The sequence below is a fragment of the Theropithecus gelada genome, chromosome 4 (genome assembly GCF_003255815.1).
Source record: "Theropithecus gelada isolate Dixy chromosome 4, Tgel_1.0, whole genome shotgun sequence".
Taxonomy (NCBI): domain Eukaryota; kingdom Metazoa; phylum Chordata; class Mammalia; order Primates; family Cercopithecidae; genus Theropithecus; species Theropithecus gelada.
The window spans coordinates 1,662,243-1,734,331 of NC_037671.1; the positions used below are offsets into that span (position 1 = coordinate 1,662,243).

The 72,089-nt window shown below is 42.4% G+C and overlaps 2 protein-coding genes and 1 pseudogene across 3 annotated transcripts in view; 1 reads left to right on the forward strand and 2 right to left on the reverse strand.

The window, feature by feature from the left end:
* The window catches only part of LOC112622167 (patr class I histocompatibility antigen, A-108 alpha chain-like), a 3,188-nt gene extending 2,421 nt beyond the window's left edge, over positions 1 to 767 (forward strand). Inside the window, 3 exon segments of the mRNA XM_025381422.1 lie at positions 1 to 106; positions 515 to 551; positions 698 to 767. The exon segment at positions 1 to 106 is cut by the window's left edge and continues 11 nt beyond it. Coding sequence (XP_025237207.1) covers positions 1 to 106; positions 515 to 551; positions 698 to 767 — 213 coding nt within the window.
* A 17,888-nt stretch (positions 768 to 18,655) lies between these two features.
* LOC112622168 lies at positions 18,656 to 39,950 on the reverse strand (annotated as a pseudogene).
* Positions 39,951 to 68,683: 28,733 nt separating this feature from the next.
* On the reverse strand, positions 68,684 to 70,364 carry LOC112622194 (profilin-2-like). Of its 2 annotated transcripts, XM_025381461.1 has the most exons (2): positions 69,955 to 70,364; positions 68,684 to 69,119 (listed from the first exon to the last, which is right to left on the reverse strand). In XM_025381461.1, exons 1-2 carry the CDS (start codon positions 70,362 to 70,364, stop codon positions 68,963 to 68,965), a joined length of 567 nt encoding a protein of 188 aa, XP_025237246.1. In that variant the 3' UTR covers positions 68,684 to 68,962. The 2 variants fall into 2 exon arrangements, with proteins under 2 accessions (XP_025237246.1, XP_025237247.1); XM_025381462.1 differs by lacking the exon at positions 68,684 to 69,119 and having other exon boundaries at positions 69,942 to 70,364.
* Between the last annotated feature and the right edge of the window lie 1,725 nt (positions 70,365 to 72,089).

The window sequence follows — 72,089 nt, forward strand, 5'->3', positions numbered from 1 at the left end:
CAGCCCACATTCCCCATTGTGGGCATCGTTACTGTCCTGGTTGTTCTTGGTGCTGTGGTCCCGGGAGCTGTGGTTGCTGCTGTGATGTGGAAGAATAAGAGCCCAGGTAGGAAAGAGGTGAGCTCCGAGTTTTCTTCTTCCATTGGTGGATTTCAAGCCCACATGGAAGTTGGCTCCTTTCCTGCCTAGTTGTGAGGCACCATCTCCATGCACATTTACCCTGTTCAGATGCCCTGTCAACTCTTACTCTTTTGTAAAGCACCTGTGAAATTGAAGGACAAATGTGTCACCTTGATTGTGGTCATGGGAACCTGACTCTCTGCAGTCACAAGTCAGGGGAAGTTCCCTGCTAAGGACAGACCTCAGGAGGACAATTGGTCCAGCTTCAACACATCCTCTTCCCTCGGGTTTCCTGATCCTGACCTGGGTCTACAGTCACAGTTCTGGAAAATCCTCTGGGATCTCATGGCCTTGCCTCCTCCCTGGCCTCTCACAGTTTGTTTTCTTTCCACAGATGGAAAATGTGGCAGCTATGCTCAGGCTTCATGTAAGTGTGGTAGGGGTGGGAGTGACCCCTGAGATCCTTGGGATAGTGTAGACAGGAGCCCATAGTGGAGCTCACCACCCCAGAATTCCTCCTTTAGTCACATCACCTGTGAGCTCTGACCAGATTTTGTTTTTGTTCCACCCCAAACAGGAAGAGTACCCAGGGCTCTGATGTGTCTCTCAAGGCTTGTAAAAGTGACACCTTAGAAGGCCTGAAGTGAAAGAGGAGTTGGGGCAGATGGGACACAAGTAGGTTCTGGATATTTTTTGATTTGGAATTTTTCAATGTGTGGTGGGCTGTTCAGTGTCACCACTTACCATGACTGACTTGAATTTGTTCATGACAACTTTTTTTTTCTAAGACTTCCTTGTGAGGGACTGAGATGCAAGATTTGTTCATGGCTCCTTTTTGAGACTTCAAGGGCCTCTGCCTTCTCTTTCTGCCAAGGCGTCTGAATGTGTTTGTGTCCCTGGTAACAGGTGAGAAGTGGGGACACCAGCCCACCCTCATGTCCACCATGACCCCTGATATCATTTGGATCTATGTCCCCACCCAAATCCCATGTCCACTTGTAATCTCTAATGTTGGAGGTGGCACCTGATGGGATGTGATTGGCTTATGGGGATGGATCCTCCATGAATGGTTTAGAACCATCTCTTTGATGCTGTTCTTGTGATAGTTCTCACAAGATCTGGTGTTTCAAAGTGTGTGGCACCTCCCTGCTCTCTCTCCCTCCTGCTCCAGGCATGTCAGTCATGCCTGCTTCCCCTTAACCTTTGAGCATGATTGAAAGTTTTCAAAAGTTGAGCAGATGCCAGAATCATACTTCCTGTATAGCCTGCAGAACCATGAGCCAATGTAAACCTCTTTATAAATTACAAACTCTCAAGTATTTCTTTTTATTATTATTATTATACTTTAAGTGTGCACAGTGTGCAGGTTCGTTACATATGTATACATGTTCCATGTTGGTGTGCTGCACCCGTTAACTCATCATTTACATTAGGTATATCTCCTCATGCTATCCCTCCCTACTCCCCCCACCCCATGACAGGCCCCAGTGTGTGATGTTCCCCACCCTGTGTCCAAGTGTTCTCATTGTTCATTTCCTACCTATGAGTGAGAACGTTGGGTGTTTGGTTTTCTGTCCTTGCGATAGTTTGCTCAGAATGATGGCTTCCAGTTTCATCTACATCCCTACAAAGGACAGGAACTTGAAGGGGTGGCCTGCCCCTCCACACCTGTGGGTGTTTCTCGTTAGGTGGAACAAGAGACTTGAGAAAAGAAATGAGACACAGAGACAAAGTATAGAGAAAGAAAAGCGGGGCCCAGGGGACCAGAGCTCAGCTTACAGAGGACCCACACTGGCCCCGGTCTCTGAGTTCCCTTAGTATTTATTGATCATTATCTTTACCATCTTAAAGATAAGGGAGTGGCTGGACAATAGGATCATTGTAGGGAGGAAATCAGCAGTAAGACATAAGAACAAGAATCTCTGTGACATGAATAAGTTTAAAGGAAAATGCTGTGCCTTGAGATGCATATGCAAACATCTCCATAAACCTTTTAGCAGCATTGTTTCAGCCTATCACATGGGGAGAAACCTTGGACAATACCTAGCTTTCCTAGGCAGAGGTCCCTGCGACCTTTGGCGGTGTACGTGTCCTTGGGTAGTTGAAATTAAGAGAATGGTGATGACTTTTAACCAGCAAGCTGCCTTCAGGCACTTGTTTAAAAAAGACACATCCGCACAGCCCAAAATCCATTAAACCTTGAGTCACCACAGCACATGTCTCTTGCAAGGAATAAGGTTGGGGGTAGGGTCACAGATTAACAGCATCTCAAATACAGAACAAAATGGAATCTCTTATGTCTAATTCTTTCTATATAGACACAGTAACAGGCTGATCTCTCTTTCTTTTCCCCACAGAACTCATACTTTTATGGCTGCATAGTATTGCATGGTGTATATGTGCCACATTTTCTTAATCTAGTCTATCATTGATGGACATTTGGGTTGGTTCCAAGTCTTTGCTATTGTGAATAGTGCCGCAATAGACATACGTGTGCATGTGTCTTTATAGCAGCATGATTCATAATCCTTTGGGTATATATCCAGTAATGGGATTGCTGGGTCAAATGGTATTTCTAGTTCTAGATCCTTGAGGAATCACCACACTGTCTTCCACAATGGTTGAACTAGTTTACACTACCAACAGTGTAAAACCTTTCCTATTTCTCCACATCCTCTCCAGCACCTGTTGTTTCCTGACTTTTTTCTCTGATGGCCAGTGATGATGAGCATTTTTTCATGTATCTGTTGGCTGCATAAATGTCTTGTTTTGAGAAGTGTCTGTTAATATCCTTTGCCCACTTTTTGATGGGGTTGTTTGATTTTTTCTTGTTAATTTGTTTAACTTCTTTGTAGATTCTGGATATTAGCCCTTTGTCAGATGGATAGATTGTAAACATTTTCTCCCATTCTGTAGGTTGCCTGTTCACTCTGATGGTAGTTTTTTTTGCTGTGCAGAAGCTCTTTAATTTAATTAGATCCCATTTGTCAATTTTGGCTTTTGTTGCCATTGCTTTTTGTGTTTTAGTCATGAAGGCCTTGCCCATGCCCATGTCCTGAATGGTGTTGCCTAGATTTTCTTCTAGGGTTTCTGTGGTTTTAGGTCTAACATTTAAGTCTTTAATCCATCTTGAATTAATTTTTGTATAAGGTGTAAGGATGGGATTCAGTTTCAGCATTCTACATGTGGCCAGCCAGTTTTCCCAGTACCATTTATTCAATAGGGAATCCTTTCCCCGTTTCTTGTTTTTGTCAGGTTTGTCAAAGATCAGATGGCTGTAGATGTGTGGTATTATTACTGAGGGCTCTGTTCTATTCCATTGGTCTATACCTCTGTTTTAGTACCAGTACCATGCTGTTTTGGTTACTGTAGCCTTGTAGTATAGTTTGAAGTCAGATGGCATGATGTCTCCAGCTTTGTTCTTTTGGCTTAGGATTGTCTTGGCAATGTCAGCTCTTTTTTGGTTCCATATGAACTTTAAAGTAGTTTTTTCCAATTCTGTGACGAAAGTCATTGGTAGCTTGATGGGGATGGCATAGAATCTACAAATTACCTTGGGCAGTATGGCCATTTTCACGATACTGATTCTTCCTATCCATGAGCATGGAATGTTCTTCCATTTGTTTGTGTCCTCTTTTATTTCGTTGAGCAGCAGTTTGTAGTTCTCCTTGAAGAGGTCCTTCACATCCCTTGTAAGTTGGATTCCTAGGTATTATATTCCCTTTGAAGCAATTGTCAATGGGAGTTCACTCATGAGTTGGCTGTCTGTGTGTTATTGGTGTGTAGGAATGCTTGTGACTTTTGCACATTGATTATGTATCCTGAGACTTTGCTGAAGTTGCTTATCAGCTTAAGGAGATTTTGGGCTGAGATGATGGGGTTTTCTAAATATACAATCATGTCATCTGCAAACAGGGACAATTTGACTTCTTCTTTTCCTAATTGAATACCCTTTATTTCTTTCTCCTGCCTGATTGCCCTAGCCAGAACTTCCAACACTATGTTGAATAGGAGTGGTGAGAGAGGGCATCCCTGTCTTGTGCCAGTTTTCAAAGGGAATGCTTCCAGTTTTTGCCCATTCAGTGTGATATTGGCTGTGGGTCTGTCATAAATAGCTCTTATTATTTTGAGATACATCCCATCAATACCTAGTTTTTGAGAGTTTTTAGCATGAAGGCTGTTGAATTTTGTCAAAAGTCATTTCTGCATCTATTAAAATAATCATGTGGTTTCTGTCTTTCGTTGTGTTTATATGATGGATTACATTTACTGATTTGCATATGTTTAACCAGCCTGGCATCCCAGGGATGAAGCCAACGTGATCATGGTGGATAATCTTTTTGATGTGCTGCTGGATTCGGTTTGCCAGTATTTCATTGAGGATTTTTGCGTTGACGTTCATCAGGGATACTGGTCTAAAATTCTCTTTTTTTGTTGTGTCTCTGCCAGGCTTTGGTATCAGGGTGATGCTGGCCTCATAAAAGGAGTTAGGGAGGATTCCCTCTTTTTCTATTGATGGGAATAGTTAGAGGAATGGTACCAGCTCCTCTTTGTACCTCTGGTAAAATTCAGCTATGAATCCATCTGGTCTGGGACTTTTTTTGGTTGGTAGGCTATTAATTATTGCCTCAATTTCAGAGCTTGTTATTGATCTATTCAGGGATTCAACTTCTTACTGGTTTAGTCTTGGGAGGGTGTATGTGTCCAGGGATTTAACCATTTCTTCCAGATTTTCTAGTTTATTTGCATAGAGGTGTTTGTAGTATTCTCTGATGGTAGTTTGTATTTCTGTAGGATCAGCGGTGATATCCCCTTTATCATTTTTTTATTGTATCTATTTGAATCTTCTCTCTTTTCTTCTTTATTAGTCTTGCTAGCAGTCTATCAATTTTGTTGATCTTTTCAAAACACCAACTCCTGGAATCATTGATTTTTTGAAGGGTTTTTTGTGTCTCTATCTCCTTCAGTTCTGCTCTAATATTAATTATTTCTTGCCTTCTGCTAGCTTTTAAATGTGTTTGCTCTTACTTCTCTAGTTCTTTTAATTGTGATGTTAGGGTGTCGATTTTAGATCTTTCCTGCTTTCTCTTGTGGACACTTGGTGCTATAAATTTCCCTCTACACACTGCTTTATATGTGTTCCAGAGATTCTGGTATGTTGTGTCTTTGTTCTCATTGGTTTCAAAGAACATCTTTATTTCTGCCCTCATTTTATTATGTAGCCAGTAGTCATTCAGGAGCAGGTTGTTCAGTTTCCATGTAGTTGGGCTATTTTGAATGAGTTTTTTAATCCTGAGTTTTGATTGCACTATGGCCTGAGAGACAGTTTGCTATAATTTATATTCTTTTACATTTGCTGAGGAGTGCTTTACTTCCAACTATGTGGTCAATTTTGGAATAAGTGCAATGTGGTGCTGAGAAGAATGTATATTCTGTTGATTTGGGGTGGAGAGTTCTGTAAATGTCTATTAGGTCTGCTTGGTGCAGAGCTGAGTTCAATTCCTGGATATCTTTGTTAACTTTCTGTCTCTTTGATGTGTCTAATGTTGACAGTGGGGTGTTGAAGTCTCCCATTATTATTGTGTGGGAGTCTAATTCTCTTTGTGGGTCTCTAAGAGTTTGCTATATGAATTTGGGTGCTCCTGTATTGGGTGCGTATATATTTAGGATAGTTAGTTCCTCTTGTTGAATTGATCCCTTTACCATTATGTAATGGCCTTCTTTGTCTTTTTTGATCTTTGATGGTCTGTTTCATCAGAGACTAGGATGGCAACCCCTGCTTTTTTGTTTGTTTGTTTTCCATTTTCTTGGTAGATCTTCCTCCATCACTTTATTTTGAGCCTGTGTGTATCTCTGCATGTGAGATTGGTCTCCTGAATACAGCACACTGATGGGTCTTGACTATTGAATTTGCCAGCCTGTGTCTTTTAATTGGAGCATTTAGCCCATTTACATTTAAGGTTAATATTTCTATGTGTGAATTTGATCCTGTTATTATGATGTTAGCTGGTTATTTTGCTCATTAGTTGATGCAGTTTCTTCCTAGCATCAATGGTCTTTACAATTTGGCATGATTTTGCAGTAGCTGGTACCGGTTGTTCCTTTCCACATTTAGTGCTTCCTTCAGGAGCTCTTGTAAGGCAGGTCTGGTGGTGACAACATCTCTCGGCATTTGCTTGTTGGTAAAGGATTTTATTTATCCTCCACTTATGAAGCTTAGTTTGGCTGGATATGGAATTCTGGGTTGAAAATTCTTTTTTTAAGAATGTTGAATATTGGTCCCCACTCTCTTCTGGCTTGTAGAGTTCCTGCCAAGAGATCTGCTGTTAGTCTGATGGGCTTCCCTTTCTGGATAACCTGACCTTTCTCTCTGGCTGCCCTTAACATTTGTTCCTTCATTTCAACTTTGGTGAATCTGACAATTATGTGTCTTGGAGTTGCTCTTCTCATAGAGTATCTCTGTGGTGTTCTCTGTATTTCCTGAATTTGAATGTTGGCCTGCCTCGCTAGGTTGGGGAAGTTCTCCTGGATAATATCCTGAAGAGTGTTTTCCAACTTGGTTCCATTCTCCCTGTCACTTTCAGGTACACCAATCAGACGCAGATTTGGTCTTTTCACATAATCCCATATTTCTTGAAGGCTTTCTTTGTTTCTTTTTACTCTTTTTTCTCTAAAGTTCTCTTCTCACTTCATTTCCTTCATTTGATCTTCAATCACTGATACCCTTTCTTCCACCTGATCAAATCGGCTACTGAAGCTTGTGCATGCTTTATGTAGTTCTCATGCCATGGTTTTCAGCTCCATCAGGTCATTTAAGGTCTTCTGTACGCTGTTTATTCTAGTTAGCCATTCTTCTAATCTTTTTTCAAGGTTTTTAGCCTCTTTGAGATGGGTTAGAACATCCTCCTTTAGCTCGAAGAAGATTCTTGTTACCGATCATCTGAAGCCTTCTTCTCTCAACTTGTAGAAGTCATTCTCTGTCCAGTTTTGTTCCATTGCTGGAAAGGAGTTGCGTTCCTTTGGAGGAGAAGAGGTGTTCTGAATTTTACAATTTTCAGCTTTTCTACTGTGGTTTCTCCCTATCTTTGTGGTTTTATCTACCTTTGGTCTTTCATGGTGACCTACAGATGGGGTTTTGGTGTGGATGGCCTTTCTGTTTGTTAGTTTTCCTTCTAACAGTCAGGACCCTCAGCTGCAGGTCTGTTGGAGTTTGCTGGAGGTTCACTCCAGATCCTGTTTGCCTGTGTATCACCAGCAGAGGCTGCAGAACAGCAAATATTGCAGAACGGCAAATGTTGCTGCCTGATCCTTCCTCTGGAAGCTTCATCTCAGAGGGGCACCCGGCTGTATAAGGTATCAGTTGGCCCCTACTGGGAGATGTCTCCCAGTTAGGCTACTTGGGGGTCAGGAACCCACTTGAAGAAGCAGTCTGTTCGTTCTCAGATCTCAAAGTCCATGCTAGGAGAACCACTACTCTCTTCAAAGCTGTCAGACAGGGACATTTAAGTCGGCAGAAGTTTCTGCTGCCTTTTGTTCAGCTATGCCCTGCCCCTAGAAATGGAATCCATAGAGGCAGTCAGGACTCCTTGAGCTGTGGTGGGCTCCATCCAGTTCAAGCTTCCCAGCCACTTTGTTTACCTACTTAAGCTTCAGCAATGGCAGATGCTCCTCCCCCAGGCTTGCTGCTGCCTTGTAGTTTGATCTCAGACTGCTGTGCTAGCAGTGAGTGAGGCTCCGTGGGCATGGGACCCTCTGAGCCAGGTGTGGGATATAATCTCCCGGTGTGCTGTTTGCTAAGACCATTGGAAAAGCACAGAATTAGGGTGGGAGTGTTCCGATTTTCCAGGTACCACCTGTCATGTCTTCCACTGGCTAGGAAAGGGAATTCCCCGACCCCTTGCACTTCTTGGGTGAGGCAATGCCCCGCCCTGCTCCATGGGCTGCACCCACTGTCCAACAGACACCAGTGAGATGAACCCAGTACCTCAGTTGGAAACGCAGAAATCACCCGTCTTCTGCTCACTCACACTGGGAGCTCTTGACTGGCGCTCTTCCTATTTGACCATCTTGGAACCTCCCCCCTCAGGTATTTCTTTATAACAGTGATAGTCAACTAATTCAGAAAATTGGCACCAGGAGTTGGGTATTGCTATAAAGGTAGCTGAAAATGTGGAAATGGCTTTCGAACTGGCTAACAGGCAGAGGTTGGAAGATGTTGAAAAGTTCAGAAGACAAGAAAATGAGGAAAAATTTGGAACTTCCTAGAGATTTGTTAAGTTATTGTGACCAAAATGCTGATAGTGATATGGACAATAGAGTCCAGGCTGATGAGGTCTCAGATGGAGATGAGGAACTTATTGGGAGCTAGAGGAAAGGTCACTTTTGTTATGCATTGGCAAAGGACTTGGAGGCATTGTGCTGCCTCCCTAGGGATCTGTGGAACGTTGAACCTGAGAGTGATGATTAAGGGTATCTGATGGAAGAAATTTCTAAGTAGCATAACATTCAAGATTTGGCCTGACTGCTTGTAATAGCTTATGCACATATATGTGAGCAAACAAATGACCCCAAACTGGAACTGATATTTAAAGGGGAAATTTAATACCCAGGACAATTCCTAGTGCAGCTGCAGGAGCAGGACACCTGCCAGGACTACTACATTGTAGAGCCACTGGTAATGTGCAGCCTCAGCCTGGAAAAGCCATAGGCATTCAATTTTCACCCATGAGAGCAGCTATATGGGTTATGTTCAGCAAAGCCATAAATGTGGGGCTACAAATGGCATTATGAGCCCAGAACTTGCACCAGCCAATGTGCTCAGGATTCAAAATATAGAGTTAAAGGAGATTATTTTAGAGCTTTAAGTTTTAATCTCTGCTATGATGAGATTCAGCCTGTGAGGACACTGCATTCATTTCTTTTGGCCCATTTATACCTTTTGGAATGGAAATGTATAAGAAATGTCTCTTCCACTGTTGTATTAATATTTTAGAGGTAAATAACATATTTTTAAAAATTTCACTGGCTCAAAGCTTATAGCTTTGAGAACTCACCTTGAGTCTCAGATGAGACTCTGGAATTTTGAGTTGATACTGGAACAACCTAAAATAATTTGGGACAATTGGGAGATTACTGTGTTTTGCAATGTGAGAAGAACATAAGCTTTGGCTGCCTAGGCACAGGATGCAATGATATCAATATTTATCCCTTGATACTTCATGTTAAAATCTGATGCCCATTGTGGGATGTGGGGCCTTATGGGTGCCGTTTGGGTCATGGGGACCAATCTTTTATGACTAGAGAGATATTGCCCTCTCTCTGGAGTGAATGAATTGTTGCTCTATTATTTTCCAAGAGAGCTAGTTGTTAAAAAGAGCCTGGCAAATTCCTACTCTCTCTGTTCCTCTGTTACCATGTGATCTCTGCACATACCAGCTCCCCTTTGCCTTCTGCCATGAGTGGAAGCAGCCTGAGGCCCTCACTAAATGCTCAAACATTTCCAGACATCAGAATCCTGAGACACATGAAACTTGTTTATATAAATTAGTCTCAGACATTTCTTTACAGCAACACAATATGCAATAAGACAACGTTCTCACCATAGGTATGTGTCTCTGGCAGCCAGCCCCCATTCTCAAGATAACTAGGATCTGCTCAGCCAAGAATCCTGTCATCAGTATTCTAAAGACACTCTTATCACTCAAGAGTCTAAGGGTTTTAGGAGAAACCAGGGACAAAGACTACATGTTTTTCTTTGACCACATATCTTTTATAGGATAAGGGTTATAACAGTAAAGACATATTGACATATTATCAGTCTCATTCAGTCATTTACAATTAGGCCAGTTTATCATCCTCTTGTATGAATATGTCTCCCAGAATGAAGTCATTCAGCTTTGCAGACACCACTCAATCTTACCAGGTTCCAAAAACAAGAATGGTCTCAGGGACATATGGCTTCACCCTTTTAGGCATCCAGTATAATTGAACTAAGAGACAATATCTTCTCTTGCTCACACTACTTTTGAGGAGTTAAGCTACTATTGAATTTTTCTCATTACATAACCCTTTGATTTATTCACTTACCCTCAGCCACTATTACTCTTTCTGTCCCTTTATATCAGTCTTTTCCAGTTTTGGAAGTGACATTAGGTTTTGCTGCTGTGCTGGTCTAGACTGCAGGCAGCAATAGTATTCTAGCATGTCTTCCCTCAGTCTACTCTTGATCATAGAGGGTAGGTTACACAGATAAGCAACTAGTGGGGGCTATCTGACCACCAGGCTACATAGCTCTACTTACTGTTAATCCTGACTTTGCCAGATGAAATGAAGGCATACCACAATCCTTGAGTTGCTTGGGGATTCTTACATACAGATGTAAAAATACAGTTATGGTTTTTGGCTTAGGGATAATTCCTGTTTCTGGCACTTTTATTTACATCCTTATTCCTAGTACCATGGCATCGCATATGAAAAAAGAAATTTGAGGTGAAGTGTGTAGTCATTACTGCAGCATCCTATCCCCTTAGGAAGAATTGCATGTATAGTCATAACAGCATTGTCCTGATCCATCAGGACAAGGAGAGGAAGCTACCTAGTGGAGTTACTGTTGCAGCCCCACCCACATTGACAGTGAGCACATTCATGGAGATATAAAAGCCAGTCCTTCGTGTTTATATTGCCCAACAATTATATTGGCAGTTTTTAGACAATCAATGTTTCAATTGACCATTTCAATTTTCTATCCAAGTTTTCTCCAGAGGAGGACATCTCCCTGTGCATTGTTAGCTGTTTGAGGCTGTAAAGTGTGTTTTCTTGTGTAAAGAAATGTGACATGGCAGTCCAAATTGGTGCAATCTCTTCTTTTCTTGTTTTTCTATGGCCCTCGAAGCATTGACATCTACCCCGATTGAGCATAGCCCAGTCCAGAGTCAGTGACTTTCCTGTCAAGATCCACTGGCAGTTCCTTTGGGGTTGCTGGCATCAGTCTGGCTTGCCAGCTATGTATGATCAAAGCCTTCCCACTAGAGAATCTGTCACAGAGCCACCTGCTGCCTCTGTCTGTTTTCTTGACCAACAGTCAAAACAGACATTATGAGAAATGAGATAAATTACCAAAATTGTGAACAAAAGAGAGATTATCACTAATGACCCTTAGGAAGTTAAAAAGCATTATAAGTGAATAGTCTGAAAAATCTGGAGCCAACAAGTTAGGCCATTTAGATAGAATGGACAGATTCATACAAAGACAGAAATTGCCAAAACTGGCTGAGTGTCTCTTATTTTAAACTTGCCAGGCAATGACCATGTTAAGAAGAAAAATATTGGCTCAGGAAAGGCAAGGTGAGGCCACAAAGCACAGAACAAAGCCCCAAAAACACAGCCCCTGGAGACTATGACTCTGGGGGCTGGAAAAAGTAATACCTGGACATAGGATGAAAACAGGGAACCAGCTGCCCTGGCAGGGTGCTGGTCCCCACTCCCCAAATAGCCCAGGGACATCTGCTAATCTACTCATGCATATCATCCGCAAGGAAACACAGGGAGGCGGGGCCACATGGTGGGAACCTGGAAAAAGCACAACCTTGAGAGACCCAAAGGACACAACACCCCCAAGAGAGAGCTCCCGGATGAGGCGCATGGGCAGCTGCACGGTGTAAGAGGATGGCCGTGTGCACTCAGGACCCTCCCTGGTACAAGGGAGGACACAAAGGGAACTGCGCATGCAGGGGCCCTCCGTCAGCCTCGTGGGTCTTTTTCTTGGTGTCCTTCTGATGGCTGGAGAAACAGGGGAGAGTGATGCAGAGAGCAAGGGACTAGAGGCTCTGCCTCTCCTCAGATTCCTTTCTAGTTTCTGACCTCTCACCAGGTCACATCTGCCTTTACTATTGGCTCCCTCTGAGTCCATGACCATTCAGGCTCTCAGCAATCAGCACGCAATTCCCAACTCACCCACCTAGATGCAAGCTGGTAAGACTGAGAGACAGACTGGGATGGGGACAGAGCAGGTGCCATGGCCCTCCCTGCTGCCCAGTCCTTACCTGCAGCAGGAGGAGGCCACAGCTGGACGTTCGAGGGCCTTGGCTCAGCCTTGGCTTGGGCAGAACTTAAGGGTGTCAAAAATAAGCTACATATGATGGTTCATTTTCAATTCTGTGTGCCTTAGTATAGGTTTAACATGGACATAAAGAGACACATGGACACACAGAGATAAAAAAGCAAAAATGTACTAAGCCAGCCCCCAGCTCCTTCCTGCTTTCCTTTTCATGCACCAGCCAGGTGCCGATCAGTTGGGGCCCCCTCGATGACCCCCTCCCCACCGCACCAAAGAATTTAGTTTAGGCTAGCTTGCAATGTAGATAATTGTACCCTTTCTTATCACCTAACTGCAGCCATTAGGGCCATAAATTAAATGTTTAAGGAGTCCTGAGACAATCGCAATGCATTATGGGCTGCAACAAAATGCAGCAAAAGGACTCTAAAGAACATACTGGAAGCTTTAATCAAACTACAATAGGTAACATCCAGAAAGACTGTAACCCCATAGTACTCAGCTAATGAGGAACTGTGGGAGGGACGTGGGCAGTAGGGAATAAATTGTTGAAACCGTCCCTGGTGTGCCTGCATTCCAGACACCCGATACTGCAAAACTATTGCTAAAAGTCTCACTTTCACTGTTCTCTGGGTCTCTGAGAGAGACAATTCTTTGGGTTTGGATGGGTGAGTTTGTTTCCTACAATCTAGTGGCCTGTATGGGGATCACTGTGCTTGCATGAAGTGAGACTTTGGTGGAAAGAGGAAAAGTGTACCACTGGATTCATGTGGCCCATTCTGTCCAGATATCCAGGTTCCCCACAGAAGCTACAAACAAACTTGAAACTGTTATTCAGAAGACAACGAAAGTGTCACAGGGAAAAAGAAAAGCAGGCACCGCGGCAACCAGGCAAACTTGTGCACAAGCCCAGGTAGGAAGATTGGACTATGAGCACTGCCTTGGTGGTTGGGCATTTTCGGAGGTCAAGTGTGTGTGACTGAGACATATCCTAGATACGAAGCGAGTGCAAAGACCCAATCCATGGTTCTGTTCTCCCAGGAAGGAAACGGCCAGAGATGAACAAAGCAGTTACAAAGCAGTTGACTTGCAGGTTGTGAAGAGACCTCCAGTAAGGGGGGTTGAGTACACAGGGGAACTCAGACTCAGGGAGCAACCGAAAATGGGAAGCAAGAATTCTAGGACTAGGGACAAAGGAAGGAGGAAGCCGAGGAGGCCCCCTCCAGCTTCCCCCCAGATAGTCCACTGGGAAGGATGTTACAGGCTTGGGAGAATAACTCCTGAACCAGGAATAAGGAAAAACAAAAAATAATAAAGTATTGCTGTTTTCTCCAGCCTAGAGAGCCCATTCATCAGTCTTTTGCCTAAGTTTAGCTCAAATAAGGAGTGTGTATGCCAAGCTTTAATTCTTTATGTGAATGATAAATCCCCATCCTCACAAGAGGTGATGGATTATGCTGTTTGTTGAATTAGTGAATTAACCCCATGTTTCCCCTTAAAGAGAAATAAAAAGAGCATAGTAAAGAGCCCTCACCCAATGAAAAGCCCTGGGATCCCCTAACACGCTTGCCCTCACACCATACATCTCACAAAGTAGAGGACAGGGAGATCAGGGGCAACAGGAAGGTTGGAGGAAAAGGAATCTGGGGGTCATGAAGAAGCTAAACCCTTAAATCCTTGTCCAAATTTAAGGGAAGAATTAGAACAATGTAAAAAGGACATTAATAATTTCCCTATTCCTTCTAAACAGTAGGGGTCTAACATGTATCCTCTCAGAAAAGTCCCTATGGGACAGGGAAAAATTGGATTTGTGAGTACGCCTTAAACAAGTACTGAGGTTAGGAATTTTAAAAAGGAAATGACGTCACTCTTAGAAGCTAGCTCTCAGTAAGACTGCGGAGGGCCTAGTAGGCTACATAAGGAAAATCAGAACTAGGATCATAAACTCAAATGACTACAGGGTCAGCAAATAATAAAAAGGAGGGCTGCAGGGCTGGGTGGGAACTGTGGCGGTTGCTCAACTGTTCTTAACAGTGCCGGCACTGTGTTGTCAGGAATAGCAGGACGGGTCCCATCTCCGTGGCCTCAACTTTGCCAACCTAACAGTGGCTCAAGAAGCAGAGACTCAGCCTGGCCGTGGAGAGGGCCCCACCGAAATTTCAAGTCACCCAGCCCCACCCCAGCGACTGCTCACCCAATGAAAATGGACGCCTGGAGCTGAGGCCCAATCAGAGGTGGGGAGGGTGGGGCCACACGCCGAATACAAAGTCCACGACCAATTACAGATTTCTTTGTTCTTTCTCCACTCCCACTGCTAAAAGAATAAAAAAAAAAAAGAAAAAGAAAAAGAAAAACGTCTTCTCAATTAGATAAGGGCGATTGTAGTACAACCTCGTGATTATGCTAAAAGCCACTGAACTGTACACTTGAAAAAGGTAAATTACTAGGCACATGAATTATACCTCAAAAAAAATAACGCCATCCAGAAAGCCTCTTTCGATTGAGAGAACTGCCTCCTCCCCAATACACATTTCTTAGTGTTCAGAGCATCTAGCCAGGAGTCCTCAAACCTATCTTCCTAGAATCACCTGAAGAGTTTTTAATATCCACGGTCCCAGGCCACAGCCAAAACCAATGGACTCACAAAGCCTAGGTTACATCTAAGCCTGAGTATCTTCTAAAGCTCCCTGGCTGGTTCCAATGTGTAGTCGAGTTTTAGAACCACTATTCCAGCCCACGGTTTGAACATCCCTGATGGTACCAACTCAGCCTGCCTTCAACCTCATCTATTATCTTTGTTTTTTTCTCTTTTTTTTCTTTTAGAATGGGCTGGGGGATCTCACTCTGTCACCCAGTTGGAGTGCAGTGGCGTGATGACAGCTCACATCAGCCTCGAATGCCTGGGCTGGAGCAATCCTGTCACCTCAGCCTCCTGAGTAGTTGGGACTACAGGCGAGTGCCACCACGCTCAGTTGTCATTTACCATCTGGTGCCATCCTCCATTAGACAATGAACCATCTGTGATCAGGAACTGTGTCCATTCCATCTTCGTCAGCCTTACAAACATATTTTTTACATGGAACTCTACCTATGATTACTAACCATTCTCCAAGACTCCTAGCCTACACTTTTCAGTAGATGAAAATGTCATACATCACAGAGTTTTAACAATTTCTGTTTTCCCATCCATATTCACTGATTATTTATTTCGATCATCATAATTTATTGAGCACAGCAGGGACTGGGGTCCTGTCCCCACCTTACAGGGATTATTCACAGTGCTAAAGGTCACAAGGGTAGCGAGGGAAAGAGAGGGAGATGGACTCAGCTCTCCTAACACTGGTCCCAAGCCCTTCCCTCTACAGTGTCTACCCTCTCTCGAGGACTTTTTCTCCCCGCGCCAGGTCCAGCAAAGGGTCTCATTTAGCTCACCCCCAAAAAGACTTTTAATACTTCAATGACGATGATGATGATAGTAATACGTAAAGCTTGTTCCAACGCATTTAGACGTGATCGCGACAAGACAAGAAGCCAATCCCTCCCTTTATGGGATAGGAGAGGCCGTGATGATCTTGGACTTCCGGTGAGTCGTTCCCCAGGGTCTAGGCCTGGCTGCCCCTCCCCAACCAAACCTCCCAGCTCTTTTCTGCCCAAAGCCTTCGCCCTCTACCCAACCTCCAGCCCCTTCTTCTCAGGCCCATCAACTACGTTTTCTCCCTCAGCTCTCGCCTTAGATCCCTGGACTTACCAGCACACAGGCGATTTTCTCCTCGCAGACTTTAGGCGCCACTGCTGGCTCCGGAAAAGAAAGGGAAACTCCCCAGCACAGTTGCGGGTCGCGTGTGTAACTCAGGACAGGGCTGCGGCGGGAGCCCGCGCGCGTTTTGAATTCTGCGGCCGGGAGTTCACTGCGAGGACTGGGATCACCCGTCACCCCGCCCTGGTCTACGGAAATCGAAACGTGTTTACTGATATAGAAACGGAATAACGGTGCTGCGGGCTGGGGAGGGCGGAGCTGCCTTTAGGCTTCTGGTCTCCAGCTGCGGGTCACTCACACCTGCCGCTGTGAAATGCAGACCCGCGGGGCAGGAATTCCGAGTCCGGGCTGGAGCGCGATCTAGAATCTGACTCGCTTGAAACAGCACCGCGGAGGATTCGGAGCCGGGTGAGTAGGGAAATGCGCCTCAGTCCCTCCCACGGGCCGCCCACGGATTCCAGGATCCGAAAACGCTTCTGCTGCTCCGCCACCCCTGGAAGGCAGCGCCCTCCTCTGGCCGGTTCTGATGGAAACGGGCTCCACCGCCCACAGGAAAATCCACAACTAAGGGACCAGGAAAAAGCCTCTCAGGGTCCCGCCCCTTCAGTGAGGTTCCTAATTTACACCCCGAGTGTGGCCCAGTCACAGACTGGAGCGAAGGTCACTGAAATGATACAAGACCAGCGGGGCCCAGAGCGCTGCCGCTCACAGAATCCGGTGACAGCGCCACCTTGCGTCCCTTCCCTGACCTGCCCCAGGCGGACGCAGTGACGCGTGTTGCCTGGAGGCTGGAATACACCAGGGATCAAATGCAGAGAATGGAGAAAGGAGGGAAGGATGAGGGGACGTGTTGAAGAAAGGAGGGGAGAGGGAGAAAAGGGGAGAGAAAAGGTGACGGCGAGAATAATACTTAAGATATCTGGTTTTATTTCTAACTTTTATTTTTGCCCTTTATCTAGTTTTGTTATTTATGAGCATTTTTACCATAGCTATTTTTTCTCTGTGTGGGAATCTATAAATATACAGCTCATTATGCTTATTTCAGAGCCTGCGAGATCAAGTTATAGGCAACATGAGCTTCTACCTCCAGATGTGCCAGGGTGCATCTCTTGGGTACAAGAACAAGGGTTTGGTTTTGTTTTACAAAATCAAAGTACAAATCTCAAATAGGATAATATTTTTAAACTGTCATTGGGACATACTTTGCATGCAATAAATGTATCTATTTGAAATGTACATCTCATTGAGTTGTACTCTTTGACTGTTTTACACAACAACGTATCTGCTACTACAATGAAGATAAATACTTTTCCATAGTGCCCTAAAGAACAGCCATGTAATAAAATTCCATGCAGTTGTTAAAAAGAGGAGGATGAATTTTTAAGTATTGTTATGAGAAGATCTGTGCCCAGCCTACTTTTACCCATTTTTAAAAGGACAAGCATATATGGAATCATAATGCCAGTAATACCACTTACATAATATATATTTTAAGTAGAGAAAACCTTAAAATTACTCACCAAAATTTTGACAGGGACTGGGATAACTTTGTGACTTTCAGTTTCTCTGAAATGTTGGCATTTTTTATTACAGTATAAACTTGGATTTTAGCCAGGCACGATGGCTCAGGCCTGTAATCCCAGCTGTGGAAGCTGAAGGATAGCTTGAGCCCAGAAGTTGGAGGCTGCAGTGAACTAGGATCTCACCATTACACTCCAGCCTGGGTGACAGAAAGAGACCTTGTCTCAAAAACAAATAAATAAAATTAAAAAAAAAATTAACAAACTTGGATTTGTATGGTGGTTAAGAAAGAATATTTGTTTTAAAATGTTATGAAGGTAACCCAATACACGATTTTAAAAACCGAAGTGTTAATTAAAACCCAACTCCAGAAACTCTCTTTTAAAAGGACTTCATATTTTCATGGCATTGATTCCTTCTCAAAGTGCCTTTGATAGAGCTGTTCTTAGTGCAGTAGGAAGATGTGTAATAATTTTACAAAAGGGGCGGGCTATAATAAAAAGGAAAACGCAAAATCCAGTGGGGACACACTGTCCCATTTATTTTCAAAGCACGTTTGAAAACTGCGCTGCTATAGTGTCTTTGGGTTGAGATAAAGTCGAGGAAAATCTTGTTCCTGGAGTGCTGATTTCCTTTTTCCAAGGGCCAAAGCCTTTCGAAGCAAGTCTAAAAACTCAGGCTGACTTCCGGATCTAGAGAAGTCTCTAGAAAGTTTGAGCAGGCCTCCAAGCTGTAAGAATTGAGCCCATCTTGGTGATGCTCTCTCGGGCTCCACCCAGTGGCAATAACCGGAAGGACAGGACGCGGTGAAATGGCATCAGTGAGTCAGAGGCCAAAGGAGGATTCCAGGCCCCAGCGCGCAGGATGTGCTTTGTCATAGTGGGGTTGGGTTAGCGAAGCGGAGGCAAGGACACTCAGGGAATAAATGGCAGAGGAAGCAGGCGCGCGAGGGAGGATCTAAAGCCTTCAGACTTCTTGCTTTTCTTCCTGTTGGGTCGGAGGGGACCAACGTGGTCCCGGGAGGGGAGGTCCGTGGGATGTAGAGAATGGAGTGGCTGCAAAGGGGCGTTGCACGCCCCACCCAAGGGTCCTGGCTCTCTCCTCCCAGCTACTACTGATGAGTTCAAACTAAGGAGGAGACCAAGATTTGCCCTTTGCAAAGTAGACTCCTTATCTCACACTCCGGCTGGTTTTCTAAATCCATCCTAGTAAAACACAAAAACCAACAACCGAATTCTGTGTGTGACATTTCTGACCGCTAGAAGGTCCTCCTCCTCCCCATTCCTCGCGTGCTCCCTCCCTGCCTCGACCCCTCCGCTTTGTCTCCACTTTCCCATCCTTGTCCGTCTCTGGACCCTGCTCTCAAGTATCTCCCGCTTCTTCAGAGGACGTCCCCTCATGGAGTACAGACTCCTCCACCTCCAGGAAAAAGAGACAAAGGCCACTGAGAGGGACCTGAGACACTCCTGTTACTCCGCCCCTGACGTCAGCCTGTCCCAGGGTTCGCTCAGGCTGTGTGTGTGTGAATGAGTGTGTGCCTGTGTGTGTGCGCATGTGTGTGTGTGAATCTGTGTGTGAGAGTGTGTCTAAATATGTGTGCGAGTGTGTGTGCAAGTGTGTGTTCCTGTGTGTATGAGTTAGTGTGTGTGTGAGTCTGTGTTTATGTGAGATACACAGAGAGAGAGAGAGAGAGAGAGAGTGTGTGTGTTCCTGTGTGTATGAGTTAGTGTGTGTGTGAGTCTGTTTATGTGAGATACAGAGAGAGAGAGAGAGAGAGAGAGAGAGTGTGTGTGTGTGTGTGTGTGTGTGTATGAATGAGAGTCAAAGTGCTAAACCTGGCATCCAGGAAACCCTCACCTTGGCATTGCATGCAGGAATCAGCGTTATGTGCACCTGTGCTTTTATTTCAGGAGCTGGGACAATTATATTAACCAGATGTGCAGAGTGCCAAGGTCCCCACCCCAAAAACCATTAGAGAGGAGGGTGAGATTGGAGGGGCCCCTGACTCCAAGTCTCCTGATTCCTTCTACACATGGGGATCTTGAAAAAAAAGTGCAGGACACTCCATTCCCTCCTGGGACCGACAGGGAAGCCAGAGCCACCGTGCATGTCAAATTCCATCAAAGAAAAACTATTATAGCAAAATTTTCATGTCACATTTTTAAATCTACACAATGGCTCAAATAGAACCACCATCAAAAAAATGAATTCCTAGCTCAGGTGAGATCACTGAAGTTGGCTGCCAGGCGTAAGGAAACTGCGGGTATAAAGAAGGACACCTCTAGTTAGGGCTGCAGCCCAATCGCCCCTGCATCTTAGGGCCCCTGGAAAGGACCCTCTCCATTCGATAGTGCAGGGTGAGGCCATTTTCGGTGAGAAATGTAGACTCTCCTTAGACCCCTGGGGTTTGTACATTTACTTTCTGACTTTTTAGATGTTGACTTCATTTTTGAACAAATTACAGTTACGTAATTTGCTTTGACTTTAAGTGTAAAACAGGAAATGTTCCTGAAACAGGAAACAAGCGGCAGGTGACCTGCACTGTCACCCCCCTCTGTGGCTCCCTGAGACAATAAAATTGTGAGCCAACAAATCCATGGCCAGGTAAACAGTCAACTCCATTTCAGCAGATGTTTCAGATGTTCCTTCTTGCCTAGTAACGTTCTAGCTTTACCCCAGTCTTAATATTTTAAGTCTACATTTTCCTAGCTGTTGGTTTTTAAATAATTCATGTACATTTATTATTTAGAGTTGTTGCAGTAAGCCATCTGGAATCAACTGTGGAATGAAGTTCAGTAAATAAATGTGTGGTTCTCTATTAAACAACCGCTAAGACCATCTGAAAAATGTATTAACCCCAAATCCAGTCACTTCTCACTCTTCTACTGCCTCCCCTCCAGAGCCACCCTCTCTAGGATAGTAAATCAGAAGGGCCTTCCAGCTGGGCTGCCTGCTGCCTCTCATGCCACTGCCCATCACCCACACAACAGGCAGAGTGAACCTTTCAAATGGGAATTCGAGCACATCCTCAACACCACTTCCCAGAGATGCTCCAGCCTCTTCCCTTCCTCTCACCATTTCCTATCAGCCCCTCATCACAGGGCCCTTCTGGCCATTCTGGCCTCATCTCACAACTGTCAGCCCAGCTCACTTGTCTCCACTCACACAAACCTCTTGTCACTGCTCCATCCTGTCTCTGCCACTGGCCCCTGCTGTGACTCCCACATGCACCTGCTCCCGGGTGATGTACATGACTCACTCCTCACACCATTCAGGTCTCTGCTCAAATGTCCCCTGGTCAAGTTCTCAGGAACCTCTTATCCAACAAAATATATCTCCTGCCATCCTCACCAATGTCAGTCTTCTAACCCAGGTATATTTTCTCCATAACGATTGCCACTGATATTAGAATAATTTTTAAAGTTGTTGTCTGTATCACTGAGACATATTCTTTGAGGCCAGGATTTTGTGCAGTCACCACTTGCACAAAATCCCCAGCACCTAGAACATCCCAGTACAGAGGAGGGGCTTGACAAATGAGGGGTGAATGATGGTCATTTCAATTGGGATGCTGCTTTTGAGAAGCAATTTCATAACATGTATAAGGAGCATTAAAATATTCATGCCCTTTGACCATATAATTTATATTTGAGAAATCTATGATTCCAAAACAAAATCCAAAATATAGAAGAATCTTTAGGTATAAGGATATTAATCAGATATTATTTACAATAAGGAAGAAAAACATGCAAAAGAAGAGTAGCTAGGATTTTTTTGTAAATAGTATACAGCTGGCCAAAGTAGTGTTTAAGAAGAGATTGTGATATATAAACTTATATGTGATATATAAACATATAAACTTGCTTATTGATAACAATAAAGTTTGAAAATCTAGATTCAAAATAACTCATACAGTGTGACTACACTAAGTTGTCCTGCACAGACACCACATGCACAGAAACCACGGGTGGAAACTCAGGGGGCAGCTGCAAAGCACAGCTCCAGGGCACCTGACCACTGACGTCTCTGAGGCTCTGCCAGGCAAAGATTCATCCTGGTCCTCCCACTGGGGACACAGGTAGTTTCCATCTTTCTGCTTCACCACATTTTTTACATTTTCTGTAATTGAGCAGATTCTACTTTCTAAAAGGATAAAATACTGATTATGAAGTTTGACAACATTTGAAATACAATTTTAATGAAAAAGTCCAAATGTCGTGTCCCAACTCAGGTCACTTTCTTTTCTTTTTAAAGATAGGGACTTGCTCTGTCACCTAGGTTGGAGTGCAGTGAGTCGATCATAGTTCACTGCCACTTCAAACTCCTGGGCTCAAGTGGTTCTGCTGCCTCAGCCTCCTGAGTAGTAAGGACTACTGGAAAGCACCACTATGCTCATCTATTTTTAAAACTTATTTTGTATAGAAGACGTCTCACTATGTTTCCCAGGCTGATCTTGAACTCCTGGGTTCAAGTGATCCTCCTGTCTTGTCTTCTCCAGTGTTCTAGGATGACACGCATGAGCCACTGTGCCCAGTCCTAACTTAACTTCAAGCAACTTCTCCTGTCAACTTTACAGGGCAAAATCTCCAGCTGATGGAGACTTCAGAAAGAAGAAAAACTCTTCCTTCCTGTAAATCCTTGAACTCCCTGGCTGCAGCGATCCTTCCACCTCAGACCCCTGAATAGCTGGCACTACAGGCACACGCCACAAGATCCAGTTAATGTTTTGTGTTTTTTGTAGAGATGGGGTTGTGCCATGTTGCCCACACTGGTCTCTAACACATGACCTCAAGCAATCTGAAACCCCAGCCTCCCAAAGTGTTAGGATTAGCATGAAACCCCACACCAGGCCTGCTGTTGAGTATTTGGAACCTAGGCAGGAAGTTGGTGTGGGGTTTGCACCTGGCTAATCTGAAAGGTGGTCCTGAAAGGTAATGTGTGATTAGGTAGGCCTTGGTGGGGGAGCATAGATGTTTCTGATGAGAAGAGAACAAGACAGCTGTGAAGCTTCTAAAACTGGATTTCAGTGGGCCTTGTGCTCATACAGCACTGGGATTTGGAAAATCTTCTCCCAGTCACTTTTGGCTTGTGGAATTTTTTTATTTTTTATTTTTTGGACACGGAGTCTCACTCTGTCACCAGGCTGGAGTGCAATGGCATGATCTCGGTTCACTGCAACCTCCGCCTCCTGGGTTCAAGCGATTCTCCTGCCCCAGCCTCACGAGTACCTGGGACTACAGGCGCATGCCACCATGCCCAGCTAATTTTTTGTAATTTTAGTAGAGACGGGGTTTCACTATGTTGGCCAGGGTGGTTTCAAACTCCTGATCTCAGGATCTGCCCACCTCACCCTCCCAAAGTGCTGGGATTACGGTGGCCCACCTGGCCTTGTGGGTTTTTATTCCTCCTTCTTGTCTGCCAGGTCATTGCAGGCAATCCCTTCATTTAGTAAACATTTATCAGACACCTACTGTGTACCAGGCATTTTGTTAAAGGAGCTGGGGCTAAGGTAAGACAAAGCAAACTCCCCTTGCCTTCGAGGTTGAGCCAGTCTTGCATAAGCAGAGATCAGTAAGGAAATTCTTACACAAATGGTTGGCAGAACATGCAACTTGCTTTGTGGATGCCCATGTAGACCATTTGCTCTGACCAAGGTGTCACAGAAGCTTCATAAGAGACAACATTTGAGCTGTATTTTGAGGTATAAATAGGAGCCTGACAGGCATCCAGGACAGAAGAGCATTGCTCAGAGCCCAGGACATGAATTTTTCTCCCTTAGGCCAGGCCAGGACTAAGATTAAGCTGACTGAGGAGCCAGGTGCTTCCTGGAAAGGAAGTGTGTCCCATATATGACTCTCCAGAAGTCACAGCTACTGAATATTGAGTCTTGAGACAGAATAAGAGAGACCGGATTTGAAAAAGCAAAATTCTGCTGGGGACCTGTTAAAATGCAATTTCTGATTCAGTAGATCCAAGGCAGGGACTGAAAATTGCATTTCTGACAAATTCTCAAGTGATGCCAATGCTACCTGAGACCATACTTTGAGAATCAACACCCTAAGGCCATCCATACTGATTTCTAACATCAGAAGTGGGCTGAGAGGCAGAGGTATAGGATACACTAGACCATGCCTGGCCCATCCTGGAGAGCACCCCAGCCAAGGCTGCAGCGTTTGATTTCCTTGGGATCCCAGGAATGGCAGACACCCAGGGAGGAATCAAATGTCAAGTTACAGAGCAATCCAGAGACTCAGCTTCACACAGCTTCTGGGGCTCCCACTACTTCACAACTGGCCCCCACACACCCTCAGTCCTTCCCACCCCTTATGAAACTGACCTACAGGCCTTTGACTACTGTCCTGGGCTGTTTGGGCCCGGGATGTGACCTTACGAGCTCTGACTGTACCTTCTGATCTAAATACAGGGTGACTTCATATGACAAATACTTAGAATGGGCTCATAATGAGGACTTTCCAAATCTGGCAAATCGATTCAATCATGGGTTTTCCAGGAGAATTACCCAAGTGTTCTCTCTTCTAAATATCACATACTTGAACCCACATGGACAGTAGAGGGAGTTCTGAGCCCGCTGAAGCCACAATTGGCGCACTGGACCCCAAAGAATTCCTTGTAGATTGAACTTCACCATTTACATCAGGATTTGGTCAAAATTTCCTTCACCAAGCCAATTGCATTTGTTAATTAACCATGCCCTCATTTTGCCTTTTAATGAATGAAAGACATACACATAAAGAAAGTGCAATAAAAAAGAAAACAACATACTGAATTATACTGGTAATAAACATCCTTGTTTAAAGAGTGATATAACTTTGAAACAGTGTTTTTTATATTAAGGAAGGTAAAAGAATTAATTCTGTCAGGCTTTGGTTTTTTTAAGTTTTTTTATTTTGAAGTATTTGGTTTTGTTTGTTTTCTCTCCTTTGGAATTATATTTTATTTTATGTTTTGACTTGGCTCAAAATTCAAAATTTAAAAGACTCTCTCTTATTCTACCCCATCTTGACAGGTAGCCATTTATATCAGTTTCTGGCTTATTCTTTCAAAGACATTTTGTGCATATGCAAGCAAATATAAATGTGTATATATATATAATCTTTCTCCCATTTCACTCAAATTTTAGCAAACTACATCTGCTTTCCTGCAACTTGCCTTTTCCCTTTACATTGTGTCACAAAGACCATACCATGAAGAAATACCAAAAGCTTTCCTACATCTTTGTGTCTTTGTTTGAAATTTTCATGATACTCCATTGTATACATATGCAATATTTAAAAAAAAATAGAGATTGCTCCTTTTGAGTGCAGTGCTTTTTAACCAGCCCCCTCCTGATAAGCATTTGGATTATTTCTTTCACAGAACAATTCTACATCATGTAGCATCATGTGAAAAACTGTAGTGAGCCCACTCCTAGATGCATATCCTAGGGGAGCTCACATATCCCTGAGAGCAAGAGGCAATGTCCCAGGATGTTCATTGCAGTGAGGTCTACAATAGAGACAACCTAAAGGTCAATGAAGAGGGAAAGAGATAAATTGTAGCATATTCCTCCCATGGAATACTATCTAGCAATGAAAACAAATCAACTATTTAAACAAATTAACTATTGAAAACAAATTAACTATTTAAAAGAAGTCTAAAAGCAAAGCCAGGCAAGATGGCCTTCACTTGTAATCCTAGCACTTTGGGAGGCCATGGTGGGTGGATCACTTGAGTTCAGGAGTTTGAGACCAGCCTGGGAAACATGGCAAAAACCCCTGTCTCCAAAAAACACAAAAATTGACCCGGTGTAGTGGAGCACAGCTATACTCCCAGCTACTTAGGTAGCTGAGGTGGGTGGATCACTTGAACCTGGGAGGTTGAGGTACAGTGAGCTGTGTTTGTGCCACTGCAGTCAAGCTTGGGTGACAGAGTGAGACCTGGTCTAAAATAACAAGTCTAAAAGACTTCAAACAAGGAGACGTCCTAAAACTTAGTAAAAATGTAACAGAATACACCAAATTCAAGACACACATCCACCTGCAATTCTTGATTTGCTCAGTACAGTATTAACTGAAACACATGCATATCAGAACTGTGAAAAATCAAGGCTATCTATATACATTTCTATTATTCTTCTGTGTATACTACATATAGCCAATAATATTAAAATGTCACTAATTGACAAACCTAGGTGGTGCCTTCACAAATATTTTTTATAATTTTCTATTCCTTCTTCCAGCTAGGACTACTTCAAATTAATATTTGTGAAGTGAATCCACAGGAACTGAGTAAAATAAGAAAAGAGTTATTGAGTGTGAGGAAAGCTGTGGAGAGGTACAGACAGATGGAGAGATGACAATACTGAGCATGTTAGTGACCTTCACAGTAACAGACTTCCTGGAGGAGTGTGAGCTGGAGCCAGAATGAAGAGGATAGAATATAAAAGAGGGATGAAGGAATGGGGATTTTAGGGGGCAAATATAGGATTGAGTGGGCCAGACTGGGAAGTGTGGATGGATTCTAAACATTCCGCTTTAGGTCTAGCACTTAGGGAAAGAGAAATAATGTTTATCTAGCTCCTTCCACAATCTTTAGAGAAATCTTCTGAAACATTACAAAAAAGACACATGAATGGCCAATAGTCATCAGGGGGAAATGCCAAGTAAAACCACAGTGAGAAACCACTAAGCACTTATTAGAATGGCTGAAATTTAAATGATTAATAAATATAAATGTTGGCATGGATGTGAAACAGTCTCATCTGTTACCTATAAGAATATAAAACAGCCACTCTGAAAATCAGTTTTATATCACCTAATAAAGCTAAACGAGCTAGTACTCTATGGCTAGCTTTTCCACTCCTAGGTATTTACTCAAGAGACATAAAGATTATGTTCAAGAATCCCTGTACAATAATGTCCATAGTTCCTTTATTTGTAACAATAAAAACCGGGAATACCCCCACAAAGTACAGAAAAATTGTGACTCAATGATACAATGGAATACTACCAGTATTAAAAATGGATGAACTACTGATATGTGCAACAACTTGGGTAGACCACATAGATATTACACCAACTGCAAAAAGCCAGACACGAGGGAGGCCATATGGGATGAGTGGATATGTATAAAGTTTTGAAACAGGAAGAGCTACTCTATCATGATAGTCATCAGATCAATGGCTGCTGGGGAAAGGGGGCTAAGCTGAGCGCAGAAAAAAAGAGAATTTTGTGTATGTTGATAGTGGCATGGGTGATATGACTGTATTTGTCAAAATTCATTGATGAATTTGATACAGATCTGATCATTTCAGTATATGTAAATTTTACAAGTTTAAAATGCTTACAATAAAAATTTAAATGTTAGTAATAAAAAATGGCAATGAAAATTTTAGCAACAAAATCCAACAACACATCAAAATAACACATCATAATCATGTGAGTTTCATACCAGCGATGCAAGGATTGTTTGACATATGCGAATCAAAATATGTGATATGCCACATCAACAGAATGAAGGACATAAACCATATTATCATCTCAATAGATGCAGAAAAAGTATTTGGTGAAACTAAACATTGCTTCTTAATAAGAACTCTCAAAGGAGTTCCTTTCACAAAGGAACTGAGAATATACACTGGGGAAAGAACAGTATCTTAAATAAACGGTGTTGGGAAAATGCTACCAAATGCAGAAGAATGTCACTAGACCCCTGTCTCTCACCATATACAAAAATCAACTCAAAAGGGATTGTAGACTGAAATGTAAGACCCAGAACTATAAAACTACTAGAAGAAAACATACTAGAAACACTATAGGACATGAGTCTTAGCAAAGATTTTACGGCTAAGACCTCAAAAGCACAGACAAAAAAAGTAAAAATAGACAAATGCGACTATATTAAGCTAAAAAGCTTTTGCACAGCAAAGGAAACATCCAACAGAATGAAGCAATAACCTGTTGAATAGCAAAAATATTCAGTAAGTATTCATCCAACTAGTATATCCATCCAATTAGTATATTCTAGACTAATACCTAGAATATACAAAGAACTCAAAACTTAGCAGTAAAAAATACAAATACTCCAATTAAAAAGTGGATAAAGGATCTGAATAGACATATCCCAAGAGGAGGCATACAAGTGGACAACAGGTGTGTAGGTGTGTGTAAAACACCCAACATCACTAAATACCAGGAAAATGTAAATTGAACTACAATGAGATATATCTTACCGTGTTAGAATGGCTATTGTTAAAAAATAAAAATAGTTGCTGTTGAGCATGTGGACAAAGGAGAACTGTTATACACTGTTGGTGGTAATGTAAATTAGTGCAGCCATTATGGGAAACAGTAGAGTGATTCCCCAAAAAACTGAAACTATTAATGGAACTACTATCTGATGCAACAATTCTACTTCTGGGTATTTATCCAAAGGAAATGAAATCAACATATCAAAAGAGTACCTGCATGCCCATGTTTGTTGAAGTACTATTCACAATAGCAAAGATGTGAAATTAATGGGTGAATTTATCAATGGATGAATAAGTAAAGTAACTGCAGTATATACATAATGGAATGCAATTCAGCCATTAAAAAAAAAAAAAAAGAATGAAATCCTGTCAGTTGCAGCAACATGGATGGAACCAGAGGTCATGTTAGGTGAAATAAGCCAGGCAAGAAAAGACAAATATAACATGTTGTCACTCATATGTGCGAGCTAAAAAAGTTAATCTCACGGAGGTAGAGAGTAGAATGACAGTTACCAGAGGTTGGGAAGAATGTAGGGGTGGGAATATGTAGAAAGGTGGATTAATGGGTACAAATGTACAGTTATATACAAAAAATAAGTTCTAATGTTCTAAAGCACAGCAGGCCAACTAAAGCTAAAAATTATGTGTATTTCAAATAGCTAGAAGAGTGGATTTTACATGTTCCCGACACAAAGAAAAGATAAATGCTTGAGGCGATGGATTCCCTAAACACCCTGACTTGATTACTCCACATTCCGTGCATGTGTCAAATGATCACATGTGCCCCATAAGCATGTACAAATGTTATGTATTACTTTAAAAATAAACTCAACACAATATGGGACATTTTAAACAGTACAAAAGTATGACCATGATAAAAAATTGCAAATATTTCCTTTTTATTAAGATCAACTTTGTAAGTTCAAGCAGAATGAAGCCCATACAGCATCAGAAGAGGTGGTTCTCCTGAGAGAATCTTCTTCCCAGTTAAAAAGGCAGAAACAGAATTCCTGGAGAAAGTAAGACTTTGGAGAACTGCACACCACTTCTTCTCAGTGTCTGGGATTACCCAGACGTAGGGAGAGTTCACCTTCTGGGAAAACTAAACGTTGGTTCCTGTTCTTTTTTGTAAGACCACAATTTCAGAAAACTAAGAGAAAGCATCAGCCCAAAGGGATATACTCTTTTTTATATTTTAGAATATCCACCACCAAGTATGATCCACTCTGTTATGAGATGAATTGTGTCCCTCCCCAGCCAAAATTCATACGTTGAAGTCCTATGTTGAGAAGAAAGAAGTGGCTGTCTACACGCCAAGGAGAGAGGCCTCAGAAGAAATCAACCCTGCAGCACGTTGACCTTGCACCTGCAGGCTCCGGAACTGTGGGAAAATACATATTTATTATTTCACTCACCTAGCCTGTGGTACTTTGTTATGGCAGCCCTAGCAAATTAAAACAGAAATACTACCTTTTCTACCCTGTCCTATATATGAACATGTGATTTTTTTTAAGAATATGAATTACCTGGGACTCCAAAGCATAGAGTGAGACAATGAAAAATGGATGATACAGGGTCATTTCCAAGCCTTTGTGGCCACCACACAAACATGGATGTGTCCCCATTTCTCTTCAGTTTCACACAGAGCAAAAGTTGTGGATATAGAATCACAAACTGTGTTTAATTCATTTGAGATATTGAGCGAGCTAGTTTTGCCCTAATTTTATAGAAAGATGATGAACAATCATAATTGCTAAACCAAAGAGGCTTTTTGGCAGGGGATGGCAGGTACTATGTATTCTCCTACTTTTAAAGTACATTTTCCTAAAGAGTCTTGTCTAGGAGTAAATGTCATCACTTTTTTCCTCCGTATTGATCACTTGGTTCTCCCTGCATTTCAGTAATGTTGCTAGAATGGAGGTGTTTGTCCATGATTCACAGATGAATCAAAGAGGCCCTAGGAGTAGAGAGCTTCTCCTGCGGTCACACAGCACGTGACTGGTGGAGGAATGACAGGCACACGACTCTCCAGGTCCCTAGTCCAGTTTTCTGGGTGCCATGAGAATTACAGCCTTTGGTTTTTCTTACATGTGGTTCATTTCTGAGCCTGAGAAGGAGAATGAACCTCAGGTGACTAACAGTTTTTGCTGTTCTGCACTTGTCTGAGAATGACACCAAAAGATTTTTAAAGACTAATTCTTTGGCTACCAACCCCATTTTGCCCAGGCATCGACATGGAGCAGGTGAACACTGCCTTTACCTATGACATGCCTGAGGATTCTGAGACCTGTGTGAATGAGGTAAGCTCCACACACAGGGACATTCACTCTCCTACCTGCTTATTTTCTGTGTCTTTTCACACTTCACATCGTCATCCCTCCCTCTGGTGTCTTCCTACTTTGGGGTCTTCTAGTTCTACCACCTGTCTCCTCGCAGGTGACTAGAGTAGGCTGGTTTGGAACAGGGCTTGGCCATCACCATTGTGTTAGATGAGAATGATGCCAGGATCCTCAGTGATGGGCCGCTTCGCTTTGAGGTCAGTGTTAGGAGCTGCCTGATGAGACAGACATCTCCTTCACAGTGAGTGCTGATTTCATGAAACCCTTAGGTCCTCCCTATTCCTTACTGTGTCTTCAATCCCATCACATAGGGCATGAGCACCTAATGCATAATGGACACTTGACTGGTTCATGTTCCCTGGCCTTTGATGCTGACTTGGGATGTTTTCCTGGCCTCCATGTGGGGTATCTGTTTTCTCTCATCATATTACATCTCTCCCCCCACCTGCAAGTCCATCCTCTGAACCCAGGCAGTACACCAGCGTCTGCATGTGTGCCATGTGTTCCTGCCTTGCTTTGTCCTTTTCATGCCTTATTCTGACTGTGCCATGTTTCCTCCTCAGTTGAACAGAAGTGGTAGGAGACTCGCTCATTCTGGAATGTGACCATCTGCCCTTCAGAAGAGGACAGCAGGGTCTCTGGCCTGGGATTCTGGAGTAAGATCATGTCACCCATGACAGAGACATATGCCACATGTTAGAAGCAACTTTTAGTGTTCCTTGTCCTGATTCCATAGAATGTTTGGCCACGGGATACCAAGCAACTATGGGGTTCCAAGTGCCTGTGTGACCCACAAAGTCATAGATTGCACAGGCCCAACAGCATTCATCATGACGTGAAAATGGTCCACCTGGGTTGTGCTTGAATCCCATGTTGACACCCCAGAAAACACCCAAGTCTAAAGTGGCACTGAACAAGCAAACAGACAAATGGAAGTTAGCCTGCCTTCACCATGGGTCAGTGCAGGCCTGGTAGGATGGGCACATGAATGGAACAACCACAGTGGCAGGCATGAGGCTATGTATGGGGCCAGCAGCACTAACTCCCCACTACTGCAGATCCAGCTGCTACCACCTCTGAATGTCCAACTCATCAGCATTTGAGTCCCATGATATGCCCCAGTGGGGCACTATTTCTTTACGTGACTACCTACTAAGTGACAAGTTGACTACTTTTAACTACTTCCATCTTGGAAGGGCCAGAGGTTCATCTTCACAGGGTTAGGCACCTATTCTATGGGTGGGTTTTCCTGTCCTGCTCTCAGACACTCAGCCAGCACCACTCTATGGGTGATGTTGACATTCCTGATCCACAAGCTAGGCAGTGCTCCTAGCCCATTATCTACCTGAAGGACCCACTTGGCAGGGAAAGTTTCAGTGTTTCCATGGCTGTGGGTTCCACTAAACCTATCACCATCTGCACCACAGGGGCTGCCAGCCACAAGGAATACTGGACAGGTCTTCTACTGGCACAACTCAGTGCCAGCCTGGAGGAAGAACTCTGAGGGGTGGGTGCCATCTTTCAGGACACGGTGCATTGTTTGAATCAGAGACATCTCTACAGTGCTGTGTTCTCAGTGGAAGAACATGTGGGTCCAGAAATCAAAATGAGGAAGCAAGTTTGGCTCCATGTCCAATCTCTTAGGTTCACTCAATGGAGTATTTTGCATATTTTATCTCCCAGCACTGGGCTGTGCAAGATACAAGGTTCTGGTTTCCAAAGGAGGGTACCCTTAAAAAAAGGAGACAAAAGACAGCCCACTGAACTACGCATGACGGTTGTCACCAGAGAAGTTTGGAGAGTGTGTGCCCAGAAACCACTTGGTGAGAAGAGGATTCTCCTCCTCTCCAGGCCCAGGTAATATATCCTCATCCCCAGGAGGAAGCATGGCTACTTTCATACAATGAGGGCAGAAGTGTGTGTGGAAACCAGAGGTCCACCTGTGAGCCTTCTGGTTTCCCTTGCCCCACTGTGTGAGCAGAATCATCCAGCAATTCAGCCTGAGAGGATTTGATTTCCAAGGCCCCAGACCCGTCAGGGCAGAAGGTTTGAGTCACACTCTTGGGTAATCCTCCAAGGCCGTGCTTCTGTGCTCTGACACCCTCAGTAGCATTGGTGCTGAGGCTCTGCTTTCCACGGGCTGTTCCCAAACAGTGATGGGTCATACCAGTGACACTAAGGCAGGACATTCTTGGGAGACACGGGACTCCTCTGATGGCCAGCTGTAGCTCCAGGACTCCTGCATGGCCTTGCTCAACTCTCCTTAGATTGCCTGTGGTCTAGGACACATCCATTAAACCTTCTCTCCTTCTGTCCATCACTGGGGGTCACTGACACTTGGATCTTGGTCTGTTGACTTTCCCAGGGTAACCTACCTCCCTTGCCACATCATCTGTCAGGTGTGTCCCCTAATAAAACGTTGTAACTTTAATCTCATGATGGCACTTGCTTTTTGGAGTATTTGTACTACAAAATCGTTTTCATCTGCACACCAGTGACCTCATTTATTCCAATTTGTAAAATCCTTTTGTTTATTGAACTTCTTCTACCTGCATTGGCTCCATTTGGCTGATATTTGTATTATGTTTTTGAGTTTGATGATATTTCTTGCTTTAAGTCACTAAATTTGGGGGTAGTTTGTTATGCAGCAATGGGTAACTAATGAAGTCCTCTTACATTTCCATTATTCTATAGAGGTTAACTACACCTGTTTTATTTCCTCCCACTTTGATAATATTAACCATACATAGGGTTTCTCATTTCTCAACACCTATTCTTTTCTTTATTTTAGTTTATTTTCTCCTTCGTTCCTTCCCTTTCTCCTTCCTTCTGTCTCTCCCTTCCTCTCTTTCTTTTCTATTTCCATTCAAGCTCTTACTCTCCCTCCTTCTCATTTCTTTTTCCTTCCCTTTTCTTCTTCTTCCTTTTCCTTCTTTTCTTCTTTCTCTCCTTCCTTTCTTCCTCCTTTTTTCACTCCCTTCCTCCATTTTTTCCTTTTTATTATGAAATCTTCCTAGCATATAAAATAACCCTATGTGATTGTGCTATCAGTAAGCATTTTCTGAATATATATGTCAAAAGTACACTGCCACAGTATATGAGAAACAAGTAACCAACAGGAAGTTATTAACAGAGTCTGAATAAAGCTCCCTGCTATTATTCTGCAGCCAAGACAGTGGCTTTTAACTCAATTCCTTCAACTCTGTTTTCAGAACATGTCATCAATATCAAATATTACACATTTATTTTAAAAGTTTAGGCCAGGCACAGTGGCTCATGCTTGTAATCCTAGCACTTTGGGAGGCCAAGGTGGGCAGATCACCAGGTCAGGAGATCGAGACCATCCTAGCTAACACAGTGAAACCCCGTCTCTATGAAAAATACAAAAAAATTAGCTGGGCATGGTGGCAGGTGCCTGTAGTACCAGCTACTCGGGAGGCTCAGGCAGGAGAAGGGTGTGAACCCAGGAAGCAGAGCTTGCAGCGAGCCGAGATCTCACCACTGCACTCTAGCCTCGGCAACAGAGCTAGACTCCGTCAAAAAAAAAAAACCAAAAAACAAAAAACAAAAAACCTATACTACAAGGCTACAGTAACCAAAACAGCATGGTACTGGTACACAGACCAATGGAACAGAATAGAGAACTCAGAAATAAGATTGCATATCTGCAAGCATGTGATCTGCAACAAAATCTGACAAAAACAAGCAATGGGGAAAGGATTCCCTATTTAATAAATGCTGCTGGGAGAACTGGCTAGCCATATGCAGAAAATTGAAACTGGACCCCTTCTTTACACCTTACACAAAAATTAACTCAAGATAGATTAAAGACTTACATGTAAAACCCAAAACTAGAAAAACCCTGGAAGAAAATCTAGGCAATACCATTCAGCACATAGGCATCAGCAAAGATTTTTGTGATGAAATCACCAAAGCAACTGCCACAAAAGCAAAAATTGACAAATGGGATCTAATTAAACAAAAGAGCTTCTGCACAGCAAAAGAAACCATCATCAGAGTGAACAGACATCCTACAGAATGGGAGAAAATTTTTGCAATCTATCTATTTGACAAAGGTCTAATACTCAGAATCTAAAAAGAATGTAAACAAATTATATGGAAAAAACTTCATTAAAAAGTGGACAAAGGACATGAACAGACACTTCTCTAAAGACATACATGTGGCCAAAAAACATATTTTAAAAAGCTCAACACAACTGATCATTAGAGAAATGCAAGTCAAAACCACAATGAGATACCATCTCATGCCAGTCAGAATGGCAATTATTAAAAAGTCAAGAAAGAACAGAAGTTCTGAGCTTGTGGAGAAATAGGAATGCTTTTACACTATTGATGGACATGTAAATTGGTTCAACCATTATGGAAGACAGTGTGGCGATTCCTCAAAGATTTAGAACCAGAAATATCATTTGACTCAATAATCCCATTAGAGGGTATATACCCAAAGGAATATAAATCATTCTGTTGTAAAGATACATGCATATGTATGTTCCTTGCAGCACTATTCACAATAGCAAAGACATAGAATCAACCCAAAAGCCCATCAATGATGGACTGGATAAAGAAAATACAGTACATATACACCATGGAATATTATGCAGTTATAAAAAGGAATGACATCAAGTCCTTTGCAGGGATATGGATGAAGCTGGAAGCCATTATCCTCAGCAAACTAACACAGGAACAGAAAACCAAACACTGCATGTTCTCACTTATAATTAGGAGCTGAACAATGAGAACACGTGGACAAAGGGAGAGGAACAACTCAGTTGTTGGGGCCTGTTGGGAGAGGGCGGTGGTCGGCAGAGCATTAGGAAAAATAGCTAATGCATGCTATAGGGGTTAATACCTAGGTGATGGGTTGATAGGTGCAGAAAACCACCATGGCACACGTTTACCTATGTAACAAACCTGCACATCCTGCCCAGGTACCCTGGAACTTAAAATAACATTAAATTAAACTTAAAAACAAGCTTAAAGCATTAAAGAAAAACAATTAGATAAAAAAGACTTTGATTTACAAAATCCTGAAACAATAGTTTGAATTTTGCTTTTAACATATATGCAAATCCTTTGATACTGCTCCCTTCCAGACGTGCAGCTTAATTCCCTCTCTCAAGTGTGGCTTGGACTTAATGACACACTTCTGATATGGCCCAGTTCTGTGTTCCCACCCAAATCTCATCTTCAATTGTCATGCTAATTGTAATCCCCACATACTTGGGGAGGGACCTCATGGGAGGTAACTGAATCATGGGGATGGTTCCCCCAAGCTGTTCTAATGATAGTAAGTGAATTCTCATGAGATCTGTTGGTGGAAACGTAAATTGATTCAACCACTGTGGAAGTCAATGATTGAACCTATTTTTCCTAATGATACCCCCACCACCGCCCTCCACCAACAGGCCCATGTGTGATGTTCCTCTCCCCATGTCCATGTGTTCTCGTTGCTCAGCTCCCAATTATAAGTGAGAACATGCGGTGTTTGGTTTTCTGTTATTCTATTAGTTTGTTTAGTTTGTTGAGGATAATGGCTTCCAGCTTCATCCATATTCCTGCAAAGGACTTGATCTGGTGCCTTTTTAGGGCTGCATAGTATTCCATGTTGTGTATATACAATATAAGGGATTTTTCCCCACTTCACTCTGCTTTTCTCTCTCCTGCTACCATGTCTTCTGCCATGATTGTAAGTTTCCTGGGGTACCCTCCTCATCCATGCAGAACTGTGAGTCAATTAAACCTCTTTTCTTTTTAAATTACCCAGTCTCGGGTATTTCTTTACAGCAGTGAGAGAACAGAATAGTATAACTTCTAACTAATAGAGTAATGCTGACATAGCAGTTTGCGAGTTTGGGTGTAGAACATAAAACTCACTGTGGCTTCCACCTTCTCTCTCTCTGTCTCTGGGATCATGAACTCTGGGGGAAGCCAGCTGCTGTGCCATAAGCGGCCCTGCAGGAAGGTCCATGTGGCTGAGAACTGAGGCCTTCTAGGAACAGACAACAAGGAACTAGGCCTTTTCCAAGAGCCATGTGACTGAGCCATGTTTCATGTGAATGCTCAGCCCCAGTGAAGCCCTTAGATGATGCAGGCCTAGGCTGACAACTGGACTGCAACCTTGTGAGAGGCCCTGAGCCAGAAGCACTCAGGGAAACCTCTCCTGGATTCCTGATCATTGGAAACTGTGAGAGATGAGGAATATCTGTTGTTTTGAGCTGCTAAGTTTTACATAATTTGTAATGTAATAGTAAATAATACCTTTTCACAAGACAGGGTGTACTATTACATGTTAGTTTGCATTTACTCTAAATTTATCATCATCATTATTATTATTTCCAAGACAGGATCTCGCTCTGTCACCCAGGCCGGAGTGCAGTGGCATGATCACCATGCACTGCAGTGTCGACCTCCTGGGCTCAAGGGACCCTCTGATCTCAGCCTCCTGAGTAGCTGGGACTACAGGCATGAACCAGCATGCCTGGCTAATTTTCTAACTTTTTTGTAGAGATGAGGGCTTCACCATGTTGCCCAGGCTGATCTTGAACTTCTGGAGTCAACAAATTTGCCTTCTTCTGCCTTCCATGCTGCTAGGATGACAAGCGTGAGCCACCACACCTGGCCTAAATTAATTATAAGACATTAAACAGGTAACTTAGTTTTAAAAGGTAAGGAGAATTTCCACGGCTGAAGAGGATGTATTTTATTACCGCTCACAATGATCACTTTACTTGAACTTCAATTTCCAACTGTGTCCCAATTAAACAGAAAAGGAAGATCCAACCCTTGCTAGGCTGACTCTATGATGGCCCCAACTACCACCTCCTGGTCATTCACCTTCCCCCAGTTATTCAACTAATGTAGATGCTGCTGTGAAGGGATTTAGCAGATATAATTAAGGGCCTCAATTAGTTGACTTTAGGCTGGGTTTCTCCTGCCTGGACTGTCCTAATCAGGTGAGCCCTTGAAAGGACTGGGTTCTTGCTGAGCATAGATTCACAGTGTGAGAGGGACTCTGCATGAGGGATTTCCTCCGCTGCAGGCTTTGAAAATGTAGGAAAGAACGATGGTGGGCACCAGGAATTGAGTGCAGCCCTCCCTGTTCTCTACATTGACAGTCAGCAAGGAATAGGGACCTCAGTCTTACAACTGCTAGAAACTGCATTCTGCCACCTCTGTATAAGCTTGAAGGAGGATTCAAAATGAAGACTCAGGTTTGGGAAGCCCGGAATAGAGATTCCATCTACATCATGCCCAGATTTCTGACTAAGGTACTATAAACAGATAAATGGGTATTGTTTGGCCAGGCGTGGTAGTGCATGCCTGTAATCCTAACATTTGAGGAGCTGACACAGGAGGATCACTTGCAGCCAGGAGTTTGAGACCAGCCCGGGTAATATAGTAAGATACTCATCTCTACAATTTTTTTTTTAATTAGCTGGGTGTGGTGGCACTTGTCTGCAGTTCTAGCTACTCTGAAGACTGAGGCAGGAGGATTCTTTGAGCCCAGGAGTTTGAGGCTGCCGTGAGTCATGATCATGTGACTGCACTTCACCCTGGATGACAGTGGGAGACTCTGTCTCTAAAAACAAATAAATGAATACAATAAATGGGTGTTGTTTAAAGCTAATGTTTGTGACAATTTGTTACACACTCTTATAAAATTCATACACAGGCTCCACAGACTCATGGAATGAACTGATGAATTGATATACACACTAGTTACATAAAATCTTCCTTAACTTTTTTAGTGTTTTACATTTTATAATTTTCTGTGATGCAATTTAATACACTCATATTTCATTCATTCAGTCAACAAAAATTAATTTAGTCCCTACAATGAACCAGGTGTCCCCTCATACGCTCACGTGCTTGGCATTCTAGAAGCTTCACAAGACCGAGGTGGAGCCACTGGAGTGTTTTAGGTGGAGAAATGACACACTTTGACTCACATTAGCAGGACCACTGTGGAGAGAACAGTCACGCAGCAGGTAATGGGAGAGTGCCAGTGTCACAATTCAGGAGTGACAGTGTGATGGGGACTAAGCGGAGAGGAGGGCCTGAGGGATAAAAGGGATGGAGGGAAGGGCTGAGGATGCAGGAGGTGAAGAAAAGGAGCAGGGGGACAGAATTCAAAAGCAGCAGAACTCTTAGGTTTGAACACATTGATTTACAGTATTTCAATACATTCATCTACAGAGCCTTGAAGGGTGTTACTTGCAGTTGGCCTTTAATACCTTAAGTGGATCTGCTTAAAAACTAATTTTTTTATGTTAATCAGGTTTTAAAAATACTAATTGTTCCTATAAAATATACACACCACTTAGATGTGGATACTTCCTAAAACTCGGCAGTGCATGAGCACTGGTGATGGGCATTGTGACTGCGTTTAGCGCTTGCAACTTTGTGGTGAATAAAGTCTGTACTGATTCCTGGTTGCAACATATAGGAACATAGTGGCTACTTTGTATTGAGGAGATATTCTGGACTCACATAGAAAGGCAGGGCTATGGAATGAAGGTAAACTTAAAATACAACAAGCAGGAGTCACAGATACATTGTCTGCGAAAGTGAAACTTAGGAGCTTTGTGAATCCTGTTGTAACGCTTTTAGACACATTTATATATCAAGGGGCCAAAGTCACATTTTTTACCGATTAGATTCCTGATCATTCAGGGATTACCAAGATTCTGCTACTCACTGTAGTTAATAAACAAAAAGCAAACTGGTCTCTATTCTGTCTCATGCACTCAGGCGCAATTTTCCAGATTTAAAGAAAAAGAAAAAAGAAAGAAAAGAAGAAAAAAAAAAGCCCTGTCTCTACACCTCCATTCCCAGGGCGAGCTCCCTCTCTGGCACCAAGCTCTCTGGGGTGAGTTTTTTTCTAGAAGACTCCAGGGGGACAGGTAAAGAGTGGGAGACCAAGGAGTCCATTTCAGTGACAGGAATTCTGGGATGAAAAGTGAAGCGAGAGGAACGGGTCCCAAGCCGAGGGTTTCTTCCCGGTTTCTCAGACAGCTTCTGGGCCAAGACTCAGAGAGACATTGAGACAGAGCGCTTGGCACAAGAGGAGCGGGGTCAGGGCGAAGTCCCAGGGCCCCAGGCGTGGTTCTCAGAGTCTCAGGTCCCGAAGGCGGTGTATGGGCTGGGGAGGCCCAGCGTTGGGGATTCCTAATCTCCGCAGAGTTTCTCTTCTCCCTCTCCCAACCTGCGACGGGTCCTTCTTCCTGGACACTCACCACGCGGACCCAGTTCTCACTCCCACTGAGTGTCGGGTTGCTAGAGAAGCCAATCAGCGTCGCGCGGCCCCGGTTCTAAAGTCCACACGCATCCACCCACTGGGACTCGGAGTCTCCCTAGACGCCGACGATGGGTCATGGCGCCCCGAACCCTCCTCCTGCTGCTCTCGGGGACCCTGGCCCTGACCGAGACCAAGGCGGGTGAGTGCGGGGTCAGGAGGGAAACAGCCTCTGCGGGAGGAGAGAGGAGCAAAGGGCCCTCCCGGTGGGGGCGCAGGACCTGGGGACCCGCGCTGGGAGGAGGGTCGGGCGGGTCTCAGCCTCTCCGCGCTCCCAGGCTCCCTCTCCTTGAGGTATTTCAGCACCGCCCGTGTCCCGGCCCGGCCGCGGGGAGCCCCGCTTCATCGCCGTGGGCTACGTGGACGACACGCGGTTCGGGCGGTTAGACAGTGACGCCGCGAGTCCGAGGATGGAGCCGCGAGCGTGGTGGATGGAGCAGGAGGGGCCGGAGTATTGGGAGCTGCAGACACTGGGCGCCAAGGCCCAGGCACAGACTGGCTGAGTGAACCTGAGGACCCTGCTCCGATACTACAACCGGAGCGAGGCCGATGAGTGACCCCGGCCCTGGACGCATATCACTTACTCCCTGCTTCATGCCTCAGGGACAGCTCTGGTCCCCCTGAGTCTCTGGGTCCAAGATTGACCCCGAGGCTGCGGGACCTGCAAAGATCCTCGACCCTGGAGAGCCCCAGGAGCCTTTACCCGGTTTCGTCTTCAGTTGAGGCCAAAATCTCTGCAGGTTGCTAGGGGCCGGACCTGGCTGGTGGGCGGAGCTGGGTGGGCGGGGCTGACCGCGGGAACTGAGCCAGGGTCTCACACCCTCCAGGTAATGTTTAACTGCGACGTGGGGCCCGACGGGGCCCTCAGAGTCACCCTCTGGTACACAAGCAGCCCTGGTGAAAAAAGCACCGGTGGCACTGATGGTGGTGTGAGATGATGTTGTTCTTTAGCTGCCATGAAACAGCATTTGACCTGAGGCTACATTAATAAAGATATTGCCTTTAGAATATAGAGGTGCTCTACAGTGATCATTCATTCAACTGACATTTGTTGTCTGCTAGGGATATGACTGTTTTTTGCACTTAGAAAACATCATTAAAGTAAAAACTTAAAGATTTCCAGCCTTGTGGTGCATACATTCTAGATGCAAGCTTGTCCGACCCGCTGCATGTGACCCAGGACAGCTTTGAATGTGAGAATTTTTTGCTTATCTGTGGTGGCAAATACCATGAAAATTATGCATGAACATTTTTTTTCTATTCTTTCTGCCCATCAGCTGTCATTAGTGTATTTTTTGTGTGGCTCAAGACAATTCTTCTTCTTCCCATGTGGCCCAGTGAAGCCAAAAAATTGGACACCTCTGCAGGCAGATGATAGATATAGTATAAGCAGAGTAGGAACAGAAGATGCTGAGTTAGAAGGTGGCAAGTGCTGTGTGGCAGGTGATCCAGAGTGCGGGCTGTGGGGACAGGGAGGTGGCTGTTGTGCTGGGTGGTCAGCATGGGCCTTGTTGCAAATGTGACCTTGGAGTAAAGATTTGAGGGATGTGAGGAGTTGTCTACAGGGATGTCTGGGAAAGTTCTTTTCAGGCAGGGAGACTTCAGTGCAGATGCACGAGGGCAGGAAATTGTCTGTGTTCCTGGAAGGACAAAGAGGCCAGAAGGGCTGGACACAGCGAAACTGAAGTGAGGTCCAAGGTGTGGCTAGAGCAGGTAGCCCTGGAGGGTGTGGGAAGGATGTTGACCTTTGCGCTGAATGACATGGGGAGTTAGAGGACAGTTTTGAAAAGTGGGACATGGTAGGACTTATCCTTTGAAAGCTTCTCTCTGGCTGCTGTGCTGAGAACAGAATTGAGAGGTGGGGACCAGTGAGGCAGTGTGGAAAACAGTGGGAAAGGAGTGGAATATTCCAGAATGGAGATGTTGCTTACCTTGACTGGGGTGTGAGCAGGGGAAATAGTGGGAACTGAAGGGATTATGGATGAATGTGAAGATGGACTTCACAGCACTTGCTAATGGATTTATCTGTGGTGTGAGAAGAAGAATCAAGGGCACCCACAGTGTTGGACTGAGTGAGCAGAAGGGTGGAGCTGCTGTCAGTGGAGATGGGAAGACTCTGGCAGGAGCATACAGAGGAGAGGGCATCGCAGGCATTCAGTGGAGGAGACATCTACGAGGATTGCAGGTGAGGGGCCCAGATGCCTCTGCAGCTACAGATTCATCATCCAATCACTCTCCTACTTCCACCACCCCTGTGTCTCAGAGCCAGAGCACTGATTCTCCCCTGGGCTGTCTGCACAGGCAGGTGAAAGTCAGAGAAGTTACGGTCTGCTGTTGGTTATAATAAGTAACAGATTATTGTGCTTTCTCAGATAATTAAAGAAATAATAAGAGGATGTATAATTAGAACACTTAGTCACAAGACTACAATAATGCAAAGTTTTTTATTCATCTAAAGAAGGAAACAGAAGAAAAATAGTTAAGCAAGAAAGAGATAATATTAGAAGGCAGCAAATGACAATGTACAGACTTAAACCCAATGAGGTCAACAATTACATTAAACATAATGGACTCAAACACTCTAATTATAAGACAAATAGTGCAAGGGGGTAAAAATAAATAAGTAAATAAATAACTAACTGTAGGCTATTGACAAAAGCCATAGTTTCAGTAGAAGATACAGAAAAGTTGAAAGTAAAAGGATAGAAAAGAAATACCAGACAAACATTCATGAAAAACCACATGGAGATGCCATTTAGAAGAATTACAGGACATAAGTCTCCTGAGACATGGAGCACATGCAGACAGCTCACAATATGTTTTTCCTTTTTTTCAGAGACAGGATCTATTGCCCAGGCTGCAATGCAATGGTGATATCATACCTCACTGTAACCTCAAACTCCTGGGCTGAAGCAATTCTCCTGCCTCAGCCTTCCGAGTGACTAGGACAACAGGCATGTGCCGCCACACCTGCTATAATGTCTCATTTTCTCATTTGCTGAGGTGTGATCAAAGAAACAATATCATGCCATGTATTTGACTTGCAGCAGGTACACAACAATGTCAGGTGAATGAAGAAATAAAACCATTTAGTAATCCAAGCCATATCCACATTTACATTTTACAGGTGAGGAGCAACATCCCAGACAAGTAAAATAAACTGATTTACATCATCCAGAGCAGAATCGAGAACATATTTCCTGTGCTAAAGGAATCAGAGCTCTACCAGCGGTCATAGCAGGTATCATGCAAGTCAGATACGCTAATTACTAGAATTGGAATTGATACATTTTGAGATACACTAAACAAAGGGTTTGGAAGGATTAACTGAATGCAGACATAGAGGAAGAAAATTGATTTGTTTAAAAGATGCATAGAATCTTTAAAGAAACAACTTTTTTTTTAAGTGGCCTTATGTGGACCAAAGTAAAGATGAGCTCAAGTGTCAGGTGGGAAAATGCCTGACTAAGTGCAGCTTCCAGACCCAAGGGAGACCTAAAAATCCCGGGACATTTTCGGTTGTCACGTGGGGATTGGTGGGAGGGGGTGAGTGGGGGTGCTGCTGGCAAACCTCCCACAATGCACAGGGCAGGCCACAAGGGAGTCTCTGTCCCAAACTGTTAATAGTGCTGCTGTTGAGAAACCCGCCCCAGAGGTAAGTGCTGTAGTGTCCTCACCATTTCACCGATTAAGAAACTGAGGCACCAGGGGGGAAACTGTCAGTAGGACCAGAGCTGCAGGTTGAATCCGGGCCACCTGGCTGTAGGGTCTTGGCTCCCCTGATTAAGTCAGGGACCTGGGAGCCGACCACAAACAAGCCCAGCTGCCTGGTGCCTTCATGGTCTGTGGGCGCCCCCTGGTGTTGACACTGGGCCTGTGGCCAAATGAGGCTTGAGGGAAAAGGGAAAAACAGGTTTAGGTAGGGGGATATTCCTTCAGGCTCTCCAGATTTTGAGCTATGACTTACGCTCAGAAAAAAATAATGTCCACCTTAATTATCTCTCCAACCCTGTTTTTCCCAGTCCCAGCCAGTTCCCTGCCTCGACTCCATCAACATCGGCACCTGCCAGACGCCCAGCACCCACCAAGTAAGGAGTGAAAAGACCCCAGGACTAAAGGACAAGACGAGGTTCCACCCCAGCCATCCCTCCCCTCCTAGAGCTCTAGCTCTGTGCGTTTAGTGCTTAGGCTGTTAACCTGGGGTCCGTGAACCCACTTTTCTATGACACTGCATGCAGAAGTGATGTTACATGCACACATGACTTCATTACAGGACATTGGATATTAATATTCATCAGATCAGCTAGAGGCCCAAGATACACTCTTCCCCCAACAACTTGTGATCCTCTGAATTAAAGAAAGGGTAGAGATTGAGGGAGGCCCTAACTCCAAATCTTCTACCACTTCCAGGAAAGTGCTGAAAAGCAGTGCAAGGTACTCAACCTGCGCTGGGGATACAGCAGGAAAGCAGAGCGTTCGCGGATTTCACATTCCATCAAAGAAATACCATTTTGAGAAAATATCCAAGTCACTTTTCTAAGCCCCAGGCAGCAGCTCAAAAAAAATAAAAAATAAAAAAAATAAAAAATAATCTTGGCCCAGATAAAATCTTTGAAGACATAAAATTTTGTGAGACCTGTATTTAGAGCAAAGGACAATTTAATTTAGGGCTGCAGCAGAAAACCCCCACATCATATAGGGTTTTTCCTCATCATGAAGGTCCCCTGAAGGGACCTTCTCCCCTCAGCAGTACATAGTGAGGCCATTGCTGTGTAAAAAGATAGAATCTCTTTCATTCCTGATGTTTACACTTACTACTCACTCTTTGACTTTGTAGATGCCAACTTCACATTAGACATCTTTCGGTTAGTTTCCTTACTCTGTCTAAGCAGAGAATTTGAAATTGTTTCTGAAGCAGAAAACCAGGGACTGGTTATGAGCTATCACCCCACTCTGTGGCTCTCTTAAGCGATAAGCATAAGAGATCGTGGGCCAACAGAATTTGTAGCAAGGTAAATATAAACCCTTCATTTCAGCCTATGTTTCAGTTTGTCTAGTGATGTTCCAGTCTTGCTCCAGTCTTGACATTTTAAAATTTATAATTTTACTTGCATTTGAGTTTATAAGAAGTCATATATATTCATTTCTGTTGGGTTTGTCAGTGAAAGCCTTCTCAAAACAACTGTGGAGGAAAGACAGGTAAATAAATGCATGGTGCTCCCATGTGTTAGTGCTCACTGCATCTTACAAATGTGTCACCCCCACCACGACATATGGTGCATCAACAAATGGTGCTGGGAACCTGGATATCCACATGCAAAAGAATGATGCTGGAGAAAATTCATGCCCTTCCATTACACCCTTTTCAAAAATAAAGTCAGCATGACTCAAAGAACTAACCTTAAGAGTTGAACCTGTAAAACCCTTAAGAAAATACTGAGGAAAATCTTATGGACATTAGAATTGGTAGTGGTTTCTTGGTTGGTGACCACTAGTACAAGTAACATAAGAAAAATGACAAATGAGACTGCATCAAAATTTAAAAACTTTTTTGCATCAAAGGACACTGTTAAGAGAGTCAAAAGAAAATGCACAGACTAGGAGGAAATATTTGCCAATCACATATCTGATAAAGAATTAATATCCAGAACATGTAAAGAACTACAATTCAACAATAGCAAAACAATCTCATTCAAAAATGAGTAAAAGACATGAATAGACAATTCTCCAAAGAACATATACAATAAGGACATAAAAATAAGGAATGCTGGTCAGGCGTGGTGACTCATGCCTGTAATCCCAGCACTTTGGGGGGCCGAGGCAGGCGGATCACAAGGTCAAGAGATCAAGACCATCCTGGCCAACATGGTGAAACCCCGTCTCCACTAAAAAAAAATACAAAAATCAGCTGGGCATGGTGGCACGCACCTATAGTCCCAGCTACTCAGGAGGCTGAGGTAGGAGAATCATTTGTACCTGGGAGGCGGACGTTGCAGCAAGCCGAGATTGCGCCACTGCACTCCAGCCAGGCGACAGAGACTCCATCTCAAAAAAAAAAAAGAAAAGAAAAAGGAATGCCAATAAGGACATAAAAATATGGTAAACTTCACTAGGCCAAATGTTGGTGAAGATATGGAGAAACTGGAACACTTGTACACTGCTGGTGAGAGTGAACAGTGGTGCAGCCACCATGGAAAACAGTATAGTGGTTCCTTAAGAAAGTAAAGATAGAATTACTATATGAGTCAACAATTCCACTTTTGGGCATATCGTCAAAAGAACTGAAAGCAGGACCTCACACAGATATTTGTACACTCAGACCCATAGCAGCACTATTCCCAATACCCAAAAGGTGGAAGCAGCCGAGTGTCCATTGAGGATGACGGGATAAACAGCCCATGGTGCACATACACATGGAATATTATTCCGCCTTAAAAGTGAACGAAATTCTAATTGGATGAGCCTTGAAAACACTGTAAGTGAAATAAGCCAGAAATAAAAACAAATATGATATTTTACTTATATGAGGTAGCTAGAATAAGCTAATTCATAGAAACAGAAAGTAGAATAGAGGTTACCAGGGAATGGGCAGTTACGTTTTAATGGGTACGGTTTCTATCTGGGATGATGAAAATGTTCTGGAAATGGATATTGGTGGTGACTACACAACACTGTAAATGTGCTTAATGCCACCAAATTGTACACTGAAAACATGGTTAGAAGGTAAATTATATAGTATGTATGTTTTATCACAATTTACAAAAAATATATCAACGCTAAATCCAATCACAGCTCTCATCGAGATTATTTTATAATGATGTTTCAACAAGCACATTGCCACTGTGGGGGGCGGGGAGGGGGGTCCTTAGGGTTCTTATGCCACTATGTTCTTTTGTGTCACTCCTCAGCCACTTTTGAACTGTGCTTATGCATCCCAATTCCTGATCTGCTAAGTACTTTCAGGAAAATTATTCACATGGTAAAAACTCATTAAGCACCTAACTTGTTCTTGGTGCTCTACCCTATGGAGTTGATCTCAGAAAAAAGAATCAAACTTCATTGGACCTCACAGATGGCACAGGTGGGGGGTTGCAAGATGGGTAAGGAAATTATAACACAACATGTTACAGTATTTTATATTACTTTTTTCTTTGAATGGTACATTATTAATATTTTATAATGACTGTACTGACTTACACGTACCAATGATCCCAAATTAAAATTACTGCTTTCTCTGTTTCTTATATATTTTTCTGTCTTTGTAAGTATTTTTAGAGTGGGCATTTTGGAAATAGCCCAACAATTTCATTTATATGATAATGTTTTGTTTACTCTTATTCTTGAAAGATGGATTTGTCAGCCACAAATTTCTATTTGACATTGGCTTTCTCTCGGCTCTTTGATGATTATGCCTCTTCTGGCTGCTGTGGCTGACAGGGAAAAATCAGTTACATCTTAAACCAGTTGCTTCTTAGATGATCTGTGTTTCTTCTGTAGCTACTTTGAAGATGACCGTTTCCCTTTAACATCTGAAGTTCCAGTGCAGTGTGAGTAAATGTGGATCCTTCATTCACAGTGCTATGTATACACTTGCTTCACCTTTACCCATAAACTATTTATGGAATGCCTCATACATTTACTCACTTTGTGATGTGTAGGAATTTAACTAGACTAATGTTAAGTCTCATTTGGCCACCATTTACATTGTGAAATCCAAAATAATGGCTCCATAAATATGTCCAAGCCCTAAGCCTATCACCTTTAGATATGTTACCTTACACAACAAAAGAGATTTTACTGACATGATTAAGAGGATGGACCTTTAGATGGGGAGATTATCTTGGATTTTCTGGGTGAGCCCTATCTGATCACATGAATCCTTAAAAGTAGAGATGACTGAAGAAATGTGGGTCAGTTGGAGTGCTGAATTTCTTTTACAGTAATTTCTTCATCTACTAAAATATGATTGTCTCTGTTTTTTAATTCTTTAAGTGGTGAAATGCATTAAAAGATTTAAAATTTATATATTATTGCATTCTTGGGATACATAACTTGGTCAACATAGTCTATTCATTGCATACAGGTAGATATAGTCTACTAATATTTTTCTCAGGATTTTCACACGTAATTATATAAAAGTGATATTCCTATAATAATCTTTCTTTATTGATTTCCTAACTGGTTCTAGAATCAATGTTATTCGTGCCTAAAAATTTGAGTTGTTTGGATTTTCCTATGATTCCCTATATATCTTGAATAGTTTATATAAGTCCATTATATGTTTGATACATGAGCATATTTATAAAACTGGATATGTTTGAAGGGAAATAGAATATTTACCATTGTTTTAACTTCTTTACTTGTAATAAGTCTTTCTGTTGACATAATTTTTCAGTTTCAAGACTGTTTAAATCTCTCCTATATCTGCAGTGGTATATTTGTCTGTTACAACACTGTCTTGTTCTTAATTAACACTGCCTGTTTCATTTCTCTGTTCAATGAACAGCTGCTTTTGGCAGGCTGGGTTCTCAGCAGTGGCAGCTGCCAGGTCAGCCTTGGTGAGTCGAGTCAGTTGCTGTGCCCATGCAGTGTCCATCCCAGCCACCACGGCCACTTTGTGCACAGACTCCGTGAGCAAGCCCTGTGCGGCTGAGTGGCATCGTCCATCAAGCCATCTTGCCCACCTGATTACAGGGAGCTCCAGCCCCTTGGAGCCCCTCTGTTAGGCATCCACGTGCAACCACATCATCACAGAGTCTGCCCATAGCAAGAAGCCTATGCAAACCTCTCTACCCCCTAATTTTTCATCTTTATTTTTCCCAAGTTCCTGACTTGCAAGCAAACCCATGAGCCACTGTCCATGATTCATTCACTCATGCTCTACTGGGGCATCATTTCACAACCCCCACCTTCCATGGGCCTGTGTGGGATTTCATTTCTAGTTCCTGGCTCAACAGCCATTAGCAAAGCTGTTTTGGTGTCAGCTCCCAAGCCTACTGCTCTTGTTGTAGGTTTTCCTCTTTATATCTGAGTCACAGGCATCTATTTCCTGGGATTTTTAATAATTGCACTGATTTGTTCAATGCAGCATTTCTAAAGACTTCCAGCAAGGGAGATTCTATATTAGCTTAGAGAGAATTGTTTCAAAACATCAGAAATGTATACTGGAATGAAGGACAACGTGCATGGAGAGAGGTGGACAAACCATGAGTGGGCCGTGGATTTTCATAAAGTGAACAGTTGAGCAAACAACACTCACATCAAGGTACAGTATTTCCAGCCTCCAGGAAACACCCTTAGGTTCTACTTGATCATAAATCACTCCCCAATGCTAGAGCAGCCACTTTCTTCATTTCTAACACCATAGATGAGATCTGTCAGATCTGAATACAGTCACCTCATGTCCTGGGTCTTGCTGTGCGTGATCGTAGCCTGCTCACGCCAATGGCTGTCAGTGCTCCATTTTACAAAGAGCTCACTCTTCTGTCCCTGCACTGTTGATAAACATGTGTTATATCCAGATTTTACAAACTGTGCTGCTATAAATAATATTTTCACATATTTTGGGACACAAATGCATGCATTCCTATTGGTATATAACCAAGAGTGCAATTGCTGGGTCGTAGGTGAGTGAATGTTTGGTTTAGTCTCTCAAAACACAAGTGTCTATGGAACTGACAAATAATAGACAGAGGTAAATCTCTTATTCTAGAAATTATGTAGCTAATACATGAAAAGAAATGAAAGACTGAGACTATAACCCTTTTGCAATCCACAGTGAACTAACAGATTTCGCCATTGAAGAGCAATGGCAATTAACATCACAAGAAAAGAATTAATCAATATTACATTATTCTTCTTGATGAAAAATATGATATTGTACTGTGAATCCTGAAAATCTGAGACAGATCTCAGTTAATTTAGAAAGTTTATTTTGCCAGCGTTAAGGATACATGCCCATGACACAGCCTCAGGAGGTCCTGACTACATGTGCCCTAGGCTGTCAGAGCACAACTTGGTTTTATACATTTTAGGGGGACATGAGACTTTAAGGGGACATGAGACAGTGATCAACATATGTAAAATGAACATTGATTCCGTTCAGAAAGGTGGGACAACTCAAGCAAGGAGGGGGCTTCTAGGTCACAGGTAGATAAGAGACAAATAGTTGCATTCTTTTGAGTTTCTGATTAGCCTTTCCAAAGGAAGCAATCAGACATGCATTTATCTCAGTGAGCAGAGGGGTGACTCTGAATAGAACGGGAGGCAGGTTTGCCCTAAGCAGTTCCCAGCTTGACTTTTTCCTTTAGCTTAGTAATTTTGGGGCCCTAAGATTTTATTTTCCTTTTACAGAACCATCAATACTTACAAAAAACAAAAACAAACAAACAAACAAAAAACTCTGAATATACACAAACCTCTATACCAAACTACCAATTTATAGAAAATACAGTAATAGAAACACATTAAACCACACCTTGGTGTGCAATCCACAAAATGCAAACAACCGGAAAGTTTACCATACAATATAAATTTCAAGGAGAAACCTATAGAACAAATGAGAACAAGAAACATATTTTTAAAGGTAAAACTAAACTATAATTTTGGATGAAAATATAAAATAGAACAAAGGAGTGATGATCATAAAAATCAGGTGAGTTTTTACTTCAGGAAGGGAACATTTTATCATTGAGGTAGGGTAATGATGAAGCTTCTGGGTTGGCTGACAAACGTCTCTCTCTGGTGATTAAAGAGTGGTTACCTTTTATTGAAGGGCACCATTTTTAGACAGTTTTTCTTTAGACAGTTTTATTTTACGACTGAAAAAGCTAATGAAGAATAAGTTATGGGTTATGGTTCCTGTTCTGCACAAAGCCTCCTCCCCACCCTCCTCTCTAGAAACTGAGCACCCAGAAGAACTGGCAACCACAGGACCCCTGGCAGGGCTACCTCCCTTCTGGATGTGTGTCCAGCTCACATTAATATAGGAGTTATTAAGAAATTATTTCAGGCAGTTAGAGAGAGTAAAAGAGTTCTCAGTGGAATTTTGCTTTAATAACGAGGAGCCCCAACTCCATTTCTTTTCTCACAGAAAGTAGCCTGAAAAGTCAAGCTGCAAGCAAGCTGGAAGTTTGAATATGTAAATGCCGGCAGCTATACTAAAAGCCAGGCACACCCAACATGGCGGCTTCCCCCTCCCTTTTCTTTGCTGCCACATGTGTGGGTGTCATGGCACCGGCCAGGTAACACCACATGTACAGGTGTCATGACGCCAGGCAGGTGGAGGCCACATTTACATAATAGAGGACTAGGGTGGGAGGGCCAGTTTCTTCACAAGCTATGTAAATGGCACACCTGGTCAAACCAATCCCCTGAGCCCTATGTAAATCACTGCCTCCTGAAGCCTTTCCATAAAGTTGATTGCATCCCACCCCAAACCCGGAAACCCTCTTGGGGTAACCTGTTTTCTCTGTATGATAAAGCTTTCCCTCTCTTCTTTGTCTATTAAACTTTCCACTCCTTAACCTGCTCCATGTGTGTGTCCTTGTTAACCATCTTGGCCCAGGACAACAAACCCGGGTATTTACCACAGACATCGAAGCCGTTTCAACATCGCCACAGGCAGTGGGTGTGGTCTATTCTTTGAGGCCTGGATGAACCTGATAGGACACAGCTGAGGGGAAGGCTTCACCCAGTCTGCAGGCTTTGGCCGTCAGTGGAGAAAATACAGGTTCTCAGCTCTCCACAGGTGCCATCATGGCCAGAGCCTCCTCTCTGCATGGGTAGTGAGGCTTGGCCCTTCCCCTGAACACAGTGACAGGGATCTCTCTAGAGTGGGAGATGACATTATTCCTCCTCCAAAATGGTTTAACCTCATGCTTTTTCTGCTTTACAGGAAAGTTAACTCAGGCTGGTGTCCAGTGAAAAAATCCCAGGCACACAGGTGGATCTCAGGGCTATGATCTATCTGGGAAAGGAAGAGCACCGGTCACCAGGTGGCGCCACTGTGCTGCTCCTTCACCCAGGAAGTGGATGCTGGGGCTGAGCTTCAGGGTAGCGAGAGGATGTCATGGCTCATTTTCCAGGTTCCAAGTAAAAACCCTCCTGCCCAGCCCATTTGGTTCTCCCTGAATCCTCAACTCTAACAAGGTTTTTTTGGTTTTGTTTTTGTTTTTTCACTTTAAGTTCTGGGATACATGTGCAGAACTAGCAGGTTTGTTACATAGGTATATGTGCGTCATGGTGGTTTGCTGCACCTATCAACCCTTCATCTAGGTTTTAAGCCCCACACGCATTAGGTATTTATCCTAATACTCTCCCTCCCTTTGTGCCCCACCCCTGACAGGCCCCACTGTGTGATGTTCCCCTCCCTGTGTCCATGTGTTCTCATTGTTCAACTCCCACTTATGAGTGAGAACATGAGGTGTTTGGTTTTCTGTTCCTGTGTTAGTTTGCTGAGAATGGTGGTTTCCAGCTTTATCCATGTCCCTGCAAAGGACACGAACTCATTCTTTTTTATGGCTGCAAGGACTGTCTTTTTCTCATCTACCTGGGCTGGTCTTTTTGACTCAGGAAAGTGGATGTGATTGTTAGATTCACCACATCCTTGTTTATTGTGTTGCCAGTAAAATGAAATCAAAATATACACTGCATAAATAATAAAATAACCCATAATAAGCAAATATTTATAATGTACTGACACCACTGAGGTTTCCTCCAAGTGTTGACACAGCTTCAGACACATCTTTTCTCTTGAGTCAAGACACTGGGTAGAGTGAAATGGCAAGAAACCCCAGCCACTACAGAAAGGGCCCCCATGGAAGAGGCCTGGCAGGGGAGTCAGCTGTGCCAGGTCCACCATATTTGGGGATGACTCCCCCTTTCTGGGCAGGACTTTTTTAAAAAAATTCTTTTCGTATTCACATTAGTTCTGAAATTGCAGGATGCTGAGAGGCAGCACTGGTCAGTTATGCTGTCTCTTTCTTCCCTATTAAATGTTGTGCCAACTGGTGCCTTCATATGTTTCTATCCTCTTCCTAGAGAGGAGCAAAACAATAATGGACAACACTGAAACATACAAGCTTACTTTAAATATGTGCTGTCTGAAGTAGCTACTAAAAGATTAGTTCCACCAAAATGAGGGAAGGTACAGAAAAAACCATTTGCATAGCCATGTTCATAGCAGCATTATTCACAATAGCCAAGACATAGAAGCAACCAAAACACCAATTAACAGATGAATTGATCAAGAAAATGTGGTATATACAGACAATGGAATATTATTCAACTGAAAAAAAGGACATCCTGTTATATGCTGCACTATGGATGAACCTGGAGAAACAATGGTAAGTGAAATAAACCAATTACAAAGAAGCTCCATACTGCACAATTCCATTTATATGAGGTGTCTGAACTCTTAGAACCTGAAAGTAGTATGGTGATTGCCAAGGGTTGGGTGGGGGGTGGGGATTAATGAGGAGTTTTTGTTCAATGGGCATAGAGTTTCAGGTCTGCAAGATAAAAAGTTCTAGGCATCGGCCGGGCGCGGTGGCTCACGCCTGTAATCCCAGCACTTTGGGAGGCCGAGGCGGGCGGATCACAAGGTCAGGAGATCGAGACCATGGTGAAACCCCGTCTCTACTAAAAATAGAAAAAATTAGCCGGGCGCAGTGGCGGGCGCCTGTAGTCCCAGCTACTCGGGAGGCTGAGGCAGGAGAATGGCGTGAACCCGGGAGGCGGAGCTTGCAGTGAGCCGAGATTGTGCCACTGCACTCCAGCCTGGGCGACAGAGCAAGACTCCGTCTCAAAAAAAAAAAAAAAAAAAAGTTCTAGGCATCTGTGACACAACAATGTACTTACAGATAACACTAATAGTTAAGATACCAAATTTTATGCAATATGTTTTCTGACACAATGAAAAAAAAAAAAAACCCTGTTACTAACTTAGGAAAAAAAGCACATAAATTAATTAAAAATATATTAATATATGCTTACCATTAAAAAAAAGTGATATAGAAAACCATGAGACAAAAATAGAGATCCTTGCTACCCCAGCTATCATCCACGAACCAGCAGATTCAGCATCTCATGAAACAAGACAGAAAGATTCAAAGGCCCAGCCTTGACACCTTCAATCAGTTTGAATTTTGTCAGGACCCCAGGTGGCTCCACTGCATGTAAAAGCACTGTTCCAGATGGTGGTATAGGAAATCTGAGGATGGTGGCTGTGCTCCATAGGTAGAAGCCTCCATTTCAGATGGGAAAATACCAGAAGGGTTCAGGAGTGATATTTTCAACAAAGTAAAATTAATAGAATGCCCAAAGTTTCTAACTTCTTAAGAGTCATACAGACAAAAGAGATATCAAAGTTAAATTAATGAGAGTTATCTAGAAAATAAACAAAAACAAGTATTAACTCCAGGAAGAACAAATGTTGTGCCAGAAGTGAAAAGTATTAAAGCTGATGTATGAAAGTATTAGTCATGGAAAAGGAAACAAGGAATGACTGACCTAAACATAATCACTACATGCATATACTGGGAATAGGAAAGAATGAGAAGTGTGAAAGAGAATAAGTACTCTAACTATTGTATCCACCCACCATTGTGCCATGCAACAATGGCTGCAACTGAAAAAAACAAAACAAACAAACAAACAAAAAAGCAGTATTAATAAACAAATGGTACTCAAAGATATGGAAGTCAAGTCAAAAAATCAGCTAAAAATGTTAAAAGTCATTGCTCCCTAGAAAAGCAGAAATAGATAAGAAGCAGAGAAGTCTCTCCCTTTTCTCAAGCAATCCTGTGCAAATATTTGACTCTTTCAATTATGGACAATTGTAAATTTGATTAAAATAAAAGCAAAAACTTCAATGAATATGCAAGTTTATGCCTAATGACAACTGTATTCAACTGTATTTAGATAAAGATTAACTAAAATATATAAATACTTTAACATAAAACAGGCATGCATAAATGAGTACGTAACATCAACTCTAAATAAAAACATGATAGAATATGTCAATCGACACATCTCTGGAGTTGCTACCCCATCTCCTTTACTGGTTGCCGTGTGAACTGAGGCGGGGTGTATCAGGACCTGACTAAGGTCTCTCATCCTTCTCTTGCTTCCAGACAGGTCTTGCATCCATTCCTGTTGCACAGAAGGCTCTCATCCCTGCCTTGAATCTGTTTGACAGCCCCCACAGCTGCCTCACCAATGCTCTTAGAAGGACCCCAGACAATGGCGGGGGGAACTATCTCACCTCACCACCTCCCTTCCTCAATCAGTCTGAACTGATGGCAGAAGATGTTGATGCTTGCTTTATTCATCCAGATTCCCAGTTTGTTTATTCTTCATCAATTCAGTCCACATCTCCCCAGCACTTACTTCACTCCAGAAGCAGACTGACCCTCTTCTTATTTTAATGTCCACAGTTATTTTATTTTCAGTTTTTGTGGGTACATAGAAGATATATTTATTTATGGACTACATGAGATGTTCTAATACAGACATGCAATACACAATAATCACATCACGGAGAACAGGGTATCCATCCCCTCAAGCATTTATCCTTCGTGCTACAAACAATCCAATTACACACTTTTAGTTATTTTAAAATGTACAATTAGGTTTTATTGACTATAGTCACCTGTTATATGATCAAATAGTAAGTCATATTCATTCCTTCTATTTTTTTTGTAACCATTAAACATTAACCATTGTTACCTCCCATCTGCCCCCACAACTACCCTTCCCAGCCTCTAGTAACCATCTTCCCACTTTCTTTGTCCATGAGTTTCATTGTTTTGATTTTTAGATCCCACAAATAAGTAAGAATATGCAATGTTTGTCTTTCTGTGACCTGCTTATTTCACTTAACATAATGATCTCCCGTTCTATCCATGTTGTTGCAAATGACAGAATCTCATTCTTTTTTATGGCTGAATAGTACTCCATCTGTATATGTATAACATTTTCTTTACTCATTCATCTGTTGATGGACACTTAGATTGCTTCCAGATCTTAGATATTGTGAACAGTGCTGCAGCAAACACGGGAGTGCAGATACATCTTTAATATATTAATTTCTCTTTTTTGGGGTATATACCCAGCAGTAGGGTTGCTAGATTATATGGTAGCTCTACTTTTAGTTTTTTGAGGGATCTCCAAACTGTTCAGAGTGGATGTACTAATTCACATTCCCACCAACAGTGTACGAGGGTTCCCTTTTCTCGCCAGCATCTGTTATTGCCTGTCTTTTGGACAGAAACCATTTTAACTGGGGTGAGATAATTCACTGTTTTGATTTGAATTTCTTTGTAGTTTCATGATGTTGAAAACCTTTTCATATGCCTGCCTACCATTCATATGTCTTCTTTTCAGGAGTATCTACACAAATCTATTGCCCATGTTTTGATCAGATTATCAGATTTTTTTCCCTATGGAGTTGTTTGAGCTCCTTATGTATTCTGGTTATAATCCCTTGTCAGATTAGTAGTTTTCAAATATTTTCTCCTATTCTGTGGGTTGTCTCTCCACTTTGTTGATTGTTTCCTTTGCTGTGCAGAAGCTTTTTAACTTGATGAGATCCCATCTGTCCATTTGTGCTTTGGTTGCCTGTGCTTGTGGTATATTGCTCAAGAAATTTTTCCCCAGACCAATGTCCTGGAGATTTTCCCAATTTTTCTTATAGTAGTTTCATAGTTTGAGGCCTTTAAATCTTTAACCAATTTTGATTTTATTTTTGTATATGGCAAAAGATAGGGGGTCTAGCTTCATTCTTCTGTATATGGATATCCCATTTTCCCAGCACTATCTATTGAAGAGACTGTCTTTTCTTCAGTGTATATTCTTGGCACCTTTGTCAAAAATGAATTCATTGTAGGTGTGTGGACTTGTTTCTGGGCCTTCTATTCTGTTCCATTGGTCTATGTGTCTGTTTTTATGTCAGTGCCATGCTGTTGGTGACTATAGCTCTAATATAATTTGAAGTCAGGTTAGGGGATTCCTCCAGTTTAATTCTTTTTGCTTAGAATAGCTGTGGCTATTGTCAGTCTTTTGTGGTTCCATATAAATTTTAGGATTTTTTTCTATTTCTATGAAGAATGCCATTGGTATTTTGATAGGGATTGAATTGAATCTGTAGATTGCTTTGGGTAGTATGGACATTTTAACAATATTTATCCTTCTAACCCATGAACATGGAGTATATTTCCATTATTTAGTGTCCTCTTCAATTTCTTTCATCAGTGTTTTATAGATTTTATTATAGAGGTCATTCACTTATTTGTTTAATTACCAGGTATTTAATTTTATTTCTGGCTATTATAAATGGGATTACTTTTTAGTTTCTTTTTCAGATTGTTCACTGTTGTCATACAGAAATGCTACTGATTTTTTTATGTTGATTTTGAATCCTGCAACTTTACTGGATTAATCAATTCCAATAGTTTTTTGGTGAAGTCTTTAGGTTTTTCCAAATATAAGATCATATCATTTGTAAATAAGGATAATTCGACTTCTTCCTTTCCAATTTGTATGCCCACTATTTCTTTCTCTTGTCTGATTGCTTTAGCTAGGATTCCAGTTGAATACCAGTGGTGAAAGTGGGCATCCCTGTCATGTTCCAGATCTTAGAGGAAAGGTTTTCAGTTTTCCTCCATTCAGTATGATACTAGCTGATGGTCTGTTGTATATAGCTTTTAATATGTTGAGGTATGTTACTTCTGTACCCAGTATTTTTAGGATTTTTATCATGAGGAAAGGTTGAATTTTATCAAATGCTTTTTCAGCATCAATTGAAATGATCATATGGTTTTTAATCCTTCATTCCATTGGTATGATGTATCTCATTGATTTGCACAGGTTGAACCATTCTTGCATCCCTGGGATAAATCCCATCGTCATGATGAATGTTCTTTCTAATATATCGTTGAATTTGTTTTGCTAGAAGTTTGTTGAAGATGTTTGCATCAATATCTATCAGAGATACTGGCCCGTAGTTTTTGTTGCTGGTTTTCTTTTTCTTTTTCTTTTTTTTTCTTTTTTTTTTTTTTTTTTTTTTTTGTATCTTTTGCTGGCTTTGGTATCTGGATAACATGGGCCTCATAGAATGAGTTTGGAAGTATTCTCCCCTCCTCTATCTTTTGGAATAGTTTGAGTAGAAACGATATTAGATGATATTAGTTCTTCTTTAAATGTATGGAAAAATTCAGCAGTGAAGCCATTCGGTCCCAGGCTTTTCTTTGCTGGGACACTTTTCATTACGATTTCAATTTTGTTACTTGCTACTAGTCTATTCAGGTTTGGGATTTCTTCCTGTTTCAATCTTGATAAGTTTTATATGTCTAGGAATTTGTCTATTTCTTCTAGATTTTCTAATTTATTGGCATACAGTTGCTCATAGTATCCTCTAATGATTCTTTGAATTTCTGCAGTATGAATTGTAATGTCTCCTTTTTCATTTCTAATTTTATTTATTTGGGTCTTCTCTCTCTTTTTTCTTAGTCTAACTACCAGCCTGGGCAACATAGCAAGACTTCATCTCTCCAAAGATACAAAAAGTAGCTGGGTATGGTGGCATGGATCTGTAGTCCCAGCTACTTTGGAGACTGAGATGGGAGGATCACCTGATCTTAGGGAAGTTGAGGCTGCAGTGAGCCATAATCATACCACTGCAACCTAGCCTGGGCAACAGAGTAAGATCCTGTTTCAAAGAAAAAAATATTTAACTTGGATCAAAGACCTAAATGTAAGTGCAAAACTACAAATCTCATAGAAGAAAATGTATGCAAAATAATTATAATGTAATATAATATAATATAATATAATAAATGGCCACTCATCTCACTTTGAGACAGTGTTTGTACAATATGAGCATTATCGAGGGTAATCATAGCCTTGTGGGTTGGATTATAATGGCCATGAGAGAAGCTTGGCCAAATGAAGGAGACTTCCTTGGACACAGCCCACCATGGCAGTCTTTAGAAGAAGCACAGACACATCTGAGGGAGCTGGACATGTGTCAGGCTATATATGCCCAACAATTCGAAGGGCCAGATAAGGCTGTGTTTATTGCAGGCATGAAAAGTTGTCACAAGAATGCTCCCAGGTTGACATGGCCTCATGTCCCTTTCAAACCTCCTTGGGGGCCAAGATGTATATAATTTGAGAGAAACTACAGCTGATCTCAGAGGGATAGAAAAAGGAAGAGATGAGGTCTGCTGGATCACTAAAGGGGGAAAAGCGAGAAACAAAGTCTGCTGGACCAAAATAGGGAGGCCAAAAAGGCCCAGTTAGGATCACCAGGAAACAAATGTGGTATGATCTGATCTCAGCTGGGGCAGAGAGAAAATATAGATTGACAACCAAATGCAGTATTGGTGGGCCTCTGGAAAGACCTGGCTCCCTTCCTAGTGCCCTGCCAAAAGAGGGAAAAGGAGAAGAAACTCTAGGTAAAAGAACTCCAGTCTCTGTGTTCCAGGGATGAACTCCTCTCTGGCCTACAGACTGGGGGTGGTCCCAAGGTTGCCTTCATGTACCAGCAATAGGGGGTGACCCAGAGACCCCACATGGAGCTTATAATCTGTGCAAGTCCCTGCCCCTCACCCAACAAAGAAAACACAAGCAGAGAACCTTAGCTTTAGTGGCCAGAGGTGCAGAATGCACCTTAATTCATGGGAACCCAGAGAGATACCCTGGTAAGTGGGCAGCTATAGATGGTTATTGTAGGGATGAACAATCCTCCTTGGTATTGGATGGAGTCTCCCCTGCTTACTACACTGTCTTTATCTCATTTATCTTAGAAAACATCTCAGTTATGGACATCTTTTGGGATGCACTTTACAAATGTCTGTGGTGAATTATGCCTATGAGTTTGAGCAGTAAAAGCTATTATAAGAGGAGAGGCAAAATGGCAACCTGGCACCTCCCTCCGCCACAGTGAATTATTCATGTGAAACAATATATCATCTTCTTGTTGAGAGAGAAAAATAATACAAAATGTAGGCATTTATCATGCTGTGTCAGATTTGGCTAACGCCTTCCTTAGCATCACTGTACACCCTGATTCACAGGCTAATATTATATTGATATTATGCTAATTTCTGGAGACTTGTTATTGCTATATAGCAACATCTCTATGCATTGTGCATCCTACCCCAATCCAGGGGATGGGCCATCAATTTGCAAAAGATACAAGGCTCAGAATCAGCTGTAAAGTTTCTAGGGGTCACTTGGTTGGGTAAGACACCCAGGCACACTCATTGACAAAATACAATTTTCTACTCCTAAAACAGTTAAATAGTTATGTTTTCTAGGTCTTTTGTGAAATTGGTGAGTTTTCATCCTACATTTATACTGACTAGAAAGAAAGAGATTTAATCGGTGTTGGGATAAAGAACAAGAGGAAGTATTTGAGAAGAATAAAATACTAGTGGCTTAGACACAAGGCTTAGGGTCCCTGCTTCCTGGAATATCAGTGTCTTTGGATATAACCATTGGACCCTCTGGCAAGTCCAGCATAGGGAAGCAGTTCCTTTAGGATTTTAGTCACAATTATGGAAGGGTACTGAAACCTGCTATTTCCCAACTGAACAACAGGTCCTGGGGATATAGAAGGTCTTCCACCAGTTGAATCCTCAACTGCTGCTTTCCTGGTACCAGGGAGAACAGGCCTCCTATCAAGGACTGGGTAGAAGGAATGTTTGCCAGGCCTGTATCAGCTATTGCCCAAATCTCCACTTTACAAAAGTGCCATGCATACATGCAACAACATAGTGTCTTTTCCATGCATCCCTTAAGAGATGAACTGCATGCTATCTTAGGGCCAGTGCATTATGAGTCCAGTGCTGCCCCTATTGTGGAGCCCCCACAGGAGATGTCTCCAATGGTACATGAAGGCATGGCCCTCATTCCTGACAATGCTTGGTACTTACATGGACAGTAGTAGCTGCACAACCACAGATAGATAGTATCTGGTTTGAGATGGGAATGCAGCAGAGCAGTCAATGGGCAGAACTCCGAGCTGCATGGTTGGTTTGTACCCGTGAGCCACCGCCTATAGTTCTCTGTACAGACAGTCTGGCAGTACTTAAGGGTCTTACAATTTGGTTTGCCCAAAGGGCCCGAGATAATTGGTATACAATTTTAAAATCCTTATGGGCAGCTGCATTTCTCTGATGAGCATTTTTTCATATGTCTGTTGGCTGCATAAGTGTCTTCTTTTGAGAGGTATCTGTTCATATCCTTTGCCCACTGTATGTTGCCTGTTCACTCTGATGATATTTTCTTTTGCTGTGCAGAAGCTCTTTAGTTTAATTAGAAGCTTCTTGATGACTGTACCAATCTTCATACTGAGTCTGGATGCTCCTGAACATGAAGAAAGCTTTCTAAAGAATACACAGCTAAGGATTTCTTTAATTAAACCAATTTTCAGATTCCCAGTTTCCATGTATACTCCTTTGTAACACTGATCTGCATGAGAACTCACCTAGATAAAGGTGTTCCTTTAACAACCAACTTTCTTCCCATTTACAAAAGAAAGGCACACCTCTTACCCAAAAAGACATTTGGAAAAGTCTACAGGAATCCACTGTGGACCTAATTGCTTCAGCACACGGGTCAGATTCACCTCCCAGAAACATGAAGGCAGACATCCTAGCAAAAATTAGAATACTGAGCTAGTTGATTAGGTACATATCACAGTGGGGATTTCAGTGCATGAACAGGCTGCCAAATAGCAAAGGGAGCAGGATTGTCTGTCTGCTATGCAGATTTAGTGGTGGCGGTAGCAAACTGCTTAATTTGTTCCTTTTCTGTACTTCTACCACATCCCACATACACCTGGACATATACATAAGTCAGCCGCCCCTGTGACAGACTGTAGATAGATTATATCAGACCCCTGCCAGTAATCTTCAGATAAAAATATGCACTAACGTGTATACACTGCCATGGGACTGTTGCAAGCCTTCCCTTGTAAGAGCAAACCAAGCAGCCACCGTCAGGGGCTTGGAGCAACTCCGTGTCACGTATGGATACCCTCCACACTTTGATAGCAACCAAGGCATGCATTTCACCTGTGGGGAAAAGAAAGAGATCAGCCTGTTACTGTGTCTATATAGAAAGAAGTAGACATAAGAGACTCCATTTTGTTCTGTATTTGAGATGCTGTTAATCTGTGACCCTACCCCCAACCTTGTCCTTGCAAGAGACATGTGCTGTGGTTCCATTAAAACTCAAGGTTTAATGGATTTTGGGCGTGCAGGGTGTGTCTTTGTTCCTAGAAAAGCTAGGTTTTGTCCAAGGTTTATCCCCATGTGATAGGATGAAACAATGCTGTTAAAAGGTTTATCTCAAGGAACAGGATTTTCCTTTAAACTTATTCATGTCACAGAGATCCTTGTTCTTATGTCTTACTGCTGATTTCCTCCCTAAGAATGATCCTATTGTCCTGCCACTCCCTTATCTTTAAGATGGTAAAGATAATTATCTATAAATACTAAGGGAACCGGTGCCGGCATGGGTCCTCTGTAAGCTGAGCGCCGGTCCCCTGGGCCCCCGCTTTTCTCTATACTTTGTCTCTGTGTCTTATTTCTTTTCTCAAGTCTCTCGTTCCACCTAACGAGAAACACCCACAGGTGTGGAGGGGCAGGCCACCCCTTCATTCACCAGACCTGGTGTCCAAGACTGGATGCATGAAAAGGACACAGATTGGATATTTCACTTACTGTATACCACCCCCCACGCAACAGGGTTGATTGAAAGGAAAAATGGTATTTTGAAGGCACAGTTTTGAGCACTCTCAAAATCCAGTATCTTGCATAGTTAGACAAAGGTTTTGCCTCAAGCCATTAGAAACCTTAATTTGGTTGAGACAGATATGGTTCTGGCACCACATCAATGACTACCATAGAGGAGGGTCCATTAACCATAGTAGTAAAGAAAGTCCAACCAGATGCATCTCTACCTGAGCAGATAAAAGGCCAATGGCAAAGGTTATTTAGGACTCCCCAAGATCTTGAGTTGGGGAGGAGACACCTGAATGGGGGTTGGACTAGCAACTTCCCCTATGTTGGACAGAGCATTTCTTTCCAGACAGCAAGGAATTCCCTACCAACTAAAGTGGTCTCCATCAATCCTGTAAAGTCTGGGCCAAAACACTCCACATACAAATAAACTGGAACACAGCCCCCGGCTGGCCATTTGACATGGTCCTTTGCTGCCCCTGTAACCCTACAGATAATGCCAGCGCTTTTGCCCCTCGGGCAACATGTTTGGTATACACTCCCAGCCCATAATCCTATGTCCTAACCAACAGAGATGGAGCTACCAGTCATTCTGTTTAATAGGGAAAAACTGCCTCACCAAGTACCTGCTAAACATTTTTAATTCCACCCATAGTCTTCTGTTCCTATTGCTGTTTTGCTCTACACCTGTTGGTTTGGTTCCTGAATAAACGTGGCAAAGGGCATTTTTAATTCTGTGTCTTACACCTGGCATACACATCATCGCCTGTTGTTTGTGTTGCTGCTGTGGCCCCTGCTTAACAAGTAGAAAACAAATTGATAAAATGTGTCACTCACACCATCAAAATGTCATCCACAGCCTCCTCTGAAGATCAGGGACCAGGGGGGAAATGTGAGTTCATGAAATTGTAAGAGCTGGTTAGACGGGTGGGATGTGGAGAGAAAAGTGACCCCCTCTTGGATGCTAATTCTCCATGCTGACTTCTGATTAGCCCCAGTCCCAGGACTGACTCCTGATTCCTACTTTATTTACCGTCCCTATTGTAAGAACATTTCAACCTTGATGTTATCACACAAATTCTAGGCTATTTCACATTAGCATTCTTGCCTGTTCTGGACAGTAGCCTTTGTCTTGCACAGAGCATGTATACTCTTTCTGTGTGGTATATAAGCCCTGAGTGTGGGGGTAATAAGTACAGACACCTGCCTGTCTTGCTGCCATCCAAGATCATGCTTCTGTCTGTAAGTTCCCCTATAGAACACCCTTTACCGACAAACCAGATTTGTCTGTCTTGTTCCTTGGTTTATTGGCTCCTTTGGCATTTGGGGGGCACTTTGCATAGATGGCCCTTTCATGGAACAGAGGGTCTGTGTGGGGCTGGGAGCCCAAGTCAGCTCTTGCGGTCAGAGCCTAGAACATCTGCTGAGGAGACAGAGCTAGAGCTAGACCTGTTAGCAGAGACAGACCTGTTAGCAGAGTAGATAGCTGGGCCAGCAGGTCTGAAGTGACGCCATGGAAGAGCAGGCCAGTAACAGCTGAAGAGCTTCAGAAACTCCCACTTCTAACAAGATCACTTCCTCTAAGGGGGACTACTGTTGTATCATAGTACACAGCTGTCTCTGCCTGGCTAATATGCAGCATTTGGGGGCATCCACACTACTGGAACAGTAGCCACGGTAAGAGTCCACTGTGCCAGCTTAATTGCACCCAACTGTACAATGAGAACATGGGGATCAGTGTGTTCTGCTACTTCTCTGCTTAGCATTCCTGATACACCTGCTTTACATAGGCACCATGTGGCACCGTGGTGTGTGCCTGTGCTGCTTTGAATCACATTTGGGCATCTATTGGAAGGCTTCTTCAGTACTGTTGTGACACCAACTACACTATGGACTGATCCCTGTCAGAAGGTAACAAAGGGGCAAGGGACAGCATTTCCAGCCTAAGCCCTGGAATGTGTGTGGCATCAAACTGTTTTGCATTTGTGAGCAGGAACACAAACGCTGAACAACAGATATTCCATCAGCAAACAGAAATTGTGACTGGCTTTAAAGAAAATGGGCTTCCCTTGGTCTTGGGAACACAAGACTCAGCAGTATAGAAACAGAAATGGTTGCAGGCAGAGGAAGCACTTTTACCAGAGTCAGGAAAGCATGAATCACACAAAATCTTCAGCTTTTCCTCCCTTCTCTCTCCTGAGCTCTCTGCACCTCTGCTCTAGCAGTGATGGCAGCAGTGTGGAGAACACAGCCTCAGGGAACAACCAAGGTCCAGGATCACTAGCAAAGGTTATGAGAAACTATGACTTCCTTTAGAAAAAGAAGGGGGGGAAATGAGAGTGTCCAAGATCTTAGGAGAGGGCTGGTGCAGGCCTGGGGTGTAGTAAGTTCTGTAGCTTGTCTAGATTCACCATGCCAAGTGGGGAGGTTTCTTGGGTCAGAATATATTACAGGACAGCATCTCCACCCTCCCCTAGAGGCCTCAGAATGTCCACTGACTGTGGCTTCCGTGGTCCTTGAACAGAAATTTGGTAACATGAAGAGTAGCAGATGCTGGCATGGTAAGATTACAAATGTATATCAGAAGAATTATTTCGTGGGTAACAGAAAATACAACATATAAAGGAATGAGTTAATACCATGAGAATGCCATTGGCCAAATTCAGGATGTGGATCATCCTACAGGACAAGTAACCTGGCTTTTTTGGGGAAACAAGCATAGGAGAGCCAGGGTGATACCATTTTAAAGTCAATTCCATTTTTCAACTAGCAAGGCATATTCCTTGCCAGTCACAACCCATGGTTCTAAGAGGTTTACAGCTGAACAAACAACTTAATAATGCCTGCAAGAACAAACACCTATGACAGACAACACAATGTCCACATGTCCTGACATCACATTACAATATATGCTTTTAAGATTATTATAGTTGTGCTTTGACATACTAACTAAAATGCCAAGAATAACTTTCTTCAAATCAACAAAGTACTAAATTTTGTCATGCTGTCAGAGCACCCACACATAGACATTAACTTAGCTTTTATATAGATTAAACCCCTATATTAGAAGAGTTTACAACAGAGATGGTGCATTCCTCTTTTTGCTTTCTGAGGACACCTACTCTGTATCTGAGTAACTTTCAATAAACTATGTCCTTCTCACTGTACTCTGTGACTCACCTTTTACTCCTTCCTGTGCAAGATCCAAGAATACTCTTTTGGGGTCGGAATCAGGACCCGTTTTTCTGGTAACAGTTTCTCCAACAAATCAAAGGCTCGAGAAGAAAAAAAAAACATAGGTAGGGTGGGTGGTATGTTATAGAAGAACAGAGAATAAAGAGACATAAGAAGCAATTGCAATGTGTGGACCTTCTCTAGATTCTGTTTCAGACAGACCAGTTGAAAAAGACAAGAGAGAGATTTGAATATGCATTGAGTATTTAGCAAAATTAGAGAACTGTTGTTAATTTTGTTAGTGTGAGAATAGCATGGCTTTATGTTTTTTAAAAACCCTATTCTGTGAAGGAATGCATGCTGAACTATTTAACTGTGAGATGAGTTTATAATTATATAAATGATGTGATAAATAAATCAACGGAGGAGAGGAGGCAAACTCTCCCCTGCAGAAGAACTCCAAATAAGGTAGGTAGATACTTTGTCCTTAAAGGGAGAGCATTAACTCCCCCTTCTGCAAGTGTGAATTCTTGATATGATGTAATGAAAATGGTACTTCACTTGTGGCTTTCCTCCCCCAAATCCATAACCCCTACTTATTATGAAAACAAAACAAAACAAAACACCGAATTCTAACAGAGGAACATTCTATAAAATACCTAACTAGTATTCCTCAATAACATCTAGGTCTTCAAAAACAAGGAAAAATCTGAGGAATCGTCACAGCCAAGAGGAGCCTAAGGAGGCACAACAACTCCATGTAATAGGGTATCTTGAATGGGACTTTGGAGGAGAAAAATACTATTCGGTAAAACCCAAGGACACCTGAGTAATGTATGGTTTTTGGTTAAAAATAATGCATCAATATTGGTTCAATAATTGTAAGAAATGAACCATACTAATGCTAGATTAATAACAGGAGAAACAACTTCTCAATTTTCCTGGAGTTAAAACTCTTCTGGAACTGAAGTCTATTTTTTAAAATTCTCCTGGAAAAAAGTGGAAACATATGAAACATGATGGACAAATGTTGATAATTATTGAATGTGATGATGGATAATGAGAAGTCATTATGTAATTCTGTTTTTGTGTATTTGAAGTTTTCTAAAATGGAAAGTTTGAGGCTGGGCACAGTGGCTCAAACCTATAATCCCAGCACTTTGGGAGGCCAAGAGTTCAACACCAGCCTGGGCAACGTAGCGAGACCCTGTCTCTACTAAAAACAGAAAAATTAGCCAGGTGTAGTGGGCTTGCTCCTGTAGTCCTACCTACTCAGGAGACTGAGGTGAGAGGATCACTTGAGCCCAGGAGGCCAAGGCTGCAGTGAGCCATGATCATGTCATTGTACTCCTGTCTAGGTGACAGAGTGAAACCTTGTCTCCAAAAAAAAAACAAAAAGTTTGAACAAGAAATAAAGAAATATGGAGTTAAGGATAAGAAGTAGTTATTTAAAGCATTAGAGTAACTGCTTCTTTTTAAAATTATAATAAAATTTACCATTTTGCCATTATTTTTAAGTGTACAGTTCTGTGACATTAAGTATATTCATGCTGTGTAACCATCACCACCCTTCATCTCCAGAACTTTTTCATCTTCCCAAACTAAATGCTATGTCTATTAAGCAATAACTCCTCATTTTCTCCTCCTACCAGCCCCTGGTAACCTCTATTCTACATTCTGTCTATGAATCTTACTAAACTAGTTGAATCTTATAAGTGGATTCATACAATATTTTTCCTTTTCGGTCTCATTTATTTAATCTAGCTTCATGTCTTCAAGGTTCATACATATTATAGGAAAATAATTTCCTTCCTTCTTCTGAAAAATATTCCATTGTATGGATCTACCACATTTTGTTCATCCCTCGATGCATATATACTCTGTTGCTTCTACCTTTTGGCAGTTGTGAATAATGTTGTTATAAACATGATGTACAAATATCTGCTTGGTCTCTGCGTTAACTTCTTTTGGGTATGTACCCAGAAGAGGAACTGCTGGATCATATGTCAATTCAATGTTTAATTTTTTGAAGAATAAAAAGTGGCCGCTTCTACAAAACAGAAATTTTCAGATTAGGAGATGTGGGACAGGGAAAAATTCCTGTCTCTGAAAACTTGGAGAAAATGTAAAGTTTTCACTATAAGCTTTGTAGAACCATTTTTAAATAAAAATGAAGTATGCAATAACACTCATTTTGTGCTAGGTACTGGAGATACATGGAGGGAGCCCTCAGTCCTCTGGGGGAAGAAGCTGGTTATAGAACAGTGTGATCACAGGTGCAACACAGAGAAGATCCAGGGGCAAGCACAGAAAATAGCCATCGAGGGAGATGCTTTGCACGCGATGCAGAAGTGCCCTACAGGAGGTGACGTGGGAGTGAAGGAGGAAAAGATGACATTCTAAGTTGGAGAATTGGAAGATTAAACTTGGAATGATGTCAGCACTGAGATTCTGGGATCATATTGTACAACTGGCCCCATCTCAGCATTAACACTGTGAAATCTTACCTTTCTTGTGTCTTCAAATGGTGGCCCTATATTTAGCTTCTATATCTTTCTTTGACTGAATCTCAATACTAAAATTGGTTCTAATTCCAGGGGAGGTGTTTCTCTGAGTCCTCTCTTTTGAATCTCATAACCTAACATTTTCTCTTCATCTTGAAGACCACATTCAGGAGGGATCCTAGGAACCCCGTATCTCAGCATGTGAGGCTTCAGGCCAAGGGGAGCTAATTTGATTCTGAAAGATCTTATCTGCCTCCAGCGCCGTAAGGTCCTGATGAAATGTCCAGCATGCTTGTGGAAATTCAAGTGTCTCCATACAGGATTATATGTCTTGGAGATTATGTGTAAGAAAAGCTTTAGAGATAGGTGTGTCTCAGTGATGCTGTGCAGAGTAACCTGTGGCCAAAGTCAATTCAGAAAATGCTTTTGACTCTATATTTCTAAAAATATAAATCTTAAAATTTGGATATTTATGGGAAAATATTACATAATTGAAGGAATAAATATAAGTATGCCAATCAGCCAAAAACACTGCATATGTTTAATGCAGATTCAAGTTTTCCCTCAAAAACTGTTAATAAACTAACAGTACAACTTACAAATGATGAAAAGAGCTGGGATGTTTTAAAAAATTTTCCAAGCGTCAGGTCCTGGTACTTTACATTTATTCTACCTCCTAATCCTTATAATAGGTCAGAGCTCAAGGGTTCAGATGTAACACTAGGAATTAGAAAGGTTAATACAAGTGACATGTCCAAGACTACGCTTCTAGTACTTATAGTTCACTGATGGAGAGAACATTAAAATCTGTTGGGCCTTCACTTAAAAACAAATAATATTTGTGTTATAGAAGCAAGACCTTTTTACTCACAAGTTAATAGTTTTTTTTTCTTTGGTTGGAATAAATTTATTTCATCTGTCTGTAAACAAAGTGTTTAATAGTTATGGCAATTTTTAAAATGCATATTAAATCAGATGAGTTATGGCTGTATCCCAGATGTAACAAAGTGCAGGGAAAGAAATGGACAAATCAGCAACAAGATTTGTTTTTAAATCTGTACATCATCCACAAGGCCCAAACAATAGAAGCAAATACCAGAACGTCCTTAAAGTAGTGCCATTCGAAAGAAACCCTTAATAGGTCAGTTAAAATCCATCTCACAATAGCAACAGTTCATTTTAACAATCGTATGGCACAGAATACATATGAAAAAAATTCATCACAAGACAGCCAAGTCCACAATAATGCAACCTGATATAAAAACTCAAGCTGCAAATAAAAATTGGTCCTATGAAGAACAAACTGGAGACACTCCAGATGGTTATGTTGGGATACCTAATGTCCATAATGGCAACCTTTTATAATTTTACTAAAGAGTAGAGCTGGTGTGCCAAGAAAAAGACAGGAACAAAAATCTGAGCTATTGCAATGATGGAATGTCCCCGGGGATTCAATCAGTATGGTTACTGTAAGGTCACGGGAGGAAGTGCTTCTTGCTCTTGTTTTGCCATTGCACTCTTCATATGTCCTGTAGACACTACGACTAAAGGTTTGTCTCTACTGAAGTGCAACAACAATACTAAAAGCAAACTGCTGCAGCTCTCAATAGCTCATCAACAAAAGGGATATTAACTGGTTAAAAAAAAACAGGCACTGCATAAAAAAAGATGGAAGCAAACTAAATGCCTATGTGCGAAGGGAGAGGGGGGCGGGAAAAAGAGAAGAGTGAAGGAAAGATGCATGCACTTTTTCCTCCCAACCATGCGCTACAAAAGGAAGACTAAATGAACCAAGTAAATGCTCAAAGTGCTGAAAAGACATTAATCAGAGATTGTACAACCGGCACCTTGCTTAATATTAACATATTTTAGTAATAAATATTCCATTAATTGCTAAGACAAAGTGATGCCCAACTTAGCATGCCCCCTCCCCCCAGTTTCAAGGTGCTGCAATTCATTATTGTGCTGCAATTATGTTGCCAGATAAGGGTTGGTTACATACAGTGGTTAACATACAAATGATCCATTGGGCAAACAGGAATCATGACATTAGAAAATAGGTAAAGAAAAATTAGCTACCATCTATAGTTTGGTAGCACTGTGACCACAATTAGGGTTGTTGATGAAGACAGTTGCTAGGTAGATGGGGAGAGGCTGCTTACACATCAGACCTCCTCAGGTATAAAGCAAATTCATATGCTTTCTTGTTAAGTGTGCCTCCGTGGACACCTTCCTTTCCCATGACTATAACCAGTGCTCTACCAGCTCTGCTGACAGCAACATTGTATGTTGGCTCCCCACCTTGACTCTTTGTGCGGATGTCCATTGCGCAGTCACCATCGACGTATAGACTATCTCTGATCACTGAGCATTTCTTCGCGCCAAGAGTCAAACCATTGGTAAAGAAACCTTCCCAGTCTTTTCCTACAATCATATCTATTTCTATTGGCATAATGCTCTGAAAGATGCCCCCGGCCGTGGCTGCCCGGACGTATTTGGCATCGTAGTGGCCGACAATGGCGGCCTCCTGACAGCAGCCATCGCACATCAGATTATCCACGTAGCTCTGCCAACCGGCCATCTTCGAGCCCTTCGCACTGCAGCGCAGACCGCCACAAGTTAACAGTTTTAAAGAAAAGATTCGACATGTAAATTTATCTGGAAAGGCCAGGGGAGGGGTGAGGTTGGCTAGAGACATGATTAATTCAGAGACTCAAATTTGTCATCAGAGCTCTGTATTTCTAAAGAAGATAGTCAATATCAGCTTATCAGCTCCAGCTTCTCTATTATCCTACCTTAACAGCTTCAGCAGAAAAATAGACATCTTTCTCACAATGTTCACAAATAATGAACCAGAGAAGATGACCTTTGGACTAATACCTGGTGTTAGGGAGATATGGTACAGTGTGGGAAACCCTGATTGGTCAGGGCTGGGTCATGTTATTTCCTCATCCCCTGGTCCATCATATTATTTCTTAAGTTATTTAAAGTCATGGCTATTATTTTTATTTTAGTTGACATAATTGTACATATTAATATAGTACAGTGTGATATTTTGATACATGAATACAATGTGTAATAAGCAAATCAGGGTATTTAGCACACTCATCACATCAAACGTTTACCATTTCTTTATGATGGAAACATTCAAAATCAAATCAAAAAGATAATCCACCACAATCAAATGGATTTCATACCAGGGAAGCAGGGATGGTTGAATACACACAAGTCAATAAATGTGACACACCACATAAACATAATTGAAAACAAAAATCACATGATCATCTCAATAGATGCAAAAAAAAAGCATTCAACAAAATCTGGCATCCCTTTATGATTAAAGCTCTCAGCAAAATCGGCATACAAGGAACATACGTCAATGTAATAAAAGGTATTTATGACAAACCCACAGCCAACATAATACTGAATGAGGAAAAGTTGAGGGCATTCCCTCTGAGAACTGCAAAAAGACAAGGATGTCCACTCTCACCACTTCTCTTCAACACAGTCCTGGAAGTCCTAGCCAGAGCAATCAGACAAGAGAAAGAAATAAAGGGCATCCAAATATGTAAAGAAGAAGCCAAACTGTCACTGTTTGCTGATACGATTGTATACCTAGAAAACTCTAAGGACTCCTCCAAAAAGCTCCTAAAACTCATAAAAGAATTCTGCAACATTTCCAGATACAAAATTAATGTACACAAATCAGTAGCTCTCCTACACTCCAACAGCGACCAGGCTGAGAATCAAATCGAGAACTCAATCCCTTTTTCAATAGCTGCAAAAAACACAAAACAAAACAAAACAAAACCACTTAGAAATATACCTAACCTAAGGAGGTGAAAGACCTCTACAAGGAAAACTACAAAACACTGCTGAAACAGGCCAGGCGTGGTGGCTCACGCCTGTAATCCCAGCACTTTGGGAGACCGAGGTGGGCGGATCACGAGGTCAGGAGATCGAGACTATCCTGGCTAACACGGTGAAACCCCATCTCTACTAAAAATACAAAAATTAGCCGGGCGTGGTGGCAGGCACCTGTAGTCCCAGCTACTTGGAAGGCTGAGGCAGGAGAATGGCGTGAACCCAGGGGGTGAAGCTTGCAGTGAGCCGAGATGGCGCCACTGCACTCCAGCCAGGGTGACAGAGCGAGCCTGTCTCAAAAAACAACAACACCAAACAAAAAAAAAAAAAAAAAAAACACTGCTGAAACAAATCACAGATGACACAAGCAAATGGAAACACATCTCATGCTCACGGATGGGTAGAATCAATATTGTGAGAATTACCATACTACCAAAAGAAA

Bases quoted from the DNA above. Each gene is read 5' to 3' on its own strand.
- LOC112622194 (XM_025381461.1), bottom strand. From the start codon at position 70,364: ATGGCCGGTTGGCAGAGCTACGTGGATAATCTGATGTGCGATGGCTGC. The intron at 69,120-69,954 runs GTCTGATGTGTA...TATGGACATTAG, and splicing joins TTTGCTTTATACCTGAGGAG to GTATCCCAACATAACCATCT.